Here is a 72,089-nt window from a genome sequence, read left to right as displayed (position 1 = left end):
CAAGCCAAAGTACAATGACATAAATCAGTTGATACCATGGAGTTACATCCTGATGACACCGTATATGTCTCTGCAACATGCAGTCGTTCAAGCAAGCGGACTCACCAAATCTGCGGGGTGTACTCCCACCCTCACTTTGAGAGGTGCTTATTGTCAGTGTACTGAAACCTCACAAGCTCCCTAAGCGCTGTGACTCCTACAGACCTGTATCCATGATCAATGTGGATGATAAGATCTTGGCCAAACTAATTGCATTCCACCTTTTCCCTCTCTTACGGCATATTGTTTACCCAGATCAATCCGGCTTCATCCCTAACGGATCAACATCTCGCAACCTCTGCTCTTCTCTATACCGTTGATCCCCAGGTCGACATGTTGGCGGTTTTGTTCTACGCCACCAAGGCATTTGACACTTTAGAGCGGCCCTATCTCTTTCATCCTCTTGCATGCATATGCCTTAGTGATAACTTCGTACACCTGATTAAACTACTGTGTACGCATCCTACTGCCTGCCTGTGGGTAAATGGGGTGGTCACTTCTCCCTTTGTGTTGTCTAGGGGAACCTCTCTACTATGGACTCAGGTTAATACATTTCAAATATTTGCATAGAGTATACCGTACACCAGTCCAGATGCGTAGGATGGCCTAGGTGGAAGATGCATGCTGTCTGCACTGTGGTGCACCTACTGTCAGGGGAAACCTTGCCTGTGGATGATCGGAGCACTGTGCTGGAGGCTCTCACCTTTCCTGACTATCGCCGTTGGATTACCGAGGGAACACTCTACGACTTGCAGGACCCGCTGTGCGGGTCCCGCTGCGCTTGCAGCCACTCAGGGGGCTCGTGTGGGGAGCTGAAAACTTCCAGGACATCTTGCACACCGGCAGGGCTGCGAGCAGCCTAGCAGGGACTCCATTGCCCAGGAGTCCCTGCGCGTCACACCTGTGGCCGCTCTCCCTGCCGGCCACGCCCCCCGTCAGTTTAAAAGTGCACAAGTCATAGTAGCAAGCGGGAAACCTTGCCTGTGGATGATCGGAGCACTGTGCTGGAGGCTCTCACCTTTCCTGACTATCGCCGTTGGATTACCGAGGGAACACTCTACGACTTGCAGGACCCGCTGTGCGGGTCCCGCTGCGCTTGCAGCCACTCAGGGGGCTCGTGTGGGGAGCTGAAAACCTCCAGGACATCTTGCACACCGGCAGGGCTGCGAGCAGCCTAGCAGGGACTCCATTGCCCAGGAGTCCCTGCGCGTCACACCTGTGGCCGCTCTCCCTGCCGGCCACGCCCCCCGTCAGTTTAAAAGTGCACAAGTCATAGTAGCAAGCGGGAAACCTTGCCTGTAGATGATCGGAGCACTGTGCTGGAGGCTCTCACCTTTCCTGACTATCGCCGTTGGATTACCGAGGGAACACTCTACGACTTGCAGGACCCGCTGTGCGGGTCCCGCTGCGCTTGCAGCCACTCAGGGGGCTCGTGTGGGGAGCTAAAAACTTCCAGGACATCTTGCACACTGGCAGGGCTGCGAGCAGCCTAGCAGGGACTCCATTGCCCAGGAGTCCCTGCGCGTCACACCTGTGGCCGCTCTCCCTGCCGGCCACGCCCCCATCAGTTTAAAAGTGCACAAGTCATAGTAGCAAGCGGGAAACCTTGCCTGTGGATGATCGGAGCACTGTGCTGGAGGCTCTCACCTTTCCTGACTATCGCCGTTGGATTACCGAGGGAACACTCTACGACTTGCAGGACCCGCTGCGCGGGTTCCGCTGCGCTTGCAGCCACTCAGGGGGCTCGTGTGGGGAGCTGAAAACTTCCAGGACATCTTGCACACCGGCAGGGCTGCGAGCAGCCTAGCAGGGACTCCATTGCCCAGGAGTCCCTGCGCGTCACACCTGTGGCCGCTCTCCCTGCCGGCCACGCCCCCGTCAGTTTAAAAGTGCACAAGTCATAGTAGCAAGCAGGAAACCTTGCCTGTGGATGATCGAAGCACTGTGCTGGAGACTCTCACCTTTCCTGACTATCGCCGTTGGATTACCGAGGGAACACTCTACGACTTGCAGGACCCGCTGCGCGGGTCCCGCTGCGCTTGCAGCCACTCAGGGGGCTCGTGTGGGGAGCTGAAAACTTCCAGGACATCTTGCACACCGGCAGGGCTGCTAGCAGCCTAGCAGGGACTCCATTGCCCAGGAGTCCCTGCGCGTCACACCTGTGGCCGCTCTCCCTGCCGGCCACGCCCCCCGTCAGTTTAAAAGTGCACAAGTCATAGTAGCAAGCGGGAAACCTTGCCTGTGGATGATCGGAGCACTGTGCTGGAGGCTCTCACCTTTCCTGACTATCGCCGTTGGATTACCGAGGGAACACTCTACGACTTGCAGCACCCGCTGCGCGGGTCCCGCTGCGCTTGCAGGGTCCCGCTGCGCTTGCAGCCACTCAGGGGGCTCGTGTGGGGACCTGAAAACTTCCAGGACATCTTGCACACCGGCAGGGCTGCGAGCAGCCTAGCAGGGACTCCATTGCCCAGGAGTCCCTGCGCGTCACACCTGTGGCCGCTCTCCCTGCCTGCCACGCCCCCGTCAGTTTAAAAGTGCACAAGTCATAGTAGCAAGCGGGAAACCTTGCCTGTGGATGATCGGAGCACTGTGCTGGAGGCTCTCACCTTTACTGACTATCGCCGTTGGATTACCGAGGGCACACTCTAGTTCTTGCAAGACCCGCTGCGCGGGTCCCGTTGCGCTTGCAGGGTCCCGCTGCGCTTGCAGGGTCCCACTGCGCTTGCAGCCACTCAGGGGGCTCGTGTGGGGACCTGAAAACTTCCAGGACATCTTGCACACCGGCAGGGCTGCGAGCAGCCTAGCAGGGACTCCATTGCCCAGGAGTCCCTGCGCGTCACACCTGTGGCCGCTCTCCCTGCCGGCCACGCCCCCGTCAGTTTAAAAGTGCACAAGTCATAGTAGCAAGCGGGAAACCTTGCCTGTGGATGATCGGAGCACTGTGCTGGAGGCTCTCACCTTTCCTGACTATCGCCGTTGGATTACCGAGGGAACACTCTACGACTTGCAGGACCCGCTGTGCGGGTCCCGCTGCGCTTGCAGCCACTCAGGGGGCTCGTGTGGGGAGCTGAAAACCTCCAGGACATCTTGCACACCGGCAGGGCTGCGAGCAGCCTAGCAGGGACTCCATTGCCCAGGAGTCCCTGCGCGTCACACCTGTGGCCGCTCTCCCTGCCGGCCATGCCCCCCGTCAGTTTAAAAGTGCACAAGTCATAGTAGCAAGCGGGAAACCTTGCCTGTGGATGATCGGAGCACTGTGCTGGAGGCTCTCACCTTTCCTGACTATCGCCGTTGGATTACCGAGGGAACACTCTACGACTTGCAGGACCCGCTGCGCGGGTCCCGCTGCGCTTGCAGCCACTCAGGGGGCTCGTGTGGGGAGCTGAAAACTTCCAGGACATCTTGCACACTGGCAGGGCTGCGAGCAGCCTAGCAGGGACTCCATTGCCCAGGAGTCCCTGCGCGTCACACCTGTGGCCGCTCTCCCTGCCGGCCACGCCCCCCGTCAGTTTAAAAGTGCACAAGTCATAGTAGCAAGCGGGAAACCTTGCCTGTGGATGATCGGAGCACTGTGCTGGAGGCTCTCACCTTTCCTGACTATCGCCGTTGGATTACCGAGGGAACACTCTACGACTTGCAGCACCCGCTGCGCGGGTCCCGCTGCGCTTGCAGGGTCCCGCTGCGTTTGCAGTCACTCAGGGGGCTCGTGTGGGGACCTGAAAACTTCCAGGACATCTTGCACACCGGCAGGGCTGCGAGCAGCCTAGCAGGGACTCCATTGCCCAGGAGTCCCTGCGCGTCACACCTGTGGCCGCTCTCCCTGCCTGCCACGCCCCCGTCAGTTTAAAAGTGCACAAGTCATAGTAGCAAGCGGGAAACCTTGCCTGTGGATGATCGGAGCACTGTGCTGGAGGCTCTCACCTTTACTGACTATCGCCGTTGGATTACCGAGGGCACACTCTAGTTCTTGCAAGACCCGCTGCGCGGGTCCCGTTGCGCTTGCAGGGTCCCGCTGCGCTTGCAGGGTCCCACTGCGCTTGCAGCCACTCAGGGGGCTCGTGTGGGGACCTGAAAACTTCCAGGACATCTTGCACACCAGCAGGGCTGCGAGCAGCCTAGCAGGGACTCCATTGCCCAGGAGTCCCTGCGCGTCACACCTGTGGCCGCTCTCCCTGCCGGCCACGCCCCCGTCAGTTTAAAAGTGCACAAGTCATAGTAGCAAGCGGGAAACCTTGCCTGTGGATGATCGGAGCACTGTGCTGGAGGCTCTCACCTTTCCTGACTATCGCCGTTGGATTACCGAGGGAACACTCTACGACTTGCAGGACCCGCTGTGCGGGTCCCGCTGCGCTTGCAGCCACTCAGGGGGCTCGTGTGGGGAGCTGAAAACCTCCAGGACATCTTGCATACCGGCAGGGCTGCGAGCAGCCTAGCAGGGACTCCATTGCCCAGGAGTCCCTGCGCGTCACACCTGTGGCCGCTCTCCCTGCCGGCCATGCCCCCCGTCAGTTTAAAAGTGCACAAGTCATAGTAGCAAGCGGGAAACCTTGCCTGTGGATGATCGGAGCACTGTGCTGGAGGCTCTCACCTTTCCTGACTATCGCCGTTGGATTACCGAGGGAACACTCTACGACTTGCAGGACCCGCTGCGCGGGTCCCGCTGCGCTTGCAGCCACTCAGGGGGCTCGTGTGGGGAGCAGAAAACTTCCAGGACATCTTGCACACCGGCAGGGCTGCTAGCAGCCTAGCAGGGACTCCATTGCCCAGTAGTCCCTGCGCGTCACACCTGTGGCCGCTCTCCCTGCCGGCCACGCCCCCCGTCAGTTTAAAAGTGCACAAGTCATAGTAGCAAGCGGGAAACCTTGCCTGTGGATGATCGGAGCACTGTGCTGGAGGCTCTCACCTTTCCTGACTATCGCCGTTGGATTACCGAGGGAACACTCTACGACTTGCAGGACCCGCTGCGCGGGTCCCGCTGCGCTTGCAGGGTCCCGCTGCGCTTGCAGCCACTCAGGGGGCTCGTGTGGGGACCTGAAAACTTCCAGGACATCTTGCACACCGGCAGGGCTGCGAGCAGCCTAGGAGGGACTCCATTGCCCAGGAGTCCCTGCGCGTCACACCTGTGGCCGCTCTCCCTGCCTGCCACGCCCCCCGTCAGTTTAAAAGTGCACAAGTCATAGTAGCAAGCGGGAAACCTTGCCTGTGGATGATCGGAGCACTGTGCTGGAGGCTCTCACCTTTCCTGGCTATCGCCGTTGGATTACCGAGGGAACACTCTACGACTTGCAGGACCCGCTGTGCGGGTCCCGCTGCGCTTGCAGCCACTCAGGGGGCTCGTGTGGGGAGCTGAAAACCTCCAGGACATCTTGCACACCGGCAGGGCTGCGAGCAGCCTAGCAGGGACTCCATTGCCCAGGAGTCCCTGCGCGTCACACCTGTGGCCGCTCTCCCTGCCGGCCACGCCCCCCGTCAGTTTAAAAGTGCACAAGTCATAGTAGCAAGCGGGAAACCTTGCCTGTGGATGATCGGAGCACTGTGCTGGAGGCTCTCACCTTTCCTGACTATCGCCGTTGGATTACCGAGGGAACACTCTACGACTTGCAGGACCCGCTGTGCGGGTCCCGCTGCGCTTGCAGCCACTCAGGGGGCTCGTGTGGGGAGCTGAAAACTTCCAGGACATCTTGCACACTGGCAGGGCTGCGAGCAGCCTAGCAGGGACTCCATTGCCCAGGAGTCCCTGCGCGTCAGACCTGTGGCCGCTCTCCCTGCCGGCCACGCCCCCATCAGTTTAAAAGTGCACAAGTCATAGTAGCAAGCGGGAAACCTTGCCTGTGGATGATCGGAGCACTGTGCTGGAGGCTCTCACCTTTCCTGACTATCGCCGTTGGATTACCGAGGGAACACTCTACGACTTGCAGGACCCGCTGCGCGGGTTCCGCTGCGCTTGCAGCCACTCAGGGGGCTCGTGTGGGGAGCTGAAAACTTCCAGGACATCTTGCACACCGGCAGGGCTGCGAGCAGCCTAGCAGGGACTCCATTGCCCAGGAGTCCCTGCGCGTCACACCTGTGGCCGCTCTCCCTGCCGGCCACGCCCCCTGCCCTGCCCCAGCCCTATTTCAAAGACAGAAGTTACCGCTGCGCGGTAGCGAGCGGGAGCGACCGGGGCGAAGACCGGGCTAAGAGCGGGCCCTCTGCGGCCCTCGTAGGCCAGAGTAGGCTGGGCTGGGCCCACCCATTTACATCTGTAGCTCAGTGGTCCGCGCTACAGGCAGGTGAATGGCTACGCTGGCTGAAGAGGGAACCTCTGGGAAAAGAGGAAGACTACTCAATGGGTCCCTGGACAATTACTTTTCCAAGGTACTGTGTGAGGGAGACAAGGACTCTATTATGGCTGAGCGAAGGGCTGAGCGGCGACGTTCAGTTGAGAGTATGAAAAATAGATCCCTTACTGACAGTACTCCTCTTACTTTGGCCCGGGAGGGAGGGTTACTAGACATGAGTGGGGAAAATGCTAGCCAAGAAGGTGTCCCTCTTCTGTTGCGTGATTGTACACCTACTCCCTGCTTGCCCTCAGAACATATTGTAATTGTTTCCCCTACTCCTAGCCCCTGCCGTATCACTGTTACAGCGAAGCCGAGGAAGCCGAAACCCAAGCAATTAGTTGTTGCCCAGATTCACCACCCACCACCTAGTAAAAAAAGGAGGAAATCAAGGGCGGCCTTAGGTAAAGCTAAAATCTTGCACTCTGACTTTGGTAAAGGGTTAAAAACTCCCATTTCTAATGAGAGTGTTTTAGTAGAGGGGCCGGATTTTCCATCAGTTGAGGCATTACCGCCAAAAACCAAATTATCGGAAATAGTCACACAGGTTGTGGATTCTGATAGTAACGTTGGGGTGGTAGCATCAGATATTCCATCTCCCCCCACATTAATAGGGAACTTGGAATTTTTATTGAGATCTCTCCTCTTACCTATTAATGAGACCATTAAAAAAGTTGAAATTAGACTGACAATCCTGGAGACTGCTATAAACAGCATGGTTACGTTAACCAAAGCTCAGGGGAGCGGGGTGGTGCATCCCACACCCACAGCTAGGCTACCCACTAACAATGTTGTTAATACCCCAATCGCCCCTCCCCAGACGACTAAACAGAAGTCACAGCCCCAAGGTAGGGCTGACCCTGGCCCTCAAAATCTACCCCCTCCTAATCACGTAAATACTCCAGTAACTGAAACGGGTGGTGACCCCAAAACACCAGTGTTGAAGGCCCCCACAAGTAATAAACGGGACGAAAATGGGGAAGGTAGATATATTAGAGACCCAAGAAAAAAGGGGCCGCAAGTGGAAATTCCCCCAGAAGCAGTGCCCTTTGTGGTAGTTTTGACCGGGGTTCCACCGTTAGCAGGAAACAAGAAGGAGGGATATCCTGAATTAAAAAATAAAATCATTCACTGGTTGAGGACATATAGGCCCATAGCACATTATATAGATGGGGATATAGTGCATGTCAGGCGGATCAACTGGCTGGGTAGCAGACGCAAAGATACTGAAGGGGACATAGTGGTGGTTAACTTCAGAGACCCTCGGGCAGTAGACTACATCTTAAACTGGCCAACTGGAAGTGGGGACACTCGTATCATCCCTCGGGCCCTAACTTATTTCTATCCCAGGTCAGAGGCCTTTCCTCCTAAATACCAAAACAAGTTCCACTGTTATAGACCAATCCCTCCTTTACCACATAGTATCACTTATACTCAGCATGGGCAGTACCCTGCCCATGCTGCTGACCACCTTGCCTGGATTACAATGCCCCAGAGACACACAATGAACCACAACATTAGGATGGAACATCTAAGACCCTTTACTCCTCTGGATACTTACAACAGGTTTTCGCAGCTCTCCGGGTTGGAAGACTGCGATTGATGTTCACAGTCTAAGGTGGAGCGATGTGGCCAGTTGGGTGTTGAGGCTCCGGGATCAGGTGGCCGTAAAGATATATGGCAGGAGGGATCCCCTGTAGTTCAAAATGCCGCTATCACTATTATTGGGGCTCCATTGGTAGCTGCAAGTACGGTCAGCACGGTTGGCTGCACTGTACACCCCAATTCTCCTATTCGGGCGGTGGGTAGCTGCACGACCAAGGAGGGTAATGATGGGGGGAGTAAGGGGGTCCATACCAAAGTACCCAAGGGTCGGCGGGTAATAAACCTGCTATCTTGGAATGTAGCGGTGTTAAAAAGGAAGCTGGATATACTGGAATGGCATACATTCATCGAGAAGTTCGATGTTTGTCTGTTTCAGGAAACCTGGAGCCTGCTACCCATAAACAAACCGGGTTATACCACCTATTTCTCTCCAGCAGTAAGCAGAGGGAAGGGCAGACCGGCGGGAGGCCTCACGGTCTGGATAAAAATTGACTTAGACTGGGATGTGACCCACCACGACTCGGAGTGTAGTGATATACTTCATCTCTCCTCTAGGGGTCACTTGGAGGGATGTACGCTTGAACTATTCAATGTGTATGCCCGAGGGACACCAGGGGATACCACCTCATCAACCATATCATCTCTAGATTCAGCCTTAGCTAACTGCCCTCCTGCAGCGAAATTCATTGTGGAGGGGGATTTCAATTGTACGTTTGAACCCCTCCTTGGAGACGACCCCTTGGGTATTGAAGAAGAAGATTCGAAATGGTCCATCCCAACCCTGTCTTTGCCCCCTATTAGAAAATGGTCTACTAGGGCAATCCAAATCAATGCACTAACCAGGGTTCATAAGCTAAGAGCTCTTAACGGTAGGACTACGTCCGACCGGGCAGGTGCAATGACCTTTATTAGGATCATAGGGCCGTCCCGAATTGACTACATCCTAATGGATGTTAGTCTGTGGACTGACCTAATTGATATGGAGGTGTTACCAAGTCAGGATAGCGACCATAATCCTTTGTGTAGTAAGTTTAAGTGGGGTAACACTAAAGATAGGAGGGTGAGTGCCCCCACAAAGTCAACTAAAGAGTTTATCCCATATAATAATAATCGTAGATTGAAATGGGATAAAGTAAACTTGAAGGAGGACGAACTAGGGACCATTAAATCCCTTGTGGTGGGCCTGTACGCGGATCTGGAGGTTTGGGATCGTGAAAACTGGATTATCATGAACCCTCCCACTTCCCTTGATACAGTCTATAAAGCCACAATTGAGCAAGTAAGTCACTTCTTTATCTCCAAAGGGAAAAGCCATAGGAAGAATATCATACCCCCCATCTCAAGTAAACCTTGGTATTCGGACTAGTGCAAGGGTAAAAGGAAAAATCTGACAGAAGCCCTACTTTCAAGGGATCCTTTACTAGTTAGAGCGGCTAGGAAGGATTATTTGAAAGTTTTAGCGCTGGCTAAACGCGAATGGGAGGAACAGCATTGGCAAGACTTAACAAATGCCGTGAGCAGGAGGAACCCGAATCTTTTTTGGGACTTAATCAATAGAACTAGACAAGGGAGATCGCAACCATTAGCAGCTCACATAACTAGCCAGCAATGGTTTAATCATTTTTCAGCCTTATATGGCGGAAATGAGGACATAAACAGCCCCGGGGTAGTCCGCTGCGGTGTTGGGGATCCTACAGGGGAGGATGAGCTCCCATTTACGGCCTCTGAGGTTGCAGTGGCTATTAGACATCTAACCCCCAAGAAGGCGGCCGGTCCGGATGGGATCCCTGGGGATCTCTTGATTGCGGAACCTTTGGACTGGGCCTATCTAATTGCCACATTAATGAATCTGATTGTAAGGGGACACCCTGTGCCTGACTCTTGGAAGGGGGCTGAGGTGGTAACAGTGTTTAAGAAAGGGGCTAGAGATGACCCTGCCAATTACAGACCTATCAGTCTGATAGATGTAATCCAGAAAGTGGTTGGCAGGGTCATTATCTCAAGGGTTGGCGATTGGATGGAGGAGGCTAGCATCCTCTCCCACTTCCAAGCTGGATTCCGAAGAAAGGTAGGCACGATGGACCAGGTCTTTCGCTTTTTTGTTATCTATTGGAGGACAGTTACCATCAAAAGGGCAGTTTATATATGGCCTTCATAGATCTTAAAACAGCTTTTGACCTGGTCCCTCGGGTTAAATTGTGGGAGATCCTAGGAGGGATGGGCTTCCCCGGTAGACTCTTGAGTTTAATTGTAAAGCTCCACGAGGGGAACTATGCGAGGATCAGATGGGGTACCCAGGGACAGTTAACTGACAGAGTCCCTGTGAGGAGTGGAGTACGCCAGGGCTGTGTTATGGCCCCGACTCTTTTCTCCTTGTTTGTGAATGGAGTGGTGGACCACCTGAGAGGGGAAGAGTCGGATGCCCCATCCCTGGCTGGGGAAAGAATCCCCACCCTACTCTTCGCCGACGACACTTTATTGATCTCCAAATCCCCAGTGGGTCTGCAAAAACTCTTCAATCGATTCAGCTCCTTTTGCACAAACAGAGGCTTAACCATCAACACCTCGAAAACCAAGCTGATGGCCTTTTTACCTTCCAAAAGATTTAAAAATAATTTTTCGCTCAATGGGGCGCCCCTGGAGATGGTCGACTCATTCGACTATCTAGGGGTGCGGATAAACAGTCGAATGACCTGGAAGGACCATCTGGCCAAAATGTTACTCGGTCACAAAAGAGTATCTGGGGTGACCCTGAGGGAGCTTCGTGAGTCAACCAGTAAACTAGTCTCCCCGGCCATGGCCATTTATGAGGGCCAGATATTCCCGGCGGCATTATATGGCTCTGAGCTCTGGGGGTTCGAAAATGTCTCGGAACTTTCCATAGCAGAAAATAAGTTCTTGAGGGAGGTGGTGGCTCTTCCCGCCTCTACTCCGCTGATCCCCCTGCGACTAGACTTGGGTAGACGAGCCCTTAAGGACCTAGTGAGGCTGCGCCCATTGCTCTTCTGGGTCCGCTTAAGAAGGACTGAGGAGCTTGTTAAATACGCTGAAGGGTTGGATGACCTATTACTGCTGGACACTGGCAATAAGATTGGATGGCTGAACAATGTGAGAGACCTGGTTTTCAAACTAGGACTGAGAGATGCATGGGAGTCACAAAGACCGCCGCCCAAGCTAGTGATCAAGAAGCTATACTGGGATTGGGTACAGGCCGAGGCATTACGTGGAACGGTTGGGGGTTCACTCACAGATCGGTTTTTAGAATTTAAATGGGTGAGAAAGCTGGAACCCTCGCCTCATACTTCCACAACAAGATCACGGACATACACAGCAGCTTCAACAACCAACCGACGCACACCATGACCGACCAACCACCCCCCCCCAACCACCACCCTCCACGCCTGGACCCCGATCAGCACCGAAGACACCATCCGCACGATGAACTCCATCCACTCCGGATCACCGACCGACCCCTGCCCTCACCACGTCTTCAACAAGGCCGACGCTGTCATCGCACCCCACCTGCGAGACATCATCAACACATCCTTCAACACCACCATCTTCCCTGAGAGCTGGAAACACGCCGAACTCAGCGCTCTACTCAAGAAACCAACAGCGGACCCCACCGACCTCAAGAATTACCGCCCCATCTCGCTTCTCCCGTTTCCAGCCAAAGTCATCGAGAAGACCGTCAACAAGCAGATGGCCGCCTTCCTCGAGACGAACGGATCCCTCGACCCCTCACAGTCCGGCTTCCGAGCCAAACACAGCACCGAGACCGCCCTCATCGCCGCCACCGATGACATCCGAGCCCTGATGGACAATGGAGAAACAGCGGCCCTCATCCTCCTAGACCTCTCCGCGGCATTCGACACGGTCTGCCACCGCACCCTAGTACGGCGCCTCAGCAACATCGGAATCCAGGACAAGGCGCTGGAATGGAACATCTCCTTCCTCGACGGAAGAACACAGAGAGTCCGCCTACCACCGTACAAGTCAGAGGCCTCCGAAGTCATCTGCGGCGTCCCCCAAGGATCATCTCTGAGCCCCACCCTCTTCAACGTCTACATGAGCCCCCTCGCGGCCATCGTACGCAAACACAACCTCAGCATAATCTCCTACGCCGACGACACCCAGCTGATCCTCTCCCTGACCAACGACCCCGCCGCCGCCAGAGCCAACCTGCACGAAGGGATGAAAGAGGTAGCCGAGTGGATGACGACCAGCCGCCTGAAACTGAACTCGGACAAGACGGAGGTCCTCATCCTGGGCTCCACACCCTCCGCCTGGGACGACTCCTGGTGGCCTCCCGCCCTGGGCACCGCACCCAAACCGACAGACCATGCACGAAACCTGGACTTCATCCTGGACTCCTCCCTCTCCATGACCAGGCAAGTCAACAACGTCTCCTCGGCGTGCTTCAACATCCTACGCATGCTACGGAAGATCTTCTGGTGGATCCCCACAGAGACCAGGAAGACCGTCACCCAGGCCCTCGTCACCAGCCGACTGGACTACGGCAACGCCCTCTACGCCGGCACCACCGCCAAGCTCCAGAAGAGACTCCAGTGGATCCAAAACGCCTCAGCCAGACTCATCCTCGACATCCCACGATCCAGCCACATCTCCGGACATCTGAGAGACCTTCACTGGCTCCCCGTCAACAAGAGAATCACATTCCGCCTCCTCACCCACGCACACAAAGCCCTACACGACCAAGGCCCGAGCTACCTCAACAGCCGAGTCAACTTCTACGCTCCCAAACGCCACCTCCGATCAGCCAACCATGCCCTCGCCGCCGTCCCCCGCATCCGAAGAGCGACTACAGGAAGAAGGTCCTTCTCCTACCTGGCCGCCAAGACCTGGAACTCCCTCCCGACCGACCTGCGCCTGACCCAAGACCACCTCTCCTTCAGGAAGAAGCTGAAGACCTGGCTGTTCGAGCAGTAGCGGCACCCCCCCCCCCCCCAGCGCCTTGAGACCCTACGGGTATGTAGCGCGCTTTATAAGTGTCACTGATTGATTGATTGATTGAACCCTTTCTTGATCTGATAACCAAACCCTTAGACAGAGCGCTATATTTAAAACTAAGGTACGGGACCCTCCCGGTGCATGAATTTACCACGAGGTGGTCCAATTCTGGTGCCCCCTTGCGCTCGTGCCCTGGCTGCTCAGCACCTAAGGAGTCTGTGGCCCACCTATTTTTCGCCTGTCCCGCCTACAAAGTGGCCCGGAAGATCTGGCTGAAACCTGTATGCAGGGAGTTGGGGTTGAGGTGTCATAGTTTGGCCTTGCGTGTACTCTCTACCGATTCATCATCCGCTGTCATGATTTGCGGGGTGGCAACATTTTTGAGTAGTGCATGGCTGATGCGCTCACGGCTACTGAAGTTGTACTCTAGGTTACCAATTGATTGATTGTATGTAACTGAAGGCTTCTTTACTTACTTAATCTAGTGACTGTTGAGTATGCTTCATCTCAGGTTTATATCAATTATGCTGCTATATTTTATCACTGTTTTTAGCGGGGGAATTGTATATTTATTGTGTATATGTATTCTTTTATGGTGAACAAATTTTACCGAATAAAGATATTCAACAACAATAAAATACCAGAAAAATACGCCAGTGCTTAAGTGAGTGTGCTAATCCCTTACATAAATTGAAGGTGTTACTTCACCAGTCATCTGTATCTGAAACATAACATTTAGTAACTCACTGCACAATAGAGAAAACACAGTAACTCATAATGATCATTAGGGCCCCCTGGGTTCATTGTATCAAGGAATTTTATCCAAAATGTTTCCCTACGTGATATGAATGTGTGGTGATCTCTACCTGTGTGAGTTTCTACCACTTCCAGAACTGTGTACCTGATTTGTGGGATGGTATGTGCTTCCTTTAACCAATGTGCTGCCAGACTCGATGACAAATGTTTCTTTCGTATTGTGCTTTTATGTTCAATGATTCTGGTTTTGATCTTTCTGGCTGTCCTACCTACTTATACCAACGTACGTGTCCAATGGATTGGAAACGGAGACATTTTTAAACCTTAAAGCAAATTTATGTGTCCACTCTCACATAAAACATTGGACAATTTTGGGGTTCTAGTCAAAAAAGATCTGGAAAATATCACTTACCATCAATCTAAAAAGACAAACCTATCCAAAAAAGAAATGGGAATTTTAAACAACTTGAGACAAGACACAGAGATTACATTTCAACCAGCGGACAAAGGTGGGGCACTGGTGATGATGGATACTATTTTCTATGACAGAAGGTGAGTTACAGAAGTCACATAGCAAGCCAAAGTACAATGACATAAATCAGTTGATACCATGGAGTTACATCCTGATGACACCGTATATGTCTCTGCAACATGCAGTCGTTCAAGCAAGCGGACTCACCAAATCTGCGGGGTGTACTCCCACCCTCACTTTGAGAGGTGCTTATTGTCAGTGTACTGAAACCTCACAAGCTCCCTAAGCGCTGTGACTCCTACAGACCTGTATCCATGATCAATGTGGATGATAAGATCTTGGCCAAACTAATTGCATTCCACCTTTTCCCTCTCTTACGGCATATTGTTTACCCAGATCAATCCGGCTTCATCCCTAACGGATCAACATCTCGCAACCTCTGCTCTTCTCTATACCGTTGATCCCCAGGTCGACATGTTGGCGGTTTTGTTCTACGCCACCAAGGCATTTGACACTTTAGAGCGGCCCTATCTCTTTCATCCTCTTGCATGCATATGCCTTAGTGATAACTTCGTACACCTGATTAAACTACTGTGTACGCATCCTACTGCCTGCCTGTGGGTAAATGGGGTGGCCACTTCGCCCTTTGTGTTGTCTAGGGGAACCTCTCTACTATGGACTCAGGTTAATACATTTCAAATATTTGCATAGAGTATACCGTACGCCCGTCCAGATGCGTAGGATGGCCTAGGTGGAAGATGCATGCTGTCTGCACTGTGGTGCACCTACTGTCACCCTGCTGCATTTGGCTTGGGATGTCCTGAGGTTGCGGACTTCTGGGCTGGGGTCTTTGATACTATTGAGATGATCAATGAGTATGCACCGTGGACGCTAATGATGCTCTGCTCAGTTATGTTAAGGACATTCCATAATTTCTGCTCCGCTTGGATACATGCAGGGTGGCTATTAACTGGTGTAAGCGTACCATGCCCAGGCTTGACCACCAGCTGCAGGATGTGGCCTGATGTTAAGCAGAGCTGGAGTATTACTGGAAAAGAATGCCTGTGAATTTGATTCCGAGAGACATCTGAGCTTCAATGGTGACTTTCCTGGTAGGGGGGGTGGCGCGTGTCGTCACCACAGAGACAGACAGGCCCGTGCAGGGGATCCTTTGCCTACCTCACCCACACTTCAAGAGGCCAATGATTCTGACCGGTGATATGACACCGAGCTCTGACCCTGGCTCACTTGGATACAGGATCATATTTCAGTCAGATTTGGTTCTCTGTTGTGTTTTCTACTTAAAATCAATTCATAAAAAAGCTTACTGAAGATATGGATTTAAGTGCTTTTTCTGGGGTACATCCTGTAAAAAAATATGCTGCTATAAAAGAAGAGCATGCATACTCTGAAAAAGAAGCTCCTGAAAGAATTAGAGAAACTGCCAGACTTCAAAGGGTACTACTTTGTGCACAGTTGCAGTGGGTCGCACTCTGGCTACCACTTCAAGAAAACAGGAATCAAGAATACGCAGCTTTGCGAGAGAGCACTAGAAGTGCTACTACGGTGCACAATAAACCCAAGAGGGACCTTCCACTGTTGGTTAAAATAGCACAGATATTTCTGAGATAGAGCATTATTTATACAAAGTCAATATTAGCTTATGCACCAGTGATACCCTTGAAGGTGCTGCCAACCACGCAGTGGCACCTTATTCCTGCACACTTACACCAGTTGGACACAGGAGGGATTGACACCATGGGACATTTATTTCAAGACGGTACTCTCATAGACTTTCAGACATTAACAGATGGATAGGGAATTCTGAGTGGGCAGTTTCTACAAATGCATGCTTCTTTTCCAAGACAATGTTTGTGTTTTTGGAAAAGATCATTTTAAACACCAAGTGTTATTGGATACTGTTTTTACTGCATTGAATCAGTGGTGGTAGAGGCCGAGGAGAGACAAATGTGATTTTGCGGCGTGCAAAGTGCAATATTTAGGGCATGTGGTCTTTGGCAAGTTAATTGGCCTGTGCCCAGGTCAATTGAAAGCCATTGAAGAAGTACAGATTCCTTCGGACAAGGAGCAAGTAAAGGCTTTTCTGGGAATGTGCGAATATCACGCCAAGTTTTGGGTAACTATTCCACCAAAGCTGAACCTCTCCTTGCGTTGCTGCATTGAATATCAGATTTGTGTGGGGTGAGTCACAGATACTTGCGCTCACGGAGATCAAGAATGGTTTGGCAAATGTACCTTTACTACCTGGCTCTCACCAGGTGAGACGCTAACATTAACAATGGATGCGAGTGGAGTTGGGCTTGGGGCGGTGAGTTTCAGGGCAGAGGGGATGATGAGCACACAGTTGTGTTTGCAACTTGTACGCTCAGACTGCTTGAGAGAAAGTACTCGGTCATTGAGCGTGAGATGCACGCGTGTGTCTGGGCAGTGGGGCGTTTTAGAGCTTATGCGTCAGGTACTAGCCTAAGGTCAGATCATAAGCCCCTAATACCTATTCTGAGTGGGAGTAATGTACATTCCACTAAAGCAACTGCTAGATTGGTGAGGCAGTTAGAATATGACTTTTTTGCTGAACTTATACTGGGTGGAAAAAATAAGAAGCAGACTTAGTACCATCATGGAAACAGGACCCCCCCACCCCCATCTTAGCATGCATCCCGCAAATAAATACACACCACACAGGTATTAACTTCTGTAGGTCTATTACATACAATGTTATGTAATCTTGTGGGTTAGCTTACGGGCGATCCAAGGGCAGGCAGCATTCTCGCCACCTGCCTGCCTGATGAGCTAAGCAGCACCGTGGCGAACCACCTATGTACTGCCTTCTGGTAAGCCCCTTCCAGGAACACATGACCATTGGTCTCTTATACTCATGCCCCTTCTGGGGCGGAGCGTAGCTAGGCAAGCCCCCGGTTGCTCAGGCCTACAACCGCCCGAAGGAATTACGGGGCGCCGACAAAGGTTCCAGGAACCTCCCATGAGGCCCCTGGGGTTAGGCTCTGGCACCCCTATGTGCCGCGCTGAGGTACCCTTCTGTACCCGTATGTTTCCAGATTGCCCTGTAACTCCTCCACAGCCCTGGAGGCAGCCACCGTCGCCACCAGTGCCCCCACTAAACCGCTCTTGTCTACCTGCAAACCTTCTGTGCTAAAGCTTCCTGTAAGTCTAACAGGAACAAATCTCTACCTAGGTGTACCCCATCTGCTTCAAAGTATCCTTTGACCCTCTCTTGGATCATCTCGTCTCTAATGAATCCCCGGCCCCTCTGTCCAGTGAATTTGTGCATGGAGCTATTGGCGCGTCTCCTGGAGTGCTCGGCCGCCTAGCAAGGTTCCGCCCCATGCCACACCCTACATGACACAATCTCTGACCACCAGAGCTCACCCTGCCCCATGCGCTTGCTGACCTCCCCTAGGTCGTGTATCATCCTTTGCAGTAATAAAGTCCTCCCCGAGGAGGTGAAGCCGTTGCCCCCAACATGTAACACCAAACCATTGGGTGGGGCCCCCAGTGTAGCTCGCAAGTGCTCCGTCTCATTCCAGGGTAACCCAACCACTCGACTTTGTCTCTGCAAATTCACGCACACAGTAACAGATCGGTGCCCCACGGGCTAACCTGGAGATGGCTGAGAGCCCAATGACCCACACTCTGGACCCTGATAACAAAAGGACACGTTTCAAGTCAGTTTATTATTATTATTCAAAGCCATTGGGCCAAGCACTCAAACACTGCAAAACGCAGCAAACCCTGTTACCACACCACACTGCAAACTACTTTCTACCACACAGATGCCTGCAAGGGTGGATATAATGTGAAGGCCTGCCCTGTACCAGCACACCCCTATTAAACACCCATCTTATACTTGGTTCGAGACCCCTGCCTGCATGAATCCTTAAATGGTGGTGTACCCTCACTGTGCAGCTGCAAAATGGGAAGCCTCAAGGGCGAGTGAGTAACAACCCATAGGGCTTCCCGCATGGCCTGTGGTCTTGGAAAGTGGCATGGGGACCTGCTGCCAGAAACCCTAGGCTCCTCTCAGGGCTGCCCTGATGCTAACCTACTGCTCTTTCCACAACCTAACCTGGTGGCAGGCTGCCGCCACATGTCCACATACCCAGGGGTGGCTCTACCCTGTATCTTGACCCCAACCACAAAAGCCCATAGTTTGCCCTCCCTGGGTAACCCCGCCAGGCCCAAGGCATCGGCCACTTATTGACTGAGGCCAGCTGGTCCAGGTAACATGTTCCTAATACCTGGTGCCAGGGACCGTTCCCCAAGTGTTCTCAACTTTTGTTCAACTCCAAGATTCTCCAGGGTAAAGGGACCTTTCTGGCTAGCCGGATCTCTGGCTACAGGTGGTGCCCACTAACAACAAGGAACAGAATAGGGACAGTGTTCTAGGCGGTGATCCAGCACTTCCACCAGGCGTTGGGCCACTCCTGAGCACCCTTCTAGGTCAGAGGTGCTGAGGTTCCGTGACGGTTCCGTGACGATTTGAACCCGTGTTTTCAAGTTTGTCAGAAATACATAATATTGGTATCAGTGAACCGCAAATGATCCATTTAGCATACCCTGGTGTTTTCGCTACGCTATAAGCAAGAGCACTCCTTTTATTAACACATTTCTAATCTACCCACGGCATCCATCTTAGATCATGGCAGCCATTTTGTGTTTCTTGCCCTCACATACGCAATAACCTCTGATCACTTCATTTCGATTAAGGACACGTAGCCTTAGCCGGAGATTCACCTCTTTCATGATACGTGCACCTTAAACCAGATCACGCTGTAGCTGCATGACTCGACAAAGACTGCCTCCTCTGCCCGAGGCCAGTCCTGCCAAACTGGTCTTCGTGTCCATTGTCCTGATCATGATTAGGCGGCCGAAGTTGGTAGCCTTGCCCATTTACAACCCACAAACATCTCTTATCCCGCTTTCCTATCTTCCACACCTGGCTCCGTTCCTTTCTTTCTGAAACTTTATTAGGGGGAGGTAACGAACTTTACGATGAGGCGGTCCGGGTCCTGAATGCAATATTGACAGGGAATTGTGATGAACTAGTGGGAACCCCTCTTCGTAGATGTTTCGTATCAGATTTTATCAACGGTTCCTGTGCACGCCAAATATTTATTGTTTATGACACAAAGGTTTTGGGAATGTACCAACATGTGAAGAATTCGCCTGAAGGCCAAAAACTAGTATATAAGGAGCAACCCGCTTTGTACAATTTGAACAGGCTCCTAGATTCTGCCCGTGTGTAGTATCTGTGACTTCTGTGTCCCTGCAGTAATAAACCTTTGGTCTTTGACGCCACCATCGAGAAGCCCGTGTTTCTGTTCATTTGTGCACCAAGACAGGTGGAACTCCGGGGTCTTTGGGTGTTGTTCCCTGACACCTCTGGACGGAACCAAAAAGTCCAGAACTCCAATTGGCGCCCAACGTGGGGCGACGTCATTCGGTACCGGTCCAAAAGCCTGAAGAGTTCGAGAAGCTTCGTGTGAAGATTCCTGAGGGAGGCGCCCCACTTCATCGATCCCGGCATATCGCAAAAGTGGCCCGAAGTTCTCTTCCACGAGGGTTTCCCGTTCAGGACGGCTGCAGTGGGCCGTTGCCTTGACCGTCGCCCTGTCTTGGACCCGAGGTGCAGTCCTTAGTACGGCGAAACGTGACGGGTTTCTCCTTGGTGACGTCTTCAGTGACTCAGTTAAGTATTTAGTGATAGCTAGCTGGTTACTTTGTGAGGATTGTTAAAATCCTTGATTGGTTCTTGGTTTGGTTTTGGTTCTTGGTAGGATTATCACAGGTTGTTCTGGTTAAGATAATCTATTTGGTTTAGTTTGGGTATCGATACAACAGTTCGTTTTGGTAGGCCTAAATTCTTGGTTCAAGTGCACATATCTGTTTTGTGTTTTGTTTGTTTTGTGTTCTGGACTGAAAAATGGTAAGTCGGAAAATGTTGTCTTGCTTTGGTTGCAACCGTGACTCACGATTGGAGGACTCTTGTCTGGTTCCTCCGATTGGGACTCCCCTATATGATTTATATTGTAAACATGGTGTGGGTCCTATATCTTATAATGAGGTATGGGTCCGTTACACTGCGAAGGATGGTGTCCTTAGTTGGCCACTGCATGGTAGTTTTGAACCCGAGATTCTCGACAACTTAGAAGCGAAATTGTTTAGGAAGAAAGCCCGGCCGGCAATGTTTGATTCTTTCCGTTATTGGCGAAAAGAATCCAAACAGAGAGAAATTAAAAGGTTGAAGAAAGAACAGAAAGAACAAGAAGAATTGACTCTAGAGCAAGCGGCCAAGCAGTTGCAGGCTAACGAGTGTGAGAAGGCCATAGATGTAGCCATTAGAGAGCATAACTTAGCGATTGACAAGTGCTATCCTGCCTTGCCATCAAAAATGGCTAAGATACTGGAGGATTCCGAAAACGATCCTCTGTTATCTTATCTGTTACGGTCACCTCCACCGTATGCACAAGGTGCTGCGGCTCCACTTGTCCCGAATGTTCAATTGCCGGTTGCTGGACAACCTGGTGTTCCTGCTCCTGTCCCCCAGAATCAAGTTCCCGTACCTCCTGTGATGAATGTGAATGTTCCTACAGCTCCTTCTCTTCCTGAACTGTCAGCTTCTGTACCTACTATTCCACAAACTATTTTTCTCGATACTCCTACTGTTCCGTTATCTATTCCTACCTCTACTGCGTTCTCTACGTCTGCGAGTGTGCTAACTCCACTTTCTGTTCGTCGAAGAATCACTGATTCTGTTACTAATATGTTGTCTCCTTTATATAAAACTTTAATTAAGACTCCTACTCCTGACTCAGTTCAGAGACGTAGTCAGCTTCCAAGTACTGAGGAACGGGGAATTTTAGATTCCACGGCTCTCAGATGGATTTCGAAGAGTAGAAGATATAGTACGAGAGATGTGTTAGACACATTTATGCAGTGGAAGGAACCAACACAACGGTATGTCTTTGATGAGATGTGCTCGTTGTTACGTGAAGAAATAGAAGAAGATGATGTAGAATCAGATTTAGAAGATTTAATTAAAGTTCAAAAAGAGTTTGCTGCTGGAATGATAGTGGGTGATAATATAAAAGAAGCGATGGAACTTATTTTAAGTTTTAGGAATGATCCATCTCTTCGTTCGCCGAGAGATTTAGAAAGAGGAAAAATGAAGCTAAGTAGCCAATATCCTATGAGGGAAGTTCCTCCTATCTGGCGCGAAGCAGTGGCACGTGATGATAATGCTGGTATTGCAGGTGCTCCAGCGCAGTTCCAAAGAGTGTGGATACACATTCCATGGAAGCGAGCTGAAGTGCTAGCGGTGAAGCAGGCCTTGCCAGATCCACGTAAGAATCCTGCTGGATATTACAAGGAATTAACACAGACAGTTGAGGCTTGTATAATGAACTTAGCCGACATCGATATGTTATTTGGCAATGTAGTTCCGCAACCAGTGTGGGCTAAAATTCGTAGAGAGGATCATCAAGCTGCCTTAGGTGGTGATTGGGCAGCTATCACTGCAGCAGATGGTCAACAAATAGGTGGTGCGAAACCCGAACCCCTAATTGCTAATCTACCAGGTAGAATAATTGATCTAATGAAGACTCTGATGCCAGCATTGCGTGTAAATTGGGACAAGCTGTCAGCATGCAGGCAGAAGAAAGACGAAAGTGTCTCTGACTTCTTCACAAGGTTTGAAGAGACTTTTGTAGATCATAGTGGTCAGGACATGAGTACAGAAGGAGGACAAAGACTGTTTGTCGATAAATTTGTGCATAATTTGTTACCGGAATTATGCAATAAATTAAAAGACTCAGAAAGTGCGTGGGCTGTATCCACAACAGCGCAAATACTTGCGACTGCACAGTACTACGAAAATAGGGATAAAGAGGAAAAGGAGAAATCAGAAAAGAAAACGAAAGATTTAAAAACTAAAGTTCTTTTGCAGCAGGCGTATCCGCCTCGCATGAATCAATCTAATACGCAGCAAGGTTCGTACCAAAGGACAGATTATAGTTCATCAAGACCTCAATATCAGTGGAATCAGTGTGCGTACTGTAAGAAAGAGGGTCACTATAAAAATGAATGTCCGATCTTAGCGCAAAATAATGCAGCAGCAGCTCAGAGAGGTCGTGGTGGTTTTGTGCAGAATTCTAGAGGTCGAGGACGAGGTGCCATGCCTCCACAAACGAATGATCGTCCTTCCAATCACTTTGATCAACGAAATGGACAATCTACTCAGCAAAATAGACCTCAACAATATCTTGTTGAGGACTATTGTGAAGTAGATGAGGGTTTTCAGCAAAATGGGTACTAGGACAGCCATGGACAGAGAGAGGGAGTAGTATCAGTTCCAGTGGATCAGAGTGGACCTTATGTCGCAGTAGCAACATCAGGTGTAGTCGAACCGTTTCTGTTGGATACTGGTGCCACAAAAAGTTCTATCATTCATGCGAAACTCCCTGGCGCACCTTTGTCCGGCTCAACAAATGTTTCCGTAGGTTTTTCAGGCGCCCCTGTTTACAACCCGATATCTGGTCCTTTGTCTATTTCTGTTGGACCGTGCCAATTGAAAGCACCCCTGATTTTGACGACAGGTTGTAATGAAAATCTGCTTGGTTTAGATTTGTTAAAACGACTATATGCGACATTGTACTGTTCTCCGGAAGGAGTACAACTCACGTTGGGTAAAAATATCACCTCTCCGATGTACTTGTCAATGGACGCACTCCCGCCAGAGCTACGCTCACTCCCTGATTCTCTTTGGGCGACTGGTCCTAATGATGTAGGTCTCTTAGAAATTCCACCGTATGTGGTAACCTTGAAAACAAATGTAAAATTTCCAAGAATTCCCCAATATAAAATATCTAGTGAAGGAGAGCGTGCACTTTTATTGATTGTGCAAGATTTAATTAAGAAAGATGTGATTGAAGAAACTAGGGGAAATGTCTGTAATAGCCCTGTACTACCGATTTTGAAACGAACTGATCCTACAAAACCTCCAGTGTACAGGTTTGTCATAGACCTTAGAGAAGTTAATAAGATTGTGGTTCCGCAGTTTCCTGTGGTTCCGGATATTACTGCCTTGTTAACATTGATTCCTGCTACAGCCACATGGTTCTCAGTTATTGACTTAAAGAATGCCTTTTTCAGCATTCCGATAGCCGAAGAAAGTAGAGATATTTTCGGCTTCTGTTTAGGAGGACGAAGCTTCAGATTTAAACGAGCTCCACAAGGCTATTGTGAAAGTCCATCTATCTATAGTCAAGCATTAAAAAGCCAGTTAGATTCTTTTGTCCTTCCTCCAGGTTCTGCTCTAGTACAGTACGTAGATGATCTTCTAGTGGCTGCCGATGACAAGGAAACTTGCAAAGCAGCTACAATTTCCTTATTGCATCATTTGTCTAATTTGAATCACAAGGTGTCTCCTTCCAAAATGCAATACTGCTGCCAAGAAGTGACCTACCTAGGTCATCTCTTGTCAAAGGAGGGAAGGAAGTTGACCCCAGAAAGAATAAAAGCAATTACACAGATGAGTGTTCCACGCACACAGAGAGAAGTACGTGCCTTTCTAGGTATTACCTCTTACTGTAGGCAATGGATCCCAAATTTTTCTCTTTTAGCGAAACCATTGGTAGCCTTGACTGGGAAAAATGTTCCGAGTCCAGTGCCATGGTCTGATGAATGTCAAGAGAGTTTTACTGAATTACGAAAAGCATTGTGTTCAGCTCCTGTATTGGGTACACCTGATTACAGTAAGCCGTTCACGCTCTACGTTCACGAGAGAGAAGGTTGCGCATTGAGTGTTCTGACACAGAAGTTTGGTGATAAACAACGCCCTTGTGCGTATTTCTCATCAACATTAGATCCGGTAGCCAGAGCGTTACCTAGTTGTTTGAGAGCTACAGCGGCAGCTGCGGCTTCCATTCGACAATCTGCTGGTTTGGTGATGAACAACATGCTAGTGGTCATGGTTCCTCATGCAGTGGATACACTCATGAACCGAACGAAGACACAACACCTTACTAGTGCGAGATTATCTGGTTACGAACTGACATTACTAGCGAGTCATATTCAGATCAAAAGATGTAATGTATTGAATCCAGCAACACTGTTGCCGACTGATCAAGAGTCGAGTGATTCCGAGCCACATGATTGCTGTTTTAAAATGGAGGAAGAGACAAAAGGACGCATTGATTTGAAGGATACTCCGTTATCCGATCCGGATGGTACGCTGTATGTGGACGGGTCATGTTTTAAATTGGAGAATGGTGATGTGACTGCTGCTTACGCAGTAACGACTTTGAAGACGATTGTGGAGACTGCAAGAGTGAGTCAGAATTCTGCCCAAGCTGCAGAATTAATAGCTCTAACGAGAGCATGTGTTTTAGCGGAGGGAAAGAGAGTGAATGTGTTTACAGATAGTCAGTACGCATTTGGCGTGGCCCATAGTTTTGGCCGGTTGTGGAGAGAAAGAGGTTTCATTACGTCCCATGGGACTAAGATCCAACATGGTCAGCTAGTGAATGACTTGTTGGAATCTCTAACCTTGCCGACTGAAGTTGCGATTGTGAAGTGCAGTGCTCATAAAGCAATCACGGATGATGTTGGTCGTGGGAATGCTTTTGCTGATGAAATTGCTAAACAGACAGCTAGAGACACGATGAGCAGAATGTATGTTGCTACGTCTGCAAGATGGATTGCTGAGTCTGGAATGTGCGAGGATACTATGGAAAGTGTGAAAGAGATTCAGAAAGAAGCAACTGAGGAAGAGAAACGTGTATGGAGAGAAAGTACGGGCAAGTTGGACTCGAATGGATGTTGGATTGATTTGACAGAACAGCAGCGTTGGATGTTGCCTGATGCGTATGTGCTTGCAGTAGTGACAATGGCGCATGGAGTAGCGCATATAAGTTCTAAAGGGATCTGTAAGATGTTGGCTCCGGTCTGGAAGAATGAGGGAATCAGTAAGTGTGCAGAGAGAGTGGTGAAAAATTGTATGGTGTGCTTGATGCATAATCCTGACAAGGGAACTCCAACTCCAGCTGGTCATTTCGCTCCTCCTTCCTGCCCTTTTGAAGTGATTCAGTTAGATTTTATTCACATGGACCGCTGTAATAATTTAAAATATGTCCTAGTGGTGGTCTGTGCTTTTTCCAGGTGGATAGAAGCATACCCACTAAAGGACAACACTGCCCTATCAACTGCCAAAATTCTTCTCAAAGAATTTTTCCCTAGATATGGAATGCCACGGATTGTATGGTCAGATAACGGAAGTGAGTTTATAGGGAAAGTTATGCAGAGTGTGTGTGCCGGCCTAGGACTGAAACAGAAATTCCACAGTGCAAACCATCCCCAGTCTGCTGGTTTAGTGGAGGGTTACAATGGCACCCTCAAGCTGAAAATAGCTAAAATACAAGCATCCACAGGTTTAGCCTGGCCAGACGCACTTCCTTTGGCCTTGTTATCAACGAGAGCAACGGTACATTCTAGAATAGGGCTTAGTCCTTATGAAATAGTCTTTGGTCGCCCGGCAAATATCTGGGGTGTTCCAAGGCCTAAAGAATTTTGTTCCATAGAATATCCTATGTTGATAGACTACCTTTACGACTTGACTGCTAAATTGAGTCTTATTCATCAACAGGTTTTCGATGCTTTGCCAAAACCTCCGGAGAGTCCAGGGCATCAGCTGAAACCGGGAGACTTCGTCGTCATCAAAAACTTCGCGAGGACGAAGAATCTTCAGCCGAGATTTGTGGGGCCCTTCCAAATCCTACTTGCAACGAGGACAGCAGTTCGTGTAGCTGGCCGCAAGCACTGGGTACACGCATCCCACGTTAAGCGTGTCCCTTTGCCGCTCCCTTACGACGACTGGGTGAAGAAGGGAATTGGTGCCTCCGAATCTGAAAGCACACCGAAGTTCATCTCTTTCAGCGATGCCGAATTGATTACTGACACTCCAAAATCTGACTCTCCTCCTGAAAAGACTCCTTTGAACACTGAACATTTGTCTCCAGCATCAGAAGAAACTTTGCCATCTGCGAACTTAAACACTGCAACAGCTGCTAGTGATACACTATTTTCCGATCAGACAGTACCAGCGAAACAGAGATATAACTTAAGAAGCCGTAAAATGGACAAATAAAGCAGGCAACTGCATATTGTGATTTTGATATATTGAACTTTTGCCTTCAGCCAGGAAGTTTGCTATTGTTTATTGTTTTTAAAAATTGCCTTGCCGTCTGGGTAGCCGTAGGGTCGTGGCTGTGTGCCTAGTTGAATCTGCAGGGGTCTGACACAAGGTCGATCCTTCTGTTGGTTCTGGGAACTCCCAGGGCTGATAGAAGCATTTTCATCTACGTACACATCATCAGTGGTCGCGAGCGGATTGTAGAAGATGGAGCTTCCTGCGCTGCAACGAAAAAATGTGATTTATGTTCGCAGAAACAGACTTCATAGAATTCTTCATAGCAAATGCTTTTTGATGCAATGTGCCATTACATTCTTGATTATTTTAGCAACATTGGTGGGTGGAATCGTCTTTAGTATAAATTTGATTTTTGTGCCAGTTACTACAGTACCTCCCCTTGATCCTGCCATTTCTACTGTTTCTTCTTTACACTCTTTTCACTCGTTTCCGGAACATGAGCAAGCCCGACGCTCAGAATTCACCAACAACACTTTTGTACAGCTCTTGCACCAACACCAACTGGTAGTTAACACTACAGACTGCTGGGTGTGTGGCTTGATACCCCACACTATGGATAAAGGTATTCCCTATCTGGTTTTGCCTTACAGCTACAATGGATCATTTCAGGCCCTCCAAACCATCTTTGCTTATGCCCTTGAAACCTATCCTCCACGTCCACCGCGTTCCACTAAATATAACTCTGCCAACAAAGCCTTAGTCCAGGGAATTATTGACATGGTCAAGGACGTCAATAATACTCCATCCTACCCTAGAGACGAATTGCGAGTATATTTAAGTTGGAATACTTCAGAGTATCGCCTTAGTTTAGGAGAAAGCAAGCGTAAAAGCTCAACTCCAATCTGGGTCGTACCTCACCGAGGTCAGGTCTGCTTGCAAGGTAATGGGAGAAATCCGAGAGCTCAGCTAGGGAGGAGTGAGTGCGTAGAGACTTATGTGTTTCCGGCTAACTCTTCCCCTGCCTTTCTCACTGCTAGGGGTACCTACTTCATTTGTCGAGACAGAGCTTATACATGGTTGCCTGCCGACTTTTCAGGATCATGTTATATTGCTCGATTGTTGCCTCCGACATACACTGCTTCATCTGATTACCACAGAACCAGAGTAGCGAGAGGTGTCTTCAGCAAGGAAGATACCGCTGGTCAGGAAGCTGGAGACTTCTTCAAAGGCTTCCTTCCGTTCTGGGGGCCTATGGCCAATAGTAGAAACATACGTCAGCTAACACGGGTGGTTGAATCTACTATTACCGAAACTGCTGGTGCCCTTAGCAACTTAACAGCTGAGCTTCAGGCGGATAGACTCATGACGTTGCAGAACCGTATGGTTCTAGACGTTATACTTGCAGATCGAGGTGGGGTATGCAGAATGATCCAATCGAGCTGCTGTGTCTTTATTCCTAATAATGCTCCAACAGTCTATGAGGCGATCTCTAAGCTACACAAGATTTCCGACTCTATACATGTAGACAAGGGAAACTGGTCCTTCATGGAGTGGTTTTGGACTCTGATATCAGCGTGGGGATGGAAGGTTCTAATGGTCATTGGTGTCATCTTAGTATTCCTATTCTCATGCTGCCTGATTATCCAGTGTGGTCCTGCTCTGTGTAGTCTTTGTGCTGCAACTTGTCTCAGAAAACCACCTGCGTTTGGAGAAAAGGCACGAGAAAGGATGATGATACAACAGCATGTCACTGACCTGATGAGCATAGAACTAGATTCTGACATAGCCTGAGTAATTGCCTATGTAAGGGCAAAAGGAGGGTCTGAGGTTCCGTGACGGTTCCGTGACGATTTGAACCCGTGTTTTCAAGTTTGTCAGAAATACATAATATTGGTATCAGTGAACCGCAAATGATCCATTTAGCATACCCTGGTGTTTTCGCTACGCTATAAGCAAGAGCACTCCTTTTATTAACACATTTCTAATCTACCCACGGCATCCATCTTAGATCATGGCAGCCATTTTGTGTTTCTTGCCCTCACATACGCAATAACCTCTGATCACTTCATTTCGATTAAGGACACATAGCCTTAGCCGGAGATTCACCTCTTTCATGATACGTGCACCTTAAACCAGATCACGCTGTAGCTGCATGACTCGACAAAGACTGCCTCCTCTGCCCGAGGCCAGTCCTGCCAAACTGGTCTTCGTGTCCATTGTCCTGATCATGATTAGGCGGCCGAAGCCGGTAGCCTTGCCCATTTACAACCCACAAACATCTCTTATCCCGCTTTCCTATCTTCCACACCTGGCTCCGTTCCTTTCTTTCTGAAACTTTATTAGGGGGAGGTAACGAACTTTACGATGAGGCGGTCCGGGTCCTGAATGCAATATTGACAGGGAATTGTGATGAACTAGTGGGAACCCCTCTTCGTAGATGTTTCGTATCAGATTTTATCAACGGTTCCTGTGCACGCCAAATATTTATTGTTTATGACACAAAGGTTTTGGGAATGTACCAACATGTGAAGAATTCGCCTGAAGGCCAAAAACTAGTATATAAGGAGCAACCCGCTTTGTACAATTTGAACAGGCTCCTAGATTCTGCCCGTGTGTAGTATCTGTGACTTCTGTGTCCCTGCAGTAATAAACCTTTGGTCTTTGACGCCACCATCGAGAAGCCCGTGTTTCTGTTCATTTGTGCACCAAGACAGGTGGAACTCCGGGGTCTTTGGGTGTTGTTCCCTGACACCTCTGGACGGAACCAAAAAGTCCAGAACTCCAGTGCTCATGGGGACAAAGTATTGGGCAAGGGCGGGCGATTAGGGGGGACTAGGGGTGCTGAAGACATTCAGCCTCAACTGTATTGCCCGCCTTTTCTGGCTGGCTGGGTGCCCTGCTTAGTGTGGCTGTGGATCGCAGGGTGAGGCCCACCGCATGTGTGACATACGTGCTGGAACTTGCACCTCCTGCCCCATGAGCATGATCCATGTTAAAAAGGTGACATGTACCTGGGGGGACCTCCTGAAACCTCTTCTTTGTCTCCCTCCCTTGCGTGCGTTGTGAAAAGCCTGTTTACTCCTTGCACCCGCAAGAAAGGATCCCCTGGGGAGAGCCCGGCCTGCTTGTGTATGAACCTGGGGGCCCCCTACTCTGTTGTGCCCTGGTCCCCATGTGGTCCCACCGTAGCTGTACCTCATTTTGGTCCCAACCCATCCCCGGACACTGGTAAATCATCCTCCTGAACTCCCTATCATAGTTCAGCCAGCCATTTCCCCTTAACTCCAGGGCCAATTTGCATATTGACATAGAATACTGCATTAGCCCCGGGCCTGCTCTGGAAATTTCTCCATTGTTACAGAAGCTAGGATGGAAAAAGCCTCAAGCCAGTTTGCAATGTTCTTTGCTGGCCAAGGCTGGTAACTTACTTCACTATTGCATCCTCGTACGCCCCTATGATCCTGGCGTCCTGGCCTTCATGGCCCAACAAGAGCAGGGTAAAAATGTCTATTAAATCCCTCCTTCAAATCCCCTCTTTGGCTGCCTGGGGCACCTGCTGTGCCAGTGGGCTTAGCCCAGAGAGTAGCGGGCAGTGGTGACTTGCTGGACGATGGAGGGTGTGGGAGCGCAAACAATGGTGGACATTACTGAAGTGACCCCCGCAATGATGTTCACAGGAGGCGGAGCCCGGCTGGATGATTGGGGGAGGAGAAAGACGGATACTGCCACAGCTGTTTGCCCCCCGAGGTAGTATTTGCCTGAATACCCACAGCCACAGGGACCCCCATCTGTCCCACTGGCTCGCTTGCTGACCCTACCGTTGCTGCTGCTAACGGGGCCCCTTCCTTTCCCCTTATGCTGCCAACAATGTCCGCTTGTAACCGGGACATGAAATTGTTCACAGCGTCCAAAAGTTTAGCCAGATGGTCCCTAGCGGTGTGATTACCTTGGGCAGAGGGACCGCCCATCGGAGTGGGCGGCCCCTGGGGCGGATGAACGACAGACGGTGCCGAGGCCTCCTTGGGGGTCAGCACTGTTCTGTTCCAAGGTAGCGGCAGCGGGTCTTGCGGGAAATCCCTGATCATGGGCTTATGGACCCGCTTGGATCTAGAGGGGCCAGCCTCTGCGCTGGGCTGCTGTTCTGGAGTTGGTGAAGCGCCGACGATCCCCGAGTCCTCCCGTTCAGGAGCGTTCATAATGCTGCTGGCCCATGCTGGGCCTCTAACCTTGGCCATCGCAAGAAAATCCGCTCATTGTGCATCTTGTGAAGGGCCCGGCATCGAGTCCTCCACCTGGGACGTCTCCGGGAAAAGGGAAGGGGGCAATGGCTGTCCATACTGACTTCGGCCGCCACACGGAACACCAATTTAATGTGTGGTCGTGTACGTAGACGTGCAGAGCGCTAAGGAAGGCAAAATTTGGTGCGGTTAGTCCTCTGCGTGCGAGGATGGATTGGGGGGCTAGGATGAGAAAACGAGTATTTAGCCGAAACCATGGTGTGCGGTTCGTGAACCATCAGTGTACTTCCTCGTTATGCTTCTGGTACCCCAGCTGTGGGCAGAAGCTATCTCCCTTGCTCCCCCCGCCTGCCGACCCCTGACCCATACCTTCTACTAATCCCCGCTGTTTCTCCCTATATATCCTTCCCGTATTACCTCATGCAAGGAAAGGGAGCATCAACAATATAGATATCTTCCTCCTGTGACAGTGTTTTTTTATTTTAAATGGCGTGAGCTCGCCCGGAGGTATTGGAGCGCTTCACATGAGCACCGTATTTACATTACACTTTCAGGCACAGGGAGATTAAGTGATCTGCCCAGAATCACCGGATGTGGACGTGACCCCGAGGCTCGAACCCTGGATTCCTGCACCCGAGTCTGCAGTTTAGCTGACGGACCATCACCTGGCCAGGTCCTTGGCAAAGGTGCTAGTCCGCCCCCATCCCTGTGCGCACACCCACCCAAGGGAAAGTCCCGTGCGTGCGCATGACTGGGGCTCGGCCGCGCCATCCCACGACACAAACTGGCACACACAACCCTCAAGCTCCGGTCCCTGCTGAAACACGCAGGTCGCCCAGTTTGGGGGTGCGTACTACTGATACTGCCTTTCACCCAACAACAGGTTGCATCCTCGCTATATTTTCATCCTGTGACAGTGTTTTTTATTTTAAATGGCGCGAACTCGCCCGGAGGTATTGGAGCGCTTCACATGAGCACTGTATTTACATTACACATTCAGGCACAGGGAGATTAAGTGATCTGCCCAGAATCACCGGATGTGGACGTGACCCCGAGGCTCGAACCCTGGATTCCTGCACCAGAGTCTGCAGTTTAGCTGATGGACCATCACCTGTCCAGGTCCTTGGCGAAGGTGCTAGTCTGCCCCATCCCTGTGCCCACACCCACCCAAGAGAAAGTCCAGTGCGTGCGGATGACTGGGGCTCGGCCACGCCACCCCCACAACACAAACTGGCACACACAACCCTCAAGCTCCGGTCCCTGCTGAAACACGCAGGTCGCCCAGTTTGGGAATGCGTACTACTGATACTGCAGGCCGACCGACACGTCCCCGCAGGGGACACAAATAAGAGTGCGGCCCCGTAGTGCCACAAGATGGCACACGGGGAAGCCCAGCTCTTCGAGACCCTGGTGGGTCCCGCACGTCACTTCCTTCCTGGGGTGGGCGGGGGAGAGTATATATTCCTTCCCCGCCCACCGAGCGGCCTCTTTGTCCGCTGTCCCCTCACCCTGACGCCGTTTGGTGGCTGGCGCTCCAGCCATGCGTCTGGACGCGTTGTCCTCTTTCGCCGGGGGTCGTTGTGCCGCTTTGTCCGTCGGGGTTATTAGGTGAGTCAGGGTTGAGGGTGCTTTTGTTCCTTGCGGTACAGTCCGGGGTGGCTTTGCCAAGGCTGTGGGGGCACGGCGAACCTGATGCGAAGGAGCGGGGGGGGGGAGGGGTGGACAGAGAGGCGCGGGTCGTTTTGTGTTATGTACTTGCTCCGGATGCCCGGTGTGGGGGCGATCACGGGACTGCGGTTTGCGGAGTAGATTTCTCCTTATTGTTCGTGTTCTCGCAGCATTAGTGTGTAGGGGTGCCGGGCAGACTTCGATTCAGCGGACGGAGCACTCTGGTATGGGGCGATGTTTATTTTATTGTTACGTGTAGAATAAGGGAGCTCCACCGTTTCTTTTAAGTGGGACGACAGACATTGAGACTACAGCAACATATTTAAGGGAACACTATATGGGTGTTCGTTTTGTTGCAGTTTGCTCGTGGAGATGCATTAACCGGGGTGCAGGAAGGCCCCAACGGGTGGCACAGTATCTCAGTTTTTTCTTCCTACACGCCAGAGTTCGTTTTTTAGAGCACAGGGGTTTTTTAACACTTTCATCACGCCTGACATTGAGAGTCTTTTATTTGCGGTGTCTCGCCTTTAGTTAGGGGCCGCATTGCTGTTCTAATCATGGGCCCTCCTCTATTAGATCGGGGCGTGATTATAGGATCTCAAGTGCCCGTCTTCTCCTCCTTTGGTTTGGCTTGCTGGCAGGATAGCTCGGAGGGTTCTTTCCAGGTTAGGGAGCTGCGCATCCAGGTGTCTTTACACCAGTGCGGGCGAGCATGCTTTGCTGGACATCTGATGTTTTCCGGTGACTGGTCATGCCAAGTCAGCACCTAGGGTCCCCAGGTGCGTAGACCTACTTAGAACATGACTTCTTTTTCGTGATCCAACCCATGGCACAGATTAGGTGCGGAACCCATGTCTTCTTTCCGCACTTTATTTCTCTCGCTATTTCATGTCTTAATTCCCCGTCGGTCGTAAGTGTCTTACACTATTTTCTCCCGCACTCCGATAGTTTTATTGGTGGAGCTCACTGGGGGAACTTCTTCGCTATTTGGGTTTGTGTGGTGAGTACTGTGCTTGTAGGACACTTGGGGTAGCAGTTCACTATGGGGCACGCTAGGTGCGTTTCCACAGATTTCTTTCTTTCACTGTGCTTGGGGCATGTTTATATATATACTTTGTGGTCTCTTGTCTGAGTTTGGGCGTTTAGGGGCTGGGCACTGCAATAGGTCCTCCCCCTCCGTGTATCTAGCTGGGCATGTTTTGAGGCAAGGAATGCTTCTTTCATTTATCTGGGTGCTGGCATGTTTGGATTACGATGATGCAGTTTGTATGGGTTAGGATTGTTTTGGGTGTTTTGTGGCTGGACACAGCGCGGGGTCTTTTCCCCCTCGTGGATCTATTGTGGCGGGTCTTTGATCGGGGACAGTATTCCTACAGCACGGGGGCTTATTTCGGTGTTTTGATTTAAGTTCTTTATGTGTCTTTTGTGTTTGTCGGGTTTTACTGGGGCTGTGCCATGGATTAAGGGGTTTTTCTCGGCGCTAGAGGCTGTCGGTACTGTCTCCACACCTCCAGTCCCCCCTCCTCCCCTGCTAAGCGTTCTCGGCTTGTAGGTCGATTGGGCATCGGGCACCAGCGCTTGAGCCAGGCTGCGAAGCAAGTAGTTTCTTTTCCTTGCATTCATGGTGCTTACGTTCGGGGCCAGCTGTCCTGCACCTCAGTCGGGTGAGTCCAGGCCCTGGGGAAGTGCACGACCTTGGTGTAGCCCAGCGCTGACCCTTTATTTTTTCTGCCGGTGACCGATTGCGGGGATGGTGCTTGTGGTGGTTGTTGTTTTCTTGGTCGCACGTGGGTAATGGCGTGCAAGGGCGGCCATTGCTAGGGGCACCATTGTCCGGCGCAGAATGATAATGGCGCCCAGTGCGGCCATTTTCAGGGGCATCTTGTTTATGTGGTCCGACCCACACGGGAATGGTGGCGGGTGGGCGGAATTATGCTCAGCGCATGTGTGTATGGCTCGGTGCAGTCTTTTCAGGATAGCGCCGGCTTGTTGCCGGGTGTAGTGGGGATACACCATCTGATTCTTTTGCTCGTTATGGGAACCCCACGCCGGAAACTTTAGTTATTGATCCTATGTAAACATTTTCAGCCATATTCGTGTGCGCTTACCGACTGTGGATCTTAGAAAACAAGGATGTCCCCACGAGAGAACAGTCCAAGACTGAAGTTCACACCTGGTTCTTGAGTTCTAGGGTGAATGTCTCATTCTCATAGAGAATTGTTTATGAAGCATGCCACTAATATGGCGGGAGAGATAAAGTTACAATGATTTGTACACAAATTCTATCCGTGTATGATGAGCCTAACTACATGCTTATAGACCTGTGATTCTTTTGTTTTTTAACTGTGTTTATTCAAATGTATTTAATAATGTGTTTTGAAAATTTTTTATACTGTGTAATAATGAAATTTTAAAATGTATATATACAATAAATGTTTGACAGAGTAACTCATGGTGTGAAAATCTTAATTTTTCTTATTATTATATATATTTTTTCTTGACATTGTTGACATTGTGTCTTGTTTATACTCTTTTGTTTCAAACCAAATATTGTGTTCATGGTGGGGAGTACCATATAACGACATTTCTGAACAAGGGTATATTACAGCTATCTCCTTATGAATTCGGCATCTTTAGGAATATAAGCATGTAGTTAGGCTCATCATACACGGATAGAATTTGTGTACAAATCATTGTAACTTTATCTCTCCCGCCATATTAGTGGCATGCTTCATAAACAATTCTCTATGAGAATGAGACATTCACCCTAGAACTCAAGAACCAGGTGTGAACTTCAGTCTTGGACTGTTCTCTCGTGGGGACATCCTTGTTTTCTAAGATTTACTATCCCCCCAGTCCCCTATTAGCCTGTGCGGGGTCCTCCTTTAATTTTTTTACTTACCGACTGTGGGCCACACGTGCATGGGCGGCAATGTTTAGGGGCACCATTGTCTGGCGCAGATTGGTAAGGGCGCCCAGTGCGGCCATTTTCTGGGGGCATCTTGTTCATGTGGTCCGGCCCACGTGGTGTATGGCGGCGGGGCGGCCATTTAAGGGGCTCGGAATATTATTGCAGCGCATGTATGTTTGGCTCGGCTTTGGAAATTTGTGAGTACCAGGCTGGGGCTCTGTGCTGCTGGCCAGACCGGTTCTCCTTCCTCTCCTCGTGGCATGGTGGCCAGAAGTGCTTTTTCCTCAGGTGCGTGCACATGTGTGCCGCTGTAAGCTTGTTGCCTGATTCATTGCCCGCAGCTCGGCGGGGCAGGTTGCACTGGCTAAGCCACCGCTTACAGGGCGGCTCGAATGTCATCCCTCCGGTCACGGTCTGTCTTTAAGCTGCACTCGCACGGTCCTGCCAGCTAGCCTAGGGCCTCGTTGGGGGACGTTGCTTTTTACTACAGTAGCGCTAAGGAGGAGTAATAGGGAACTATTTATCCCAGATTTTCCTTTTTGCCGTACTACATTTCCTCAGCTGAGTATGCGCTCAGGGGTACGCCACATTAAGAATTCGTTAGCATGTCTCACCATTAAAGTCTTTGGACGATAGACTCTGGTGTCCTTGTGTTTTGGACAATCAGGCAGAGCTAGCGCGCAAGTGGATGCCGTTTGTGTATCCAATAAAATTTTATTATCCCAAAGTAGAGTCCCATATCACCGAGTATTATACAGTTATAGAGTTAATTTTGTCTCCTGCCTACGATATGGAGTACCTTGCTAGGATCTTGGATGCCATGGCGTTTATTTTTAGGCCACACTGGAAGTAGCAATAGTTGTCTATAATCACGTAGAGGTATTTCTGTAATGCTTGACAGGCAGCCAACCTCAGGTACTTAAGTTTCCGCAGACTATGGTGGCACGTGTGCAAGTTCTGGATATATATACAATGTTTAGAGGGGGCACTGAGTTTGGTACAGGTGTTAAGTGATGTTTGCATGTTACAATAGAGTAACAATACACAGGTATTAGGCTTTTACTGCACCAAATGGAAGTCCCCTTAGCACTAGATCACACTGGTAAGACACTCCCATAGTCTAGGGGATCAGCTCTAGCTACACTGGTTCCCTTTCTTTTGTGTGAGGGCCTATATTGTATTGGGTTGAGGTCAGTTTTAAGGCCTGGGATGACAATGTGTTTCAGGTAGTTTGGTAGGGGGACAAGTTAGGGGTGTATGTTATCACACGCACCAATGTGCATCGGTCTTCACTGTCTGCGCATTTCTTGTGGCAAGTGTTCTCCTCCTTTCCCTCTGCAAGGGGCAGCTTCTTGCATGCCCCTTGCTGTGTTCTGCACGCAATGCCCTTGCATGTGCTTGCAAGGGCATGGTACTCCTCCACACATGCTTTTTCACACATACTCCAGCACCTCCTAGTCTCGGGTATGCCCATTTCTCTCACTTCAGAAGGGTCAGCATTTCGGGAGCCACTGTCCTTTCTGGCCATGGGTGGTCCCCAACATGGGTCACCTTGGCCAACAGGTAGGGTTACCTGTTCAGGGCCTCAGCATTGCTGAGGGGATTTGTAGGGGTCCCCCCCACATGAGAGTAAGTGGCTCCATCTTGTAGGAGAGTAGGGTCTGCTATCCTATGGTCACCCCAAATTTTTGCTTTTTGCTTCACCGGTTTATGACTTAATGTGGCTGTGGGCCTGCTAATCAGACCCACAGCCTGCTGTTCTCTCTCTAAATTACTGCCAATGCACTCTAGGAGCATTACGAATTGGGAACTGGTTCACCTTATTGGCCCCTGTAACAGTGTACCCTAGGTACCCAGGGCATAGGTGTTTCCAAGGCCTACCAGGGGCTGCAGCATGTAATGTGCCAGCCGTGGTCTGGCCTCCATATTTGACACAACTGGCTGATCACTCAGCTGGGGTAAGTTGGTGTAATCACCTCTTACTTAGATATAGAATCCCTATATCTTACCCTAAACTGGACACATATGCTCCTATCAGCCACTCCTATGGAAGGCCTCATCAATCCTGGAGGCAGAGTGCTTGGAAATATGTGAGATGGTGCTCTAGCATGAGCTGAGCCTGTCTGCAGCTGTCGGGAACCACTCCCTAAGCTGTTCCGGGATATTGCCATACCATATACTCTTAAGTGCATTATAATCCTCGCGGTTATATGCTATCTTTGGTTTGGCTTTATCAAAACATGTCGAGTAAGGTGTCATATGAATTGGAATACTATCCCCTCGACAGTTCTGTCGACGGGGATAGCACTTCACCCTTCTAGAGGGACACGACATGTGTGTAGCCTTAACCCCGGTTAAAGTTAACCAGAGCCTCAGCATCACAAAATGGATGCTGCCACCACAGACACGAGTCTGATCTCCTGCTGCTGGGAGTCCTTCCAGCGAGGGAGGCTTGGACAAAGGGTTTCCTGCCTTGGGAGGTGCGAGCACCACCCCAGACAGGGTTTTGTGTATTGGGTAGGACAGGGCTGAATAGATTGAGACATGCTCGGGGCACACAAGGTGTCCCCGTGCATAAGCCTGTCCAAACCGATCCTGGGACTTTCCAGACCCAGGCCTGGCGAGGAGATGGACAAAGGAAAGGGGGGGGAACCGCCCCCCTTCCTGGTTCCTCCCAGAGGAGGGACCTAGTAGGTGATCCACCCCTCAGATTGGGAATAGGAGTGGGAGCAGTGCCATTGCACAGCAGATCATCCTGAATCAACTTTACACGAAGAAGAAGACTGGACTTCGACATTCTGCTGCTCAGAAGACTGAAGAGAATCTCCCTTGTGGCCTAGGAGTGGCCACCCTGCGAGAGCAGGTACCAACCAGCGAATCGACGTCTGCTTTGCCGCCGCCTCCCGCCGGAGCCCGAGCCCAGAGCCTGACAAGACCCAGACTCCCAGACCTCTCACTGTCAGGATCCGACCTGTGCCTACCCAATGATAGTTCAAACTACAAATCCCAGAAAGCTTAGCGAGCATCGGTTCGGAATGAGAACATAAAACTCCGTGAGAACAGGAGTGCGGTGCACGTAATTTTGTCTTTTCGGAGATCAGAGATTGGAAGCTTCTGTGACTGTCTTCTGGATTACAAGTGCTCCAAATTGTGCTTTCCGTAACCCGCGGCTGCGGGGTTACCTTATCCTTGGAATCGAGTCTACCCGACACGAGAGACGCAGGATTGCACCCTCTCGTGATTTTCGGGAACTTTTTGTGGCATTCGGAGAGACGCCGGATTTCACCCTCTCGAGTGCGGCGGTTTGAATATTGTTTGTTTACTGGTGGTGGGAATTTTGGGTTCTCGTGAGAGACGCTGGATTTGCACCCTCTCGAGTGACGCAATCGAGTGGATCTGTTTCGGGAAACAGATCGTGTTCGTCCGACGTGAGAGACGCAGGATTGCCCCCTCTCATGGTCGGTGTGCCATGGTATGTTCGGAATGACATTTACTTCCTTCTTCATTTCCTGTGACTGGTAAGCGCCGCATAACTGATGGGGTGTGGTTCAAGAAATTCCCTCCGTAGTAGCTGGTGAAGAAGGTATTTGGTATCAAACCAGAACAGTCATAACTTTTATAATTCTTGTTTCCTGATTAAACACTGTGGCCTTTTTGTCTGTAACATTCAAGCCAAAGTAGAACCTTTTAAAGTAAGGGACTGAAAAATATCGGGTATGTATGAAAACCCCACACCAAGATATATAGTCAGTGTTTCGGGAGGGAAGTGAATGTAACCCCGTGTGTGTATTCTTGTATTTTCCAGAAAAATATCCGGGTGTTGAGAGAAAATATCTCGTATATAGAAGGGAGAGGTCCTGAGAAGCATCAGGTAGGAAAGAAGTCAGCAGAGAGATCTAGTGAGGAACATAAAGAATAGGGTTCTCCTCTTACTGTGTGTTCTTTGTGTCTTTACAGAAACCTCGTCTACAATCGTTTCCAGTCCCGGACCTTTTATCCCTCGCCTGCTTACTATCGTGCTCGGTGGTATTTATTCCCAGAGCACGGAGAAAGCTGGAGGTGGAACCCTTATAGCATCTTCCGATCCTGAGGAGCCGTTGGACCGTGACAGAATTACGTGCCCACGAAATAGTCTCCTCTTGATCGGGTAGTCCAGTGATGGCTACCTTGGAAGATGTAATGGCCGCCTTGCTGCTCGTTCAGCAAGAATTAGTTACTTCACGAGCGGAAGCTGCTGCTCTGAAGGAACAGGTAGAGAGACAGGGCAGGAATCCCTTTAATGCTTCTGCAGGTGTTCAGCAGGTTCAGGTTACAGTCCCTCAGCCTATTCCGTTGGCCAGTCCGGAACGATATTCTGGTAGTCCTACATCTGTACAAAATTTTTTGACGCAAATAACGTTACATTTTTCATGTCGCCCTGCGTCTTTCCCCACTAATTTGTCTAGAGTAGCATTTGCTATTTCGTATTTAACAGGGGATGCAGCAAACTGGGCAGGGCCTCTAGTGAAGAATGACGATCCTCTCCTAACTGATTGGGGTGCCTTTCGGAGAGAATTTGAAAGGATATTCGATCGGAGAGCCACAACCTTAAGTGCAGACACTGACATTCTAGACTTGAAACAAGGTCGTAATGATTTAATTACATACATGACCGCCTTCAACCGTCTGATTGCAGAAACGGCCTGGCCAGAGGAGAAGAGAATGGCCTTATATTATCATGGCCTTTCAGACGAGTTGAAGGATGTTCTGGCTCAGATTGATCCTCAGCCTGTTACTTGTACCGATCTTATCAATCTGACACTGAGACTTGACCATCGTCGAGCAGATCGTTCGGGAGAACGGAGACGTGGGTATCATCCTCTTGGGGGTCAGAAGAAAGCTGAAGGTGGGATACCTCCGGAGAAGGGGGGTGGAGCCGAACCTATGGAACTAGGGGCTGTTAGGGCTCCTTTATCGAGAGCAGAAAGAGAAAGTCGCCGTACCTTGGGTCTCTGCATGTATTGCGGAAAAAAGGGCCATTATGTAAAAGATTGTACGGTGAAGCCCAAGAAAGGCCGTCCGTATTCGATGGGAAGGACTCAGGCTGTTCCAGCAGCCAGGGGGGACTCTGAGAGTGCATCCCTGTTGCTGGAAGAAAAACCCGAGGAACAAGGGTGGCGGTTGCCGTCGCTTGCGGGGGGTTCTGCCACGACTACGGAAGCACACATCGTACTGTCTATGTTGTTACAAGTGCGAGGAAAGCTACATCCAGTACATAGTATGGTGGACTCTGGGGCCACGGGAAACTTCATAGACAAGGAGTTGGTTGCACGTTTGGGGTTGGTGAGAGTGGCTATGCATAAACCAGAAAGAATGCTGGCGGTAGATGGCACCCCGCTGAAGTCAGGCCCTATAATAGAACACACTGAAGAAGTGGAGCTGCATCTCCCGGGAGACCCTATGGAACATGTAGAAACTATTGTGCTGAATATCATCGAAGCACCTCAATATGAGGTTATCCTGGGCATGCCTTGGTTAGGTCTGCACAATCCTACTATGGATTGGAGACGGAAAACCATCAGCTTTCAGTCGGCGGAATGCCAAGCTACATGTATGAAGGAAAAGGTCCATCATCTGCTTGCTCTAGCACAGGGGTACCAAGTAGCTACAGCCGTTGAAAAAGATGTTAGCCTCCCATCGGAGTACGAAGAGTATAGTGAGGTGTTCAGTGAAATTAAGGCTGCGTCATTACCACCTCACCGTGAATACGACTGTCGTATTGATCTGGTGGACGGTGCAGCAATACCCTCATGTAGAGTATACGCCCTTTCGGAACCTGAAACAAAACACCTGCAGGAGTATTTGAGAGAATTTTGTGCCATGGGGTTTATTCGTCCCTCGCGGTCCCCTGCGGCCTCACCTCTGTTTTTCATAGCCAAAGCCAACGGGGAGTTGTGTACCTGTATCGATTATCGCCTGTTGAATAGGCAGACAGTTAAGAATCGTTATCCGTTGCCACTCATCCCTGTACTGTTGGACCAAGTAAGGGAGGCCAACATTTACACTCGGTTGGACCTCCGGGGTGCGTACCATCTGGTGAGGATCCGCAGTGGGGATGAGTGGAAAACGGCCTTCAAGACTCGATACGGGTTATTTGAGTACCTAGTAATGCCGTTCGGTCTTTGCAATGCCCCTGCGGCGTTCCAGTACTTTTTAAATGACGTGTTGAAGGATTATATAGACCAGTTTGTCATTGTATACATCGACGACATCTTGGTGTATTCTAGGTCTATTCCTCAACATGCTAGTCACGTCATTTTGGTTCTGAAGAGGCTACTGGATAACAGCTTGTATTGCAAACTTAGTAAGTGCGAGTTCGGAGTAGATGAGGTGGAGTTTTTGGGAGTCATATTGAGCCCCTTAGGTTTCCGAATGGCGGATCGTAAGGTGGAGGCAGTTCAGCAGTGGCCAACTCCCAAGAGTGTGAAGGAGGTGCAATGTTTCTTAGGGTTCTCAAACTATTACCGAAGATTCATAGCACAATTCTCAGCAGTGGCTGCTCCGATTACTCGTTTGCTGAGAAAGGGGACTTCATTTGAATGGACGACCGAAGCGGACGAGGCCTTCAACAGGTTGAAGACTGCGTTCAGTACGGCCCCCATATTGAAACATCCCCAAATGGACGTTCCGTTTGTGGTAGAGGCGGATGCCTCGGATGCCACGGTCGGAGCTATCCTCTCGCAAAGGGACAAGAACACTGGACAATTGCACCCGGTGGCTTTTTTGTCAAAAAAGCTATCCTCCGCTGAAGCCAATTATACCGTGGCGGAGAAGGAATTGTTCGCCATAAAGAAGGCCTTCATGGAGTGGAGGCATTATTTGTGGGGTGCGAGACATTCCATCACGGTGTATTCGGATCACCGGAATCTGGTCTATATGAAGACAGCTCGCCATTTATCACAGAGACAGATGAGATGGATGTTGTTTTTTGCTGGTTTTGACTTTGTGGTCACGTTCCGTCCAGGGGCGGACAATAAGAAGGCTGACTCACTGTCAAGACAGACAGAAAAAGAAACATCGATACAAAAAGCACAGGCCATCATACCCTCTGAGAAAGTGCTGTGTGCGAATGCAGTAGAGCAGTTTGTGTCTCAAGTGGTGAAGCAGAAAAGTCCAATACAGTGGTCCGCTTGGGCGAATCAGGATCCCAACAGAGCATTGACACATGGGGTACCCTTGTGTAATGGAAAGTTATATCTACCCACGCATTCCCTTAGGTTGCAAGCCTTTAATTGGTGTCACAATGCAGTAGTGGCAGGTCATTCCGGTAATAAGAAGACCCTTCTTCTGATACAACGCCATTTTTGGTGGGAAGGTATGGGTAAGGACGTGGAGAACTGGGTAGGACAGTGTGAGGTGTGTGCAAGGGCCAAGGGGGAGCAGTGTAGGTCGAAGGGGAAACTCATGCCACTTCCAACGCCTTCTCATCCCTGGCATACCATTAGTGTGGACTTCATTGTGGGGCTGCCAAAAGATCAAAACTGCAGCGCCATATTAGTGGTAGTGGATAGCCTTACAAAAATGGCGCATTTCATACCATGCCACAATCTTCCAACAGCCAAACAAACTGCACTTCTGTTGTTGACCCAAGTGGTGCGTCTGCATGGTATTCCTCGAGTCATCGTATCCGACAGGGGACCCCAGTTCATCGCCCGGTTTTGGCACATGTGGTGCAAAGCCCTACAAGTCGAGGATGCCTTGTCCACCAGCTTCCATCCTCAATCGGATGGACAAACTGAGAGGATGAATCAAACGCTCAAGAAATATCTGAGGTGTTATGCGAAAGAGGCGGAACAATCATGGGTCTCTATGTTGTGGCTGGCGGAACTGTCCTATAATAACTCCTGGCATAGCTCCATCAAGGAAACGCCCTTCAGGGCTAATAACGGATTCCATGCAAAGACCTTGCCCATAGTAATACCATGTGAAGTGCAGAACCATCCCTCAGTGGCAGCGCATGTGGAGGAATTGACAAAAATCCACAAAGTCATTCGGAAGACCTTGAATCAATCGAAAACAACTTACAAAGCATGGGCTGACAAACATCGACAGGATGGGCCGGAGTACAAGGCCGGTGACAGAGTATGGCTCTCAACTAAGAATATCCGATTCCGCTATCATAGCGTGTTTCATCCTCTTTTTATCAGGCCCTATACCATACTCCGGAAGATCAATCCAGTGGCATACAAACTGAAACTACCGGTACACTTGAGGATACATCCAGTATTCCATTGTAGCTTGTTGAAGCCAGCAGGGAGGGCAAAAATGTCAGCAGCTCCTCCTATTCTGAGGGATGACCAGTTGGAGTACGAGGTCCGGAGGATTCTGGACTCGAGATTCCGCCAGGGCACTCTGTGGTTTCTCAATTCATGGAAGGGATACCAGCCTGAAGATGATTCCTGGGAGCCGTGTACCGCGGTTCATGCTCCTAGGGCCGTTCGGGAATTCTATCGCAGGCATCCAGGGAAGCCGGGCGCTAGGAGGCACGGTGGAGGGGGGCATACTGTCAGGATCCGACCTGTGCCTACCCAATGATAGTTCAAACTACAAATCCCAGAAAGCTTAGCGAGCATCGGTTCGGAATGAGAACATAAAACTCCGTGAGAACAGGAGTGCGGTGCACGTAATTTTGTCTTTTCGGAGATCAGAGATTGGAAGCTTCTGTGACTGTCTTCTGGATTACAAGTGCTCCAAATTGTGCTTTCCGTAACCCGCGGCTGCGGGGTTACCTTATCCTTGGAATCGAGTCTACCCGACACGAGAGACGCAGGATTGCACCCTCTCGTGATTTTCGGGAACTGTGTTAGAACTCGTTTTTGTGGCATTCGGAGAGACGCCGGATTTCACCCTCTCGAGTGCGGCGGTTTGAATATTGTTTGTTTACTGGTGGTGGGAATTTTGGGTTCTCGTGAGAGACGCTGGATTTGCACCCTCTCGAGTGACGCAATCGAGTTGATCTGTTTCGGGAAACAGATCGTGTTCGTCCGACGTGAGAGACGCAGGATTGCCCCCTCTCATGGTCGGTGTGCCATGGTATGTTCGGAATGACATTTACTTCCTTCTTCATTTCCTGTGACTGGTAAGAGCCGCATAACTGATGGGGTGTGGTTCAAGAAATTCCCTCCGTAGTAGCTGGTGAAGAAGGTATTTGGTATCAAACCAGAACAGTCATAACTTTTATAATTCTTGTTTCCTGATTAAACACTGTGGCCTTTTTGTCTGTAACATTCAAGCCAAAGTAGAACCTTTTAAAGTAAGGGACTGGAAAATATCGGGTATGTATGAAAACCCCACACCAAGATATATAGTCAGTGTTTCGGGAGGGAAGTGAATGTAACCCCGTGTGTGTATTCTTGTATTTTCCAGAAAAATATCCGGGTGTTTAGAGAAAATATCTCGTATATAGAAGGGAGAGGTCCTGAGAAGCATCAGGTAGGAAAGAAGTCAGCAGAGAGATCTAGTGAGGAACATAAAGAATAGGGTTCTCCTCTTACTGTGTGTTCTTTGTGTCTTTACAGAAACCTCGTCTACAATCGTTTCCAGTCCCGGACCTTTTATCCCTCGCCTGCTTACTATCGTGCTCGGTGGTATTTATTCCCAGAGCACGGAGAAAGCTGGAGGTGGAACCCTTATAGCATCTTCCGATCCTGAGGAGCCATTGGACCGTGACACTCACAGCCCGATCCACAGTCCCTGCAAAGAAGGGACCCGTGGAGGCACCGAGTGGCGTGGGACCGGACCTCTTGGAAGACACTCGAAAAGCTGACTGCGCAGCAACCGAGGCATCCTCGATGTTGTGCTTTGGGGACTGAGAACCCCCACCACCGAGCAGCCCTTGCACCGAAGATCAGCCCCCCAGCATCTCCACGATCTGCGTGGGGCCCTTTTGCATTGTGCCACTCGACGCGCCATCCCGGCCACTAGCCACGTGGTCAGCGGCCATCTTGGTGACGAAACCGACAAACTACACTGCGGGTCTGGTTGCTCCAGACTTGCCCTAGCTCCTGCAGAAAGGAGCCCCCGCTCTGACCTTGCTGGTCCGAGTGATAAACATTTTTTGATTCCTGCTCCGCTTGCATTAGCCAAGGCCTGTTTGCTCCGATCAAGTTGCCGACACTGCCAACAGCGAGAAGTCTGCGTGGGACAGCTCGTGACCGACTCCTGGACATCCTTGACCCCCGGTGTCCACGTGGCTGCAGAGAGAATCTACACCTCAACGCCTGTTTGCACCCGACATCGCCTGGTTCCAATCTGGTTCCACGGTAGTCACTGGCTAGTGACTTTGAACATTGTCCCCTCTGCTTTCAGGTCTTCACATCTTCAGATCCACCCTTGGATCCACCGGAACTCTTCACATCGAGCCGCCTGCAGCATCTTCAGCTCCAAGCACCATCGACCAGCGTGACGAAACCCGACACTACTTCGACCCTGTGCACCCGCTTCCTGTGGGTGAGGTAACTCAGCTCCGCCGGTGTTCCTACACTGGTACACATCTCAAGGGCCTGTGTCTTAAGTTTCAGCTTTCTAGGTCACTCGGAAGGTTCCGAACTAACTAACTTTGTACTTTTTACGCACCATAGACTTTACATTGGTGAGTGCGTGCACTTTAAACACTGCACCCGAGTCCCGCGTGCCTTTCCTGACTTAGTCACTGCTAGTCTCGAATAGCTCCAGCGATTCCCAAGGCCCTAGGCCTGTTTCCGTTCTGATTGGTATCTCTTATACCACTTTCTTAGTATATGGTTTAGGTGGCCCCTAGGGCTCATCCATATTGTGCAACTTTTGTGTATTTTAAACTGTCTTGTGATTTAACGCTTGTGCTTCTGTGCTCATAAAGAGTCCAGGGGATTTTGTAGTTAATAAATCAATATATATCTGTGTGGTGTCCTTTCATTTGGTATTCAAGGGGGTTGTGTATGGTAATACAGCTGGCTTCACATGCCTTTCAGAGTTTAGCCTAAGACTGCTTTGTCCACGTTACCACTAGGATAACTGGTCTATAAGGTTGACTTACAACCAATCATCATAAGGGTTGCTTGGCATGGTACAAAGTGATCACTAGAATTAGTGAGCATTGTATACCAGGCCAACTTCTCACACCTCTGTCCTTTGCAACTTTTGATTGCAAGATGTTTGTTATTTTACAGGGGGAGACATAAAACTTTATTTTCCTCTTGCCTACCCAGCCCAAGCTTTCTCTTTTGGTATTTTGTCACTTTCCTTGAGTACTGCCTCCGGGATATTTATTTCAGCGGATTATGCATTTGCACTTATTAAGGAACAAGCGACATCTCACCACCACATGTACTGAGGGGGAAGGGTGTCCGGGTGCCTGCCAGAACAGTGACGCACGAATTTCTCGTACTAGAGTCCCTAGTAAAAACTACAAACGACAACATGGGAGGCATCCCCAACTCAATCATAAATAAAATAGATGAGCTCCAGGAAAATATGATTGAGAATGTAAAAGCTATATCTGCACCAGTGCAGACTGATGCTCTTAATGCTACAAATGATCTTACCAACCCCACCGTTGTAGTTCCGCCACCAACAATTGAGAATTGTTTTACATCTGATTCCCACCTTGATCTAAATCCTGTTGAGCTGATAGTGGAAGCATCACCTTTAGTGTTAGTACTCGCCAATGTCCCTATATTGAAAAAAGATCAGATTGAGACCCAGGACTCCCTTCTAAACAAATCACTGCAGTGGCTAGGTAATAATATCCAAGCAACTCCATGGGGTAAGGAAAAGTTGTCCGAGGACTTGCTTTCAGCAAGAAGAGTTAAGTGGATAGGGTCCAAACCCAAGAAATTTGCCGGGGATTGTGTGGTATTAAATCTGAAGGGTCCAGATGTATTGCCAGACATCCTACAAAATATTCTCCCACCCCAACGAAGAACGGCAGAAATAATCCCGCTAACGTTAGACTTCTTCTATAGTCGAAGAGGTCTACTAGCAAAACCAACCATCCTTAGAACCAAGTGGTCAGTGGTAGGATCTAGAAGGGATAGGGGGGGCACTAGCGGTGACTGGGGGTTAAATTTGGATAATCGCTTTTCGGCCTTATCTGATTTAAACGAATGTGATTGACTCAAAAGCCACGTCTTAGCTCCTCACACTGAGCTGCTGCAGCAAAAACATGCAGGTGAAGGAAACATAACTAGCTCTAATCTGAGCAACCTGAATGTAAGGGAAAATAAATCATTGCACCTAAAATGTAAAAACCCCGTTCTAAAAGTGTCAAAGATAGCAATTGAGGTTCATACATGTGCTACTGGGGTTGGAGATTCTGAGATTAGTTCAAGGGATGGAAAAAAATCTTTATTAGAAGTGTTAAAAAACGCAAGCGATCAGAAAGAAGACCAGCCACTAGATCAGTATAAAACTAATACACTATCCCTTGTATCATGGAACATTGCAGGCATAGTAAATAAGATAAATATACTGGAATGGGCTGAATATATTAATCAGCATGATATTATTATGCTGCAAGAAACCTGGTCACTTACCCCAACATTTAAAGTGGGATATTTAAATTATTACATCCCGGCAGTTAGAAACCGCCTCGGACGCCCCTCTGGAGGCCTGTTAATTTGGGTACGACAATCCCTAAATGTCATCATAACACGACTATCAATACCATCAAATGACATTATGGCTCTTACGGTCAGATGGGAAAATGGCCAAGAGCTCAGCATCTTCAACGTTTATGCTAGGGGAGTGTCCAGGGGACAAGTTTCTAACACTTTATCAGTCTTAGAACAAAACATAGAATTATTACCACCACATAATCAACTAATAGTAGGTGGTGACTTTAATGTAACCTTTGAGCCCCTGGGGGAAGAGGACCGGATTCTGTCCGAGGAAGAGGACGCTAAGTGGGGAATTCCACAGTTGGATCTGCCTGTCATTAAAAAATGGAGTAATGTGGCAATACAGCTAAAAAGTCTCTGTTTAGCCAGAGGGTTGAGAGCGGCAAATGGGCGCTCCCCTTCCGATCTAATAGGCAATAAGACGTTTGACAATGGGCGCTCATCTAGCAGAATCGATTACATATTAATAGATTTAAAATTTTGGAGCAAAATACTAGACATGGTTGTAGAACCTAGACTAGAAAGCGACCATAATCCCTTGAAATTAACCTTTATCTCCCACTGCAAGCCTTCATCGCACCCTAAGGGCAATGGATTGGTGACACAGGATGTAGTATGTTCTAACAACCAGCGTCACCTTAAATGGGGAATGATGATAAAAGATAATATAAAACTAGAGGCACTTAAAATGTTAGTGGTAAGGGAAGTAAATAACATCAAGTCTAAACAAGGGATGTCAAGCTTCCAAGATTATATGATGGAGGCCCACGAAAAACTTTTCACTGAACTACAAAGTTTTTTCATTAAAAAAGTAGAATCTGGTAAAGAGGGTAAAACCCTACAGAGACAAGGCTGGTACGACAAAAGTTGCAGATTGGCGCGACTTAATCTGAGTTCAGAATTAAAAAACGGCAATGCAATAGGAATTAGGAGAGCGAGAGATGCATACAGACAAGCCCAAAAAAAGGCTAAGAAACGCTGGGATGAAGAAGGGTGGCAGGAACTGAAGGAAGCTTGCGCTGCCAAGGATTCTAAGCGCTTTTGGGCTATTGTTAAATGGGAGAGGGGAGGAATAGCTGCCCAGCCACAAAATAATGTCCCTATTAATAAATGGACTGAGTTTTTTAGACCACAGTATGCCCGCAATTCGGCCCATGCCTCTGTCCAACATCCGCCATCTATTTTCTTCAAAAATCAAATATTTGATGAGAATGATGTAATTAAAGCATTGGATGGTATAGCAGGGGGAAAAGCGCCAGGGATGGATGGCATCCCGGCCGACGTATTTTTGTCAGACCGGAATACGTGGTGCTTATATTTTAAAATGCTGGCTAATGCTGTGGCAATGGGAGGGGAAGTGCCCCACTCATGGAAGGGAGCGGAAATAATCCCCATATTTAAAAAAGGAGACAAAACACTAGCTCAAAACTATAGACCAATAAGTCTCATAGACACAGCGCAAAAAGTGATGGGTCGCCTAGTCCAGAATAAGCTACAACAATGGATTGACGACAAAAACATACTATCCCCTTATCAGGCAGGTTTTCGCCCACTGACCAGTAGTGTTGACCAAGTTCTCTATTTCTTAACAATTTACTGGAGAAATGTCACACTCAAAAAGGGATCGCTGTACGCAGTCTTTGTAGACTTAAAAGCAGCCTTCGACTTAGTCCCCAGGGAAAAATTGTGGCAGACCCTGGCTGATGTAGGTCTAAGCCGGGAATTTGTTACCCTCCTTGTCCGCCTCCATGACAATAACTTTGCTAAAATTAGATGGGGCAAGCAAGGTGAAACCACAGATTCCTTCCCAGTAGAACGAGGAGTCAGGCAAGGCTGTGTGCTAGCTCCAACACTATTTTCAATTTATATTAACGGAATTGTTGACCACCTAATGAAATCCCCAAGTGACGCCCCAATTATAGCAGGTCGCCACGTTCCAGTCTTAATGTTTGCGGACGACACGCTCCTACTCTCACGCACACCGAGCGGTCTCCAGAAAGTGGTTGATGCCTTTGGGGAATTTTGTGATAGTAGAGGACTTGAATTGAATACTACTAAAACTAAATTCATGTGCCTAAACTATCAGTCCTCTTTCAAAGGAGTAATTAAGTATAAAGGCATCCCTCTAGAGAAAGTGGACGCGTTTACCTATTTAGGCATCACCATGCAAGGAAACATGAAGTGGCAATCGCATATTGATAATACTCTATTAAAGTTTAACCAGCTCGCTGGTGCAGTAGCACTGAAACATCGTAAATCATTAACAAAGCCGGTTAAATCTGTACTAGAGATATACAATATGAAAGTATTAGGTGCCTGCTTGTATGGGTCTGAACTGTGGGGGTTCTCAAATTTGAGAGAATTGAGTTGTGCAGAGAATAGGTTTTTGCGAGGGCTTGTTATGGTCCCACAAAGCACACCCATGCTCACTCTGAAATTGGACCTCGGCAAGAAAAATATTGAGGATATAGCCAGACTACGGCCACTCCTATATTGGAGGCGCTTGATGGTGACCCCAGAGCTGGCCCATTATGCTAAAGCTTTGAAGGACGTCATTGAGTTTGACCGCTTCCATTGTATCAAATGGTTAAAAGAACTCAAGGGGCTTCTTGGATTGTTAAAATTGGATCATCTATGGGGAAATTATGATGTGGCTAGCTTTCCATCGAAAGCAAAATTGAAAGAACTGTACTGGGAAATGGTGTATACAGTAATGTTTCGTAAAGGCTCCCAATCAGCACTGACATCTCGCTTCTGGGATATTAAAATGTATCCGTCGTGTGAAATATATTGGGATATAATAGAACGCCCTTACGATAGGAAACTGTATTTCCAATTCCGTATTGGAACCTTACCGGTAAATGCTTTTAAAAAGCATTGGTCTCCCATGTGGGATGATCATTGCTATTCTTGTAAGGACCAAATTGAACACATTTCCCACCTGCTGTTTTGTTGTCCACAATATGCTTCCCCTAGACGTAAATGGCTGAAGCCAGTGTGCCAAATTATTGGCACACGTAGTCAATTAACAGCCTTGAGAATACTTGAAACGGATTGCTCCACACTTTTTGTAGTTGCCGTAGCTAAATTTCTTGCCTGGGCATGGTCAATACGCACACGCACTTTAAAGACTAATGTTAATGTATCATGAAATGGTGTTGTTTTAAATTTTCCTATTGCATTGCATGAACTGTCTCTTTTTATAGAAATTATCTGAATTTTAATTGCGTTGTATTTATTGTATAATATTCGACTGTCATAATGTTTAATATGTGTTTTAGAATTATTTTTAATTATAGTATTTATTGTATTAGGGATAGGAAGGATGCTTTTATGACAAATGTCGAATAAAGCTTTATAAATTGAATTGAATTGAAATTGAACTGGTCTATAAGGTTGACTTACAACCAATCATCATAAGGGTTGCTTGGCATGGTACAAAGTGATCACTAGAATTAGTGAGCATTGTATACCAGGCCAACTTCTCACACCTCTGTCCTTTGCAACTTTTGATTGCAAGATGTTTGTTATTTTACAGGGGGAGACATAAAACTTTATTTTCCTCTTGCCTACCCAGCCCAAGCTTTCTCTTTTGGTATTTTGTCACTTTCCTTGAGTACTGCCTCCGGGATATTTATTTCAGCGGATTATGCATTTGCACTTATTAAGGAACAAGCGACATCTCACCACCACATGTACTGAGGGGGAAGGGTGTCCGGGTGCCTGCCAGAACAGTGACGCACGAATTTCTCGTACTGGAGCCTCTGGAATGGCTGTTGGATATGCCAACTGGCACGTGGGACCCCTCCTCCTTCATGCTACTGGGCAGTATGTGGGCAGGGTCTGTGTCTGGCAGGCAAGGGCATCTAGGGGCTGTCTTACGCACAGGGACCTAATCATTAATATATCCTCTACCACATTGACTACACAGCAAACATCAACCTTAAACAAAGGCCTAACATTTGTCCCAACAACAGCCACTAATGAAATGGAAACAGAGGGGGCATTCTTCAAATTCATGAGAACGCTAAAATTGAGACATTATTTTACAAATGTTATTGAGCCTATAGAGAACACAGCTGAGAATACCACTACACAATTTAAACCTAAAAGCATGTTCCAAGCACCAGTATCACATAAGATGCTTGACACCTTTGAAATAATGGTCAGGAAAGACCTACAGGCTTTGGACTACAAAAAAAAACGACACAATAATTTAACCAAACAAGAGCAAAATACAATTAACAACTTAGCAAATAATCCAGCACTGACAATCCAACCTGCTGATAAGGGCGGAGCCCTTGTACTAATGGACACGGACTTCTATGATCAAAAAGTTGATGAACACGTGGCAGACATAAACACATATCTTAAACTACCAACAGATCCGACAGGCAATTTACAACAGATGTTGAGTGATTTACTAAAAGCAGCTACCGAGAATGAATGGATTGATGAGTCCACGTCAGCATTTCTTACCCAAAAGAACCCCAGACGCCCGCGTCTGTACATGATCCCAAAGACCCACAAACACCCGACAAACCCTCCATTTAGACCGATAGTATCTGGCTGTGGGTCAATCTTTGATCCACTAGGCAGATACATTGACTATCATTTACAACTGTTTGTTCAACATTGGGGATCCTACATACGGGACACGACAGATTTTCTCAATAAATTGAAATGGATAGAGGCAGGATTCCAAGAACACTGGATAATGTGCACCATAGATGTGGTGGCACTTTACACCTCTATACCTCACCACGCAGGACTGGAATCCACTGAATGGGCTTTACTTCAAATGGAGAACCTACCAATGAATCAAAAACTCTTCCTGATACAGCTATTAAAATTTTGTCTTCATAATAGCTATTTTACATGGAAAAATGAGTTCTTCGCCCAATTGAATGGATTATCCATGGGCTTTGCAGGGGCCCCTGCATACGCGAATACCTTTATGGCTCAGTATGAAGCGAATAATTTAATGTCATTGAGGGAGTGGTCACATGTTAAAATGTACGGTCGATTTATCGACGATGTGTTTCTGATCTGGGATGACACCCAGGAAAAACTTGAGCAAGTGATAAACAATTTGAATTTAGTGGACACTAGAATTCAATTTACTCACAAGATCAGCAAAGAGGTCATTGACTATCTTGATGTCAGAATCACAAAGACACAACATGGTTTTGAAACAGCGTTGTACACGAAACCGACAGACCGTAACAGTGCCCTCAACTACACAAGCTTTCATCCGAAGAGCCTTATAAACAACTTACCAGTGTCTCAATTTATCCGGATTAAACGTATATGCTCAGACCCACAAGTATGTCAAATCACTTTGGATAAACAGGCACAGAAATACAAAGAAAGAGGTTACCCAACGGATATACTAGAACAACAACTAAATAAAGTACAAGTAATGAATAGAGTGGACTTGTTGAAACCAAAAGAGAAAAAAACACAAGACAGAATGGTTTTTGTGACCAAGTAGACAACTTTATCAACAAAAATCAGAGGCATCATTAACAAGAGATGGGAACTTCTATCAGTAGAACCAGATTTCCATGGAATTTTCAAAGAACTGCCTTTACATGCATATACAAGAGGACCAAATCTGAGGACAAGGTTAAAACATAAACAACCTTCTATATGCCAAGACGTACACAAGGGGACGATGAGATGCTTAAACTGTACCAACTGCAATAATGTAATCACAGGGAACACCTGCACTCACCCAACCACAGGAAAACAGATACAGTTAAAACACACCAGTGACTGTAACTCCCACAATGTGGTATATGCGATCAAGTGCCCTTGTGGCAAGATGTACGTTGGAAAAACGGAACGTAAAATAAAAATACGTATAACGAAGCATAAGAGCAGAATCCGCAATCAGAACTTGACGTCACCATTAGTACTGCATTGGAGAGATGAAAAACATACCATTTCCCAAATGAGATTCTTTGTCATCGAAAAAGTACTATTAAAGGAAGGAATTGATAATCATCAGAGACTGATGCAACGTGAACTATTCTGGATAAAATATTTGAAAACTCTGGCTCCAACGGGGCTTAACGATAAATATGACCTCTCATGTTATCTGTAAATTAAGGGGAGTTTCAACAGTATCTTATGCACCCAAGGTCTAAAAAAAGCCCATATAACCTCGTTTACTAATATACCATAACATAGGAATACCAGCGGGTATATAAAAGTTACTAATTATAGCATCAGAGGGATATTGGCACTGATGGCACTGACAGTCTAGTTATCCTAGTACGTAAAAATGTCAATATTGTTCAATGTTAGGTATATTATAGATGGATAAAATGGTTTAAATTCCTCTCATATGTGACCACACGAATAGACATATAGGAATACACAACACCAAACAAGCACATAGCAGCATCACATCTCGTCAACCCAGCTATTTTTGACCATTGCTGATACCACATCACCACGAATACTTTATTAGGACACACATTATTAACACGCATAACCAATCCTCATTGCATATGTGCACTCTCTCTCAGACGTATAAGGGACCTCAACAGTAGGAGAGTCGTTTTGAACTCATGACCATCAGACTGTAGCTTGATTTAAATAGATAGGAACAGTTCTTCTAATATAGATCCCGGTAAGAACTTCAACATTACAATGACAGGAGAGCATCGTGATTAATCACTGAGATTTACACGGAAAATATACATAATAGGCGCAGTCCGTTTTATGATACGTCTTCAAACCGATGTATATTCACCATATTTAAGTGCACTTTAATAGCATGAGAACGCTGAGATAAATATACCTGGGACTGGACCCAACATTATAGGTGGAGCTTGTTTTTACAAGTGACTTGACTTCAAGATATGACTAATCAAACGTAATAGTGAGCATTCGTAATAACCTTAGTATTGGTTTAATGTTAACAGAATAGGATCGCAAAACCACCAACAAATGCAGAATATAGGTCACCACGACAGACCGTATCCACACTAACATGGCGTCCATATAAGTCTACATTCTGGACTTAGATTTAGTATTTATTCCGTTTTCTATGTTTTTAACTCCGCTTCCTGGCGGAGTTCGCAGAGTTATAATGGCGTTTGGTCGCCTAACAGGGAATCGAAATAACTAAATGGCAGCGGGACCCTAGATACGGAGATATTCTTTGGCACATCAGGTATGCAAATCTTAATACAGCGGAAAGTACTAGTATTTCAGTATAACGTCCCGTAACTATATAATAACAGTAACTTTTTTTCACCATACAGACTAAATACGTTGGTGAAGATAAGGTAAGGGTGTTTAGACTTAATGTTCTACTAACAGTGTTTTAAAACAGGAAACCCTCAGTGAAACGATTTAGTAACAGAAACCCTCTCTCACCATACAGATTATAAACATTGGTGAAGATAAGGTAAGGGCATTTAGATCTAGAATCTGACTTTCCGCATTTTTCAATTGCAAAACGTTCAGTCCTGATAGACACCATTTTTTCTTTCACAGAGAGCTCAGATCACCTTAAACAGGTATGTCTCTAAAGAACTCTTAGATTTCCACACACTCCTGAAGTTAGAAATCTATAACCAACACAAGTTATTCATTTATTTATTAATTACTTACAGTGATCTCTTTTTTGAGCAACATCGAGTGAGGCGATCATATATTAGTATTGGATACCACAGATACCAGGTATGATAATACTGCATAGTTTAGTTATACACCCCCATGAACCACTTTCTACAAGTATCTCACACATTTCCATATGTTTTCATTGCAGAGTCGCCCCTGATGAAGGCACCGTAGAGGCGCCGAAATGCATTGGACTCACATGTTAATCAATGTTTATTGTATGAGAATATGTTATGCCAAAGCATTGTATATGTAAATAAGTACCAATGTTTGTACAACTGAGTTAATGAATCATATGCTTGTGATATGAAAAATGAAAATAATGCACAAGTGGTAACAAAGGAAGGAGTACCTTAAAATAAGAATAAAAATATTGACAACAGTCAAGTAAACGTGTGATGAATAATTAAGGTGCGGAGCACCAAGTGTACAGAGCACGATTAGGTGGATCTAAAAACCCATCATAACTATCATTAATAGTACAGGAGTGACTACCCTGATTAATCGTAGCACCAGTGGACAAGAAGGATAATTTGTTGTAAAAAAACGGAGTGCTCCTCACGCCCTTTCATTTTCTAGCTTACACCAGGGTCAGGCAGGGTGTACAGCATCTTTTCTCCCGTCACATTAGGGGCAGTGTCACCTCAGTGGACCCTATTCATAATTCTCCTTCCAGGTCAGGAGGGCATACGCGACACAACACACATGCGGTTGTTTTTCGGTTGTCCTGGTTAGAATCTATGATGGGGGCCCCTGTTTGGATATGCTTTGTATTTGTTACAGTCCAGCGCTTTTTCGCCTTATGTGGGTAGAGTTACTGACAGTACCCGGGCATACTCTTTTCAGAATGTGCTTCCAAACATTTTCGGGGATTTTTCGTGTTTGCTACACATTCCGCAGCATCTCACCATAGAGTAAGGGATCTATTCGGTGACACTTCCAACTTGCACTTGGGGGTTCAGTTTTTGTATCTATACTAACCCCAAGGATGTTTTAAGAGTAGATCACCTTGCACCGGCGGCGCAGCGTGCAGCTTTGCAGGGAGGCATACCAGGCCCGGTTAGCTATACGCTGTGGGTCAGCTATGCGACCTTTAGTGTGGGGGGGTTTCGCCCTCACAGGTTGAGTAGAATACTAAGAGACTTAGACTTGGTTGGCGTCCTTTTGATATTAGACTGGATTGGCGTGCTCAGGATGAGGCGATGCCGGAGCCAGCTGTTTTCCCCCATCAGCGCTGGTCTGTCTCCACGCAAGGCATATTGGCATGTGCCCATCTCCTGCTATCCGGTGCCAGGCATTTCAGACTGACTGTGTAAGTTTGTTACTCTGCTCCTTCTGAGCTACGCAGTCTCTCTCCTTACCTGGCACTTTGACTCCCTAGTAGCGTTTATATGTCATGGTTTCACACAGGCATACGTCTAGCTCTGGAATTTCTCATAAGCAGCCTCATCCTTGGCCTTTTAGAGTCTCTCGTTAGTCTTTTGGGGGTATTTACGGATTTGGGTCTTACTCAGCTCCATTGTTCGATTGCTGGCACAAAAGTGTTATTCTGCTCCTTTTATGTCACTCATAGTGCACTGTATTGATGGAAATGTCACACTTAGCAGTTGGCACCTTGGTAGCTATGGATGGGGGACGGCTATTCCTTGTTTGGCTACGCAAGAAAGACACAACTGTGGCTTAGTTTTCTTATGCACTATGAAGCTTTGACTATACTATGAGATGGGCTTGTGGTATGGCAGCGCTCCTTTTCTATGTAAGGATAGGGAGGCTTTGTCTTAGAGGCCAATCAACAAGCCTTCGCAGCACTTTTGCCTGTGCAAGCTGTGTAGCCCATGTAGGCGATTGCTTTAGCTGCCTTTACGTGAAGGGTCCACAAGGATCATGAATTTTACCAGGCTAAGTCCCTCATCAGGGGTGGACTCGCAGTGAGGGCCCTTGGCGAGGTGCTTGGGTTAGCTTTTCACCCAGACAGTATCTACTTAGTTGTTTTTCAGGTACGATAGTCTCTTTTCCTTTGGCAGGTTCACTTACCAGGTAGGAAGAGGAGGAAGTTTTTGTTCCCATAGTTTCACAGCATGTTTATACAGTTGTATAGGCTGCTTGTTCAAGCTTCATAGGGTACAACTTTGGCCAGGCACAGGGGGACGACTTACACAAGTGTCTATCACAAGGAGATCCCTACACAGTGTTTTTAGGGATGTTGCCTGAGCAAAACCTCTCTGGCCTCATACGCTTGTTAGCTTGCGGCCAGCGGTGGACTGCCCTACTTTGTATTATGTTATGGGGGCAGGCATGCACTAAGAGTTGATCCTCGAGATCGGCCATGTCAGTCACCTTGACTCGACGGCGTTCCCACTGCCCACGAGGGGTCAAGTTCCTTTCTGGTAGTTCCCCCTCCTTCCCGGCTGGTACTCGGGGACACCCGTGCTTATGTCACCCCTTCCCGTGGAACGACGGTCACTACCAGGTGGGATTGGCCAGTTCAAGCCTCGACAGGACAGGACCAGCCACGCACATCTTCTGGTAGCTTTTAGTATATGCATGTCTCACACGCCGACTGGGGTTTCGGGGCCCAATGCCATCGACCTAAGCTGCAAGGGGGCATCAGGCTGTCAGATGTCTTCGGGGGACTGAGATGTGCATTAGGGGCCTAGTGCATGACACAGTATTGGAAGGGACACATATGGGTCCCGGCGGTGCCCCCAAAGGGATTACAGCGAAGCAGGTGACTCCAACCTGGTAACCAGACCCCATTCTGGTGGAAGTATCTGGGCCCACACAGGTGGTTAGCAGGGACCAGGTTCCTGAGTCCGGTCGTAGGGTCAGCAAACAGGGTAGACTGCACTAGTTGGCCCTTCATGGAGGTTGCAGTGCCTATCCACAGGCAACACACTCTCTTACACTCCATCTTGTTGTGACACCATGCTTTGCCGACGGGGAGCTATGGAGAAGTATTGTTATTTTGTCTGGGCTCTGGGGCTAGCTTGCAACCTAGAAGAAGAACACTAAGGGAATTGGCCACACGTTGGGGTGAGGTGAGCTTAGTGGCCGGATTTCTTTCCTTAGCTCCCGTGGCAGGGCGCTCTTTCGGGGACAAGTGAGGCATCTGGCTCGCAGGAGGTTTCCTGCGCCATGCGCAAACATTTGAGCATAGATATGGCTTTATTGACATGTGTGCTACACGCCAATTTTACATGGAGTTTCAGGACGTTTGGGTCAGCGCTCCACTTTTGCTTGGTCCTGTTTTCTACTGGATAGGGAGGAGGCCCTAGTAATAGCAGGTAAAGAACAGCTAGGAGGAATGCCGGCCTTGGTGGGGGGCCCTGGCTGCGACGGTCGCCACACCCAGGGCTGTGGCGGAGTTACAGGGCAATCCAGAGGCGGAAAGGTACCCGGGAGTACCCTCTTCAGGAGCACAAAGGATGCTGATGCCTAATATCCCCAGGTAGTCTGTGCGGTGGACCCTGGGGGTCTGACGGCACCCCGCTATCCTACGGGCGGTTGGAAACCTGTACAACCGGGGGTCGCTTGAACGCTCCGCCCCTCGTAGGGGGGGGCGTGAGCAAGAGGGTTGACCAATGGTTCACCGGAATTGGGAGGGGCTATCTCCTCCCATAACCGCTAAGCAACGATTGGCTAAGGCCACGTTGCAAATTGGCCCATCAGGTGGTAGGTTGCGAGGGGCGGCTTGCCTTTTGGATCGCCTGTAAGATCACCCACCTTGTTGGCATGTGTATATGCTAATAAACCTGCAGCTACTTTTCTCCAACAAAAAAGTTGTCTTGTCTGCTTATTTCTGCGACGTGCATGTTACTGCGAGCGGGCTGGTGAGTGGGCCGATATTGGCACTATGCCTTTCACCCAGCAACAGGTTGCATTCTCGCCATGAGCCTTGAAATTACTAGCATGAAAGGTGCACTCTGCAACTGGCGAACCTGGTACACAGAACCCACTCACGTAACGTGACAAGGTCACCGAGGCCCTTTTGGTAATTTATGTCTCAACTGATGCCTCCCTGTGCCCTGGTCTTAGAAAGGGGGGCACCCCTCACAGGACACCCCCCTCCCGATAAGGCTTTCAGAGGCCGCACGCCTCCCTTCATGGCAGGCAAAGGCTTCTCACTCAACATCCCTGAACAGAGTTTGGCGCTTTCCTGGTAGGACCTTGTCCCACTTCCCTTCACTTGAGTTAGTTTGCTGCCAAAGTTACAGATCACGTGCCCCTTTTGATTGCAACCACCTTAGCATGGTAGAGGACCCCATTGAGCATTCGGGGTACCCCAGCATGCGTATCGCCCTCCCCTCCATTACCTGGACCATGCGTGTTAGGGCGAAGCTTAGCTTGAATGGAATTGCCTCCTGTCCTCCTGGCCTGCACAGAAGAGAATAACAGATGAGTACACACATAAGTCCTTCGCCAGTTCTTTACTCCCTTGCTAGTAAGCTCTAGAAAAGCGTATCACCAGAAATAATATAGCACAACCCTGGGCTCACACAATGAACTCCTTAAATACAGTCGACCTTCCTACTTGCCATTCTAATAACTCTCCCCAGCAAGCCCGCTTCGTTTTATAGAGTTGTACATAGTGCGAACTAGACCAGAGTCAACGGGTATCAGAGCGTTTTTACATGAACACAGTTTTGCTACCTGAGGACACAAATTCTCGGTATGTTGAGAATCGGTGCCCAGACTCGAACCCTGTTCCCCTGCATCAAAGTCTCCCTCTCTAGCCATGCGGCTATATCCTCTCCATTAGAAACGACTTGTTCACACATACCCCAAAGACATCACCGCGTAGGGGTTGTAAAAAGCCATGCCCGTCCTGGATGGCCACTGCACAAACCACTCCCCTACCCCCGATGAACGCGCGATCGGTGGGAAAGGCGGTGCTGGGGTGCACCCATTGCCGGCCTCTACTCGTCTGTCCCGCATTAATCTCCCTCGGTGCGAGACCAATTTATCTATTTTCTTCCCTTTCCATCCGCTAAATTGTTGTGTTCAGCACCCAACTCTGACCCCTGGAACATACGGACCAGGACCCTGCGTCAAATGAGGACCCGGCTTGGTAGGCGCGCACTGGGTCAAAATTCTGGCAGAATTACATCTCGTATATCGTCACTAATCATGCCCGCCAAAGCAAATTGCACTCGGTATTCAAAACGTAGCATGCTTCCGAGAACGCGCACGGGATACGATGCGGGCAGATGATGGAATTTTAACTAGCAGTGCCAAACAACGTGGACATCATATCCTCTTAACCGATAGCACAAGAGACGGGCTTACTACCGTCTAGAGTGCCTGATATTGTGAGTAGGTCGAATATATGCATTTAAGCGGATAACGTCCTTCTATATGTAGCCTCACCGGAGGCGTCGATCCCGCAGCTATCTCACGAACTGGAACTGTACGGTGACCATGCCGGATACAGAATAAATTGGCATAAGTCGGTCTTATACGACCCCGCAGGGAGAGATGCGTGGTCGGACCTTCCAGGAAGGCTGCTCACTACAGCAGAGGGCTTTCAGTACTTAGGGGTCTACCTCACCCTGGATAGACATATTTCATACACCCGAAACATGGAGCGTATCATGGTAAACTCCATTGCAGATATGGACCACTGGAGACTACTCCCACTCACCCTCCTAGGCCGAGCGGCTATGTACAAGATGATTATTCTCCCCATATACTTGTACGCCCTTCAAAATGAGTACTATCCACTCCCCCCAAAAGTCCTCCCCAAGATACACGCGGACCTACGTGCCTTTATATGGCTGGGTAAACAACCTAGGGTGGCCCTGACCACCCTACAGAGGCACCAATATAGTGGGGGGATTTCGCTCCCGAATCTGGAAGCATATTTCTGGGCGGAACATCTGGCCCCGATCAACGAATGGATACACGCACAGGCAGACCACCCCTCTTATGCACTAGAGCGCCACAAATTAGCACCCAGACACATCCTTTCCTATCTATATGGGGGCAAGGCCGGAAACGTCTTCTACCGGCAACCGAAATTACCCTACTTGCCTGGAGGGCATCCACGAAACGCATGGGGTGGGACAGGAAGCCAACGAAACAAACACCAATTTGGCACTGCTCGTGGCTGACGGAGCTCCACAAATTAACGGGTTACAGTAGGCGGGACGACATAGGGATCTCCACATTGGGAGATGTCATTGCCAAAGGGCAACTGAAAACATTTGCGGCTCTGACCACGGAATTCGGCCTACACTCCACACAGAGGTACAAATATACTAGATTAAAACATGCATGGGGAGCCCAAAATATTGACACCGTAGACCTGGCAGAATTCGCCCCACTTGAAGGCAGGCTCCTGCAGGACACATCCAGCAGAAGGCGGAATCTCTAACCTATAAGACCCTCACGAACAAAATTTTGGGGGACTTGGCCAAGCTTCGACACCAATGGGAGGCGGATGTGGGAGGCATGGAGGACATTGACTGGGAACTGGTCTTAACACATCCCAGGGAGGTGGCAGTTAAATCTCGACTCCGCCTTATCCAATTTAACGTATTACATAGAACCTACTTTGATAGAGTGAGGCTCCAGAGGATGGGAAAGACAGATGATGCTAAATCCCTGTGATGCCAGGACCCCAGGGGGGATTTTTCCATGTCCTGTGGTTGTGCCCTAAAGTACAGGGGTACTGGTCGGATGTTTTCACGGAACTGTCAGCAGTACTAGAGAGTCAATTACAGGTCGACCCCAAGCTGGCTCTATTGGGCATGACAATCGATGTGGTCCTTCCACGCCCTCTGCTGACCTTCCTGGTACTGGCCTTAGTAGTGGCTAAGAGGGACATTGCGAAATATTGCGGGGCACCGGAGATATCACGTCTGGAAGAATGGAGGGGAGGCCTAGATATGTATATGGCGGCTGAGAGAGTTACATACAAGGCAAGGGGGTGTCCTAGGAAGTTCCGAAAAGTGTGGGGGAAATGGCGAAGCTATCACGGACTGGATGCCGGACTATAATGGTTCATTACGAGAGGTGCATATTGGAGGACAAAGAGACTTTATGATAATTAAAATGCTGATGGTACTATGGAGAACCCACCATGTGATCACCTTTGTATGTGAACTGTATGCCTCACTATGGGTAATGAATGGGGGGGGGGGGAAGCGAGCAGGGGGGAAATGCATAATGCACTTTATTGTAGAGATGACTGCAATGTTCAGTTTGGAGAAAAATGCCAATAAAAACGGTTTAAAAAAAAAGAATATATGCATTTAAAATTACCGGATTGAAAATGTATCAAAGGATTTTGAGGTTTAGTCCTGCCTGTCGTGTTGAAAAAGTGAGCAAAGATGGAGGTGCAGTGAGAATACAAAATGGACAGTGGTGGAATTGTGTGAGATTAATTACAGTGACGGGTCCTGTTCAGACTCATAGTGAGTCTGCCTGGGATAAAGTGATGAAAAGTGCAACTCCAATGGAGAAGCGTATCCATAATTTTCCTCAAAGATACAAAGATTTTGTCATGACTTTATATCTCATTGTATTGCCTTTTATCTGATATTGTATTATTTTGTTTAGTTGTATGTTACTGCAACATCTCCTCAGAACAGTAATTTATTTAGAACTGTAATTTGTTTTTTATACTATGGAAAGAGATATTAGTGGTGGATTGATAGGGTGAGTATATTATGACTTGTTATTTAGTAGGACATTTTTTAGTGGTCTGCAATCATGACGGATTGTGTCTGTTACTTCGCGTGCTGCTGAGTGCTGCCAGTCCTAGAACCTTTTTGTAGTTGGTTTAGTGAGTTACACAACTTTCCAAGTAGACAGTCTGCGAATACAGCAATACTAATATCCTATTAGACCACCTCAGATAGGTCAATAAATGTTTGATTTCATTGACCACAATCATCCATGTTTGTGTCTTTCTTTCATGTACATCAGCTCCTCCCAGGGGCAAGAGGACAGAGGTGGCAGTGGCGGCGCCGTTGGAGCAGGAAGGCCAGGATCGGTCCACCGAGGGCTCTTCTGCTGGCCCCAGTAAGTTTTCCTGTTAATATTAATAATTATACTTCCCTAACTTTTACAGCACCTATTTAATCCAAACGTTGACCATAATTCTATTTTTTCCTAAATCGTCTTTGATCTTCTTGTAGACTCTTTCTAAATTTGTATCCTGCCTCTACTATGACTCTGTGTGCTACTATTATTTTATTAGTCTGCCTGTGTAGCTAGCTAAGCTTGCACAGTTGGCAAAAGGTGTTAAACAAAACTCCTATTCAGCAATAGCTCTAGGCACTGAGTGCAGTCCTCTGGGTTGTCCATAATGTCTATTGAAGTCTTCTTAATGTTTATGCTTTGACAATTCCCAACAATAAAATGTCAATGGCCACCAAGAATAAGATACTAGTTTACGTTTTGAATGGATAGGAGGACATACTACTACTGTTGCAGGGACTATTCTGCACATACAGAACTATGGACAAGAAATAGGGCATTGGTGATAATAGGCGCAGTTAGACTTTCCACATACCTCAGTCATAACAGAAGTTGAACCCCCAATCTCCTTACTGACTAGCTAGTGTGTCATAGTCATTATTTAGCTCCCGAGTGCAGCGACGATCCCCAATGAATATATAACCCAGAACAAGAGACTACGGAGTCAGAGTCCCGACCTCTCAGAGTCACGGAATCATGCTTGCAAATTGCAAACCCTTTCGCTCACTCACTCATGACCAAAAACCACAGAGTCTATGTAAGTTTTAAAGCTTTATTAAAAGTAAAACTAATAGCTCTGTGTATACTCTGTATATTACATTTCAATTGTGCATTATATAAAAACATTTATTAAAATCAACTTCATTCATATAAGATAAACGGTGAACTCTTTAAAACTGAACAGTGGCTGATCAGTGATTTTACACATTAATTGCGGGAGAGCCCTCACCTGGTTGGAACTTAAAGTCTTAGTGGTGATGATGACGACTCCGAGTAACATCTTGCTCTTGCTCGTAGAAGGGAAGCTTCTGTCTGTTATGAGAAAAATGGTGTGTGTTAAAAAGCAAACATTCATCAGTTGTGCCAAAAAGTGTAGCATGTTATGGCTAAGCATAAATAAAAAACACCCTCCCCTTCCGAAAGGGGAATTTTTAGTTTAGATTAGAGAGTCACAAATAATTACATTTGTTTATGTAGTAACCTATTATTTTTTCATTCCTAGACAAAATAGGGAGTGGTGTATATGGCATCTAAAAATATTAAATGTATTTTCTAGGCGTAACACCATCGGCACAGCCCACCACCAGTGCCGGGTCCAGCGCGGAGGCGGTCACTTCAGAGGCAGATGCGATGCTAGCAGGAACTGCTGTGGTGGATGCCACGGTGGTGGCGGGCAGCGGTAAGCTATTATATTCCTTCCTTATTGAGAATGCAGAGTAGGCTCGCTGTAGGGGTGTATATGTTGGTCAGTACAAGTAAGTACCCTTTACTGTTAAGAAGACTTACAAATTTAGAACTAAGCTTTTGTCAACCAGGTAGAAGACAGTCACCCTTGACATCGCATTAGCAATAGCATTAGCGGCAGGAGTTGACGAGTAACCAATGGCCTACTCTAAATTTGACTTCAACTTAGCTGTGAAAGTTTTATTGAGAAGCCAAGTCAGATCAGAGATGAACTTGATGGATGGAATAAACGAAAAGGGAAAGAAGGGTGTAAGGAAGGACGAGCTAGTTAAATTTATGACTGCATTATACGTGTTTTTGAATGCAGGCACAGTTGGCTGGGAATCTGATGCATGGCCGGTTGAAGGCTGAAGCAAGGATGGGTGGAAGGAGAAAGAAAAGAGGACTGCCTGGGTGGGTAAAACAGAAACTGTATGTTTGCGCAATATATCCTTTGGTTCAAATTCAAATGCAAGTCAAGCTCGGATGCATGGCTGGCGGTTTACAAAAAAAAATAAAAAGGGTGTTTTTCGGTGAGAAAAAGTAAGGTTTGTCCTGTTGAGACATTAAGAAGAATGATTGACATTTACTTTGAATGGATGGATGCCTGGATGGTATCTTCCTCATAGATAGCATAGGTGTATGTAGAGTAGACAGAGTAGAGGGTCACTGGATGAAGACTAAGAGTGTTACTTTGAACTTAAGAGCATGTAACACCGCACGTCCGTGCCAGAGTAGCAAAGCAGAGGAAAGTAGAAGTTGTAATTTTTCAGAATACTCCCTTGACTAACAGTAGTTTGCAAGCACAGCATATATTGTGTATCTATTGTATAGTTCACATTATCAAGTCAAGTCACAACTCAAAAGTGCCTTCCTCCGGTGATTACGGGGACCACTCACTACTTCTGTAAATATTTTTTTTTCAACTCAGTCATTCATGTGTGGCCTATCGGTGTTCACTCAATCAATAAAAACAAAGCACCTCAAGTCATCCCTTATATAAGCAAATATCCTGTGAAGGGATAGATGATCATATTATCTTCTTTATTTTCCTTTTGTAGTAGTCAGGAGCAGGGCAGGGTGAAAGTTAAATTAATTGAGCAGTAGCCCTTGTAACAGAGTATGGCCAGTGCCACCCATAATAGAAAAGTAAGAGCTTCACCACCTGCATGTACTGGACTGGTACAGTAACGCAAGTCTGTCTCACTCACCATGGTGTGCGTCTGTTTTTCTCGGGTGCAAGTTCACTGCGCTGGCATTATGCCGGCTTGCATAAGATAACGTACCAATTTTCCTAAACAAGAGAGAAGAAGAAGAATAAGAGTGGTGTACTGTCATAGTCGACTGTAATAGAAGTCCATAGTGCTCGTAGAATTTGTTCCTTAAACTCCCACTAATGTTAGAGCAAGGATGAAGAAGTCGGAGGTTACATAGATACTGTCCTCAATAGTTATGCACTGTGCTTTCAATTTGCTACTTGTACTGTGACAACTTTCTGCTCAATCATTTTGTGTTAATCTTAAGGAGCATTGGTTACAGACTATGTCTTTCTTTTTTCATGTAGTTGCTCCTTCCAAATCCAAGACACCATCAAGGAGGAAGGAGCTGGCTCGAATGGCCCGGCAACGGAGGCTGGATGCCACTGTTGCTGAATATCGGCGGCTGGTGGCCCTGGAGGAGGAGGAGACGCAGTCTGGAACAACAACAACGTCCACTGGGACAGCTGCCTCCTCCTCCGTGCGGGCTGCCAGCCAGCGCAGTGCTCCAGCGGTACGGAGCCGGGCTACCAAAGCCAAACGCCACCGCCCAGCAGCAAAGAAAGCAGCTGCCCCTCACAGGATTTGCAAGGCACACCGGCGCCGCTTATCCCTCAGACTGTCCTACCTGGAGCAGGAGGTCCATAATTATAAGAACGTGGTGGAGGGCCTCCGCTTCGAACTTGCCACCCTCCGCAAGGAGCATGATGCCCTGGCTGCTAATTCCAACAGCACCCTGCCATAGTGTCCCTTGCCCCTTTTTTAGAGACTTTTGGGGGGTGGGAATTGGGAGTTGTGATTTTTGGGGACTTTTGAAGGACAATCGTTGGGGTTAGGGAGGGTCTTGCGGGAGATTCTTTTGTTAGGGCTATAAAAATATACTTTTTGAAACTTTATCTGACCATACCTGTTTTTTACTGCTTTTGAGTCTGGTGGGTGGGGGTTTAACATAACAGTAAGTTTGTTTTCCTGAATAGTCCTAGGACTTTAGTAGTACTACCGTCAATCAAATCTCTCGTCTCTCCTAATACTCCATTATACTACCTCCAACCAAACGCCTATCTTACCTGTAATTTCTGTTTGCAAGTAGGGCTAGGCCCAGGGCTGGCTCCACGGGAAACAGCAAATAAGGTTGGCAATCCTGGGCGGATAAAATTTCCTCATAGCGGTGGTACTAGTGGTGTGACACAGTGGCAGTTGCTTGCCTATGAAAAAAAGAAAATGAAATCTGGTTTGTCCTCCTGAGCAATACAAAGGTACAATACAGAATATAGCAGGTGACAGAAGTACACTAGAACAGTGCCACGTTGTAGCCTAACAAATGTTAAAGTATAACTAATTCGGTTGAAGTTCTTTGACATTAGCCATGGGTCTTTGTCAAGCAGAGTAAGAATATATCCTCGGATTTCTTCACCAGCCTGTTGCTATCACCTTATCCTCCCCAGCAAGTGTGTGGATTTATTGCTGTAATTTAGTCACACATCAATCAAAACCACACAGCCCGGGGGAAGAGGGTTAGGGTTTGAAAAATGGATGGGTACGGGGGTTTTTGGGAAAGGTTTTGGGAGACAAGAAAAAATAGCACAGCATGGACAAACAATTGTGAACATAAACAAATCTGGTAACAGTAATGCAAGTCTGCGTCATCATGGCTTGTGTCTGTTTTTTCTTGGGTGCAAGCTGACTGCTCTGGCATTATGCCGGCTTCCACAAGTTTACATACTAATTTCGCTAAACAAGAGAGAAGAAGAAGACTGGTGTACTGTCTGAGTCTAATGTAGTGAGTCCATATAGTGCTAGTAGAATTCTTGAAACTCCCACTAATGGACTTTACTTACCTGCAGCGCGCACACCTACTTTGCCATCATTTTGCTGAGCTTTTATTCCTTTTAAAAAACATTCTGCATTTTTGCGCTGCTTGACTCAGAACGCAGGCGCTTATTTTACTTGTGACATCTCTGGATTCAAGCAAGCCGGGCCGAAGAAGGCTGAAATGCCAGAAACCGGTCCCCGGTAGCTTGTTTCCTTTCTGGTGAAGAATTGGCTTGGTAGTTTAGTCTGCCCTGTTCCCATGATGCACTGGGCCAGGGACAGACTGATTTGCATATAGCCAGGTTCTGAGCTGGGATGGGGCAGTGAGATAAATAACGATGATGGATCAAGCCCTGATCTTTGGACTGGGTAAGAGTGGTCTGTTTAACTCAGACACTCTGTTCATCACCACCCCCCTTTTTGTAAATCGTTTTTGGCCACTATAGGTGTTGCAGGGTATACTCAGACATGAGTCCCTTTCTCACTGCTCCATCAGGATTCAAGCAAGCCGGGCCGAAGAAGGCTGAAATGCCAGAAACCGATCCCCGGTAGCTTGTTTCCTTTCTGGTGAAGAATTGGCTTGGTAGTTTAGTCTGCCCTGTTCCCATGATGCACCGGGCCAGGGACAGACTGATTTGCATATAGCCAGGTTCTGAGCTGGGATGGGGCAGTGAGATAAATAACGGTGATGGATCAAGCCCTGATCTTTGGACTGGGTAAGAGTGGTCTGTTTAACTCAGACACTCTGTTCATCACCACCCCCCTTTTTGTAAATTGACTCAGAACGCAGGCGCTTATTTTACTTGTGACATCTCTGGGGGTGATAATTATCCTTTAGACCTTACCTGCACAATAATTGGTTTTCACCCCGTACTTTGCAGGATTCAGGCCGATCCAGGGCTCGTTTTTACCGCGTCGCGGCGATTTGGCCTACATCTTGGGTGTGGGAAGCAGGAAGGTGCCAATTTGCAGGCGCCATCTTGGTCGCAGGTCCAGAGGTTGCCTCGTAGGACTCCCGCGCTTGGACGAGCATTTAAAAGCAGGATCTCACTCCGGCACAGGTAGACTTTACTTGCCTGCAGCGCGCACACCTACTTTGCCATCATTTTGCTGAGCTTTTATCCCTTTTAAAAACATTCTGCATTTTTGCGCTGCTTGACCCAGAACGCAGGCGTTTATTTTACTTGTGACATCTCTGGGGGTGATAATTATCCTTTAGACCTTACCTGCACAATAATTGGTTTTCATCCCGTACTTTGCGGGATTCAGGCCGATCCAGGGCTTGTTTTTAACACGTCGCGGCGATTTGGCCGCCATCTTGGGTGTGGGAACCAGGAAGATGCCGATTTGCCGGCGCCATATTGGTCGCGGGTCCAGAGGTTGCCTCGTAGGACTCCCGTGCCTAACGGTATTTAGGATGCAGGGCAACCAAGCGCGCAGCGCATGCGCGCAGGGGGCGTGACGATGGCGCGCCGGAGGCGTGCCAGAGGCAAGCCCGTTTGTGCCCGTTCGCGCATAGGTCGTGACCAGCACCAGCCATGCTGCCTCTACTACCCTTACTCGACTGGTCTACTCTAGGGAAGAGCTTATTCAGGTAGGCCAGCATTCTAGTATGGGCAGCCAGTTGTCAGCAACCACCAGCTGCTCTAGGGTGCTGTCTTGTGGCTTGCTCAACGTCCGGTCCCTTTGTAAACATCATGTGGAAATAGCACTTCTAATTGAATCTCAGGATCTGGATGTGTTATTTCTCACGGAGAACTAGACTAGATCCCATAGCGAGGTAGAACTTGGACTGGCTTGCCCTTTGGGCTATAAGATCAGGCATAACCCTCGTGTGGGTGGTAGAGGAGGAGGGGTGGGGTTCATTTTCAGGGAATCACTAGCCATATCCCAGTTTAAGGTTAAAGATGTCCAGGGTTTTAAACTCTTGGATTTTTCTCTAAAAGGCCAGAAGGGAGTCCTGTATTCGGGCCTGCTGTGTTATAGACCACCCGGCAGTGCCTTGACAGCCTCATTCGATTTGGTAGATCTTATCTATGATCTCTCCAACACGCATTCCAGGCTAATAGTTCTGGTAGACTTTAATCTTTGGCTAAATGGGCCCTCAGATTCAGCCTATAGAGATCTTTGCCAGGCCTGCAATAATATTCATCTTCAGCAGCTGGTGCTCTCCAAAACTCACTTGAAGGGCCATACCCTAGATTTGGTCTTTGCGGATGATACTCAGGTTGAGATTAGGGATATAATTACTCAATGCTGGACTGACCATGCCCTTATCCATTTTTCTCTACATCTCCCAGCTGATGTTTCTAGAGATTGCAGCTCAGGCAACACCAAACTTAGTAGGCAGTGGTCTAGACTCTTGAAAAATTCTACGCTACCAACTTTACTACCGGGTGGTTTCACCTTGGGGGGTGATGTGGGGGAGAGCTACCTGAGCCTTTGTCAACAGATCACAGAATCCTTGGATAAAGTGGTTCCCCTGCGGAAAGCGAGGGATAGGTCTAAGTTGGCCACTCCATGGAATTCCAATGACCTCCTCCAGTTCAAACTGCGTTGTAGACAGGTAGAAAGAACTTGGAGGAAGCATAATTTAGAGCCAGACAGAGCCCTTTTTAAACAGCTGCTTTTGAGCTACAAAGCACAGATTAAGTGCGCCAAAGCCAAGTATCCTGAGGATATGCTGGCTCAGGCAGCTAACAGACCCTGTTTAAAATTGTTAATGATCTTTCTCACCCGGCCTGTGCCACTAATAATATCCAAGCCTCTCAGACATTATGTGACTCCTTGGCATTCGCATTTGAGGATAAGATCTCCACCATTTTGAGTGGCCTTTCTGATCCATGCACTCCTTGTTCTCAGCCCTCGATAGATCAGGCACCTTTGTCTACTCTAGGTGCTTACAGGGAAGCCACAGGGCATTCGCTGCTGGACAGTTTCTCCCTTCCTTCTTATGAGGATTTCTGCATTCTGCCAATGGTGTGTCTTCGGCTCTCCGCTGGACCCGTCGCCCCATAAGTTTTGGAAGCTGTTCCATGAGGAACTTTTTCACCCTCTTTACTCCATGTGTTGCCAGTCCTTTAGCACTGCCATGGTTCCTGAAAGCTGGAAACTAGAGGTGGTCTCCCCTCTTTTGAAGAAGGCTACGTTGGATCCCGCTTGCTTTGCGAACTATAGGCCAATCTCGTTGCTCCCCTTCCCCGTTAAGATCTTGGAGAAATTTGTCTCCAAATCTCTGTCCAGTTTCTTAGAGACCAATATCTGCCTGGATGTGGCTCAGTTCGGCTTTCGGCCTGTTCATGGCACGGAATCCGCGTTCGTGGTTTTCCTGGACGATCTTCGTTCGCGGGTCGACACTGGTCGGGCAGCATTTTTAGTGCTGCTTGACATGTCGGCCGCGTTCGATACGGTCAACCACGCCACAATAGCAGATTGGAAGAGATTGGAGTAGCAGGCCTGACACGGGATTGGCTAGTCTCCTACCTATATAACAGGCACCAGGTTGTGGCTTTGCCGCCTTTCAGATCGGGCATCAGAAAGGTAGGGCAAGGTGTGCCTCAGGGGTCGGCAATCAGCCCTATTTTATTCAACTTGTACCTCCGTCCTCTGATTAGGCTGATCAAATCCTTCTGCATCTCAGTAATTAATTACGCCGACGACACGCAGCTTATATTCTCATTGGAAGGCAGGGACGCCGTCTCTAAGGAGACTTTTCATCGCTGCATGACAGCTACCGCGGACTGGTTGAGACGTAATTCCCTCCAGCTCATTGGATCTAAAGCTGAGGTGCTGTATTGCTCATTGGACCGAACCCCCGCCCCTTGCCGACCGATTTTCGGTCAGCCACTTCCTTGGGCACGGCTGTGGCAGCGGATGCTGCTCGCAACTTGGGCGTCACGTTCGGCCCAAATTTACAGCTGGACGCCTTTGTAAATAAGACAATTGCCAAATGTATGATGCTGCTTCGTACATTGCTTAAGATTCTTCCCATGCATCCAGCACCTGCTAGACCGGAAGTAGTGCGCAGTATCATTCTTAGCAGGCTTGATTACTGTAACGCACTACTTCTGGGTGCCCCCAGCACCTTGATTAGTAAGTTGCAGCGCATACAGAATATGGCAGCTAAGCCGGATCTTTCTCGGATGCGCTCGGCCT

The sequence above is a fragment of the Lissotriton vulgaris genome, chromosome 8 (genome assembly GCF_964263255.1).
Source record: "Lissotriton vulgaris chromosome 8, aLisVul1.2, whole genome shotgun sequence".
Classification (NCBI taxonomy): Eukaryota; Metazoa; Chordata; class Amphibia; order Caudata; family Salamandridae; genus Lissotriton; species Lissotriton vulgaris.
This window is presented reverse-complemented; position numbering follows the sequence as displayed.